Source organism: Coffea arabica, chromosome 8c (genome assembly GCF_036785885.1).
Source record: "Coffea arabica cultivar ET-39 chromosome 8c, Coffea Arabica ET-39 HiFi, whole genome shotgun sequence".
Taxonomy (NCBI): domain Eukaryota; kingdom Viridiplantae; phylum Streptophyta; class Magnoliopsida; order Gentianales; family Rubiaceae; genus Coffea; species Coffea arabica.
Genome location: NC_092325.1, coordinates 9,777,895 through 9,849,983, shown reverse-complemented (window position 1 = coordinate 9,849,983; position 72,089 = coordinate 9,777,895). Strand labels below are relative to the sequence as shown.

At 36.1% G+C, this 72,089-nt stretch overlaps 1 protein-coding gene and 1 long non-coding RNA gene across 3 annotated transcripts; both read right to left on the bottom strand.

Annotated features, from left to right (window-relative positions):
* Window positions 1-45,452: 45,452 nt before the first annotated feature.
* LOC113705776 (uncharacterized) lies at window positions 45,453-47,203 on the bottom strand. Of its 2 annotated transcripts, none has more exons than XR_011820296.1 (3): window positions 47,144-47,203; window positions 46,910-47,007; window positions 45,453-45,922 (listed from the first exon to the last, which is right to left on the bottom strand). It is a non-coding gene; the product is annotated as an uncharacterized lncRNA (long non-coding RNA). The 2 variants fall into 2 exon arrangements; XR_011820297.1 differs by having other exon boundaries at window positions 45,453-45,861.
* A 9,171-nt stretch (window positions 47,204-56,374) lies between these two features.
* LOC113705775 (probable pectinesterase 15) lies at window positions 56,375-58,152 on the bottom strand. The gene is made up of 2 exons (XM_072062626.1): window positions 57,787-58,152; window positions 56,375-56,716 (listed from the first exon to the last, which is right to left on the bottom strand). Exons 1-2 carry the CDS (start codon window positions 58,150-58,152, stop codon window positions 56,375-56,377), a joined length of 708 nt encoding a protein of 235 aa, XP_071918727.1.
* Window positions 58,153-72,089: the final 13,937 nt, after the last annotated feature.

The window sequence follows — 72,089 nt, the reverse complement described above, 5'->3', positions numbered from 1 at the left end:
TGACACTTCCTTTTTCTGTTTTGACAGTTTTCCAAAGAGGAAGGAAGTCAACAAAGACTAGAACTCTTTTCCTTGGCTTTTACTTGGTAACCGTAGAGGAATAGACACGGGAGAATTAGTAGGAATTAAATAGAAATTTCTAGCAATAATGAGTAGGAAACATGCAGTTGGAATACTCACCAATGATTTATTGCTTTCCAAAACCAAGTTCAGGTTCAACTCCTTGGTTAAAGTCAAAATTTGCCATAAAATATCGTATAGCAACTTAAAATCAATTAGGGTTTCAAAATATAAGAGTTTCGCTTAAAGAAAACCAAGTAAATAGAACTCATTTAAGTAATACTCATTTTACTTATCAAACCCTAGAAAATTCATGCTCGCTCTTTTAGTTTTGATAAAGAAGCGTTTAAAACTTTTAAATTCACAACTTGGTATAAGAAATGACAAAATCTTGTTTAAAGCGGTCGCTACTTTCTTTTTATAAAATATATAAGTTTTGGCAAAAATTTCAGCTTACACATCCCTACTAAGGGGAACTCAAATACCCTAAACAATTTAGGTTCAATTCAATCAAGAATCACCACTCAAGTTTCAATTTCACGTGCTTGAACTTCACGAAATAAAACGGACAGCATTTCCTTTGTATTTTTCTAATTTTTCAGCCATTTTAAGGCTTTATTTTCTTTTCAAATCAGCCCCAAATCAACACACAAGTAACAAGATAAAACAGCTCTTAATCTAGGCCATAAAACCAACTAATTGTAACTCATTTCTAGCATATATCATCACAATCTCGAAGTTGAAAATTTCTCTATTAAAGTTGAAATTATGGAACTAAAGCTGAAATTCCTAGTTGAAAGCTGAAAAGTCACAATAAAACTATAAATCTTCACACAAGTCCATAACAAAACTAAATACCATCATATCATAGCTGAAAAACACAAATCAAGGCTGGAAAATGAAACCCTAAGCTGGAAAATTCCATCAACTTCACAAATCCGTGATATCTTCCGTACAACTTCCATATTCAAGTCATCTATCCAATCAAATGCAAGATAAGAGAGAGAAGAAGAGTTTCTTAACTTAATACCTTCAAACCTCAAGGAAAAACACAAAATCAAGGCTGCCTATGCAAAAATCACTCCACCCCAAGCTTCCTTGTCACCTTGTTGCAAGTTTGTTTGGTTTATTTTTGTGATTTCAATTCAAACAAGGCAAGAATCAAAATGGAAATTGAAGCTCTCTCCTCTCTTTTTTCTCTCCAGAGTCACGGCCAAACCAAGCAAGAAATGAAGAAAAATTAGTCCAAGAGAAAGATAAGAAGAAAGGAAATGGTCTTGGTCAAATATCTCTTGGATTGCCAACACTTGTAATAACCAATTTTCCTCTTGTTTTTAGCTTTTCCTATTGTTTTTAGGTCAAGAATTTCGGTTGGTGTAAGGGTCAAATTAGGCAGAATTAAATGAAATGAAATCAAGAAGATTAAGGTAAGAAAATATTGTTCAAGCGGTGTACTCAACCAGTAACAAACGGCGCACGTCGGTTCAAGTCTATTTTCCTTAACTCTCTCGTACTTTTGTTTTAATTTATGATTCACTAACTTATTATTAGCATTTCTAATCACATACTTCATCTTAATTAATAACCGCTCTTATCCACCAAATTAAGTACGCACACCTCACCAAGTGATCACACTACCAAAATGCACCAAAAATACATAAAAAATCCTAATATGCACCATTCCTTTAAACAATTCATAACTTGAGTTATAATTATAAAAAATTCATACAACTTGACCTATTAAAAGTAGACTTCAAATACTAATAATCTTTAGAAGACACCTCAAAGAGATTCAGTTCATAAGTTGGTCCAAATTGAACTGTAAACTACTATAACATTCCTACTTTTACTTGTGTAGGGCAGAATTTTCAGTCAAATTTGTCAATTTTCTGGAATTTATAAAGATTGAATCAAACTCTAAATTTTATATTGTAGGAATCCCTATGAGTCTAGTTTCAAAAGCAATAAACAAACTCAATTCTGAATTTTCTATACGAAGTTATAGCCAATTTCCCAAAGCTACGCAGAGCCTCCTGCGAAAATTTCCAAATTTTCTAACAACTTAAAATTACGAAACTTTTCTTAACAAAATTCACTCTCTTGGCTCAAATTCAACCATTAAAACAACCAAGAATCCAAGGCAAGTAAGTTCAAACAAGAGCTATAAAGACAAGTAAAATTTCAGAGCCTCACACTCTCTCCCCCTTAAAAGAATTTCGTCCTCGAAATTCTAACCTTTGCTCGTACAAAACATGATGTTATAGGATTTTCCTCCAATTCCTAAGTGGCTTTCCCTTACTCATAGTACTGCTACAAACTTACCTAGAGGGAAAATCTTATCACGTAAGGGCTAAGCTAATATGCTAAAGAATTTTAGCAAAGATATTAAAATGTATAGGGTAATATAGGCTTAAGAACCCAATGAAAAGAGGAAGCAATAACTACGAAACTTGGTTACAACTTCTGCTAGATTTTGAAATCAAACACAGTACACTAACAATATGCTATCTTTTTTAATCGAACTGCCTTCCTAGTAGTCAGCCAATTTCTTTTGAAATTTCACTTCCATTCGAAGGATTTCTATTTCCTTATGCATACCTTCCAAATTTGTCATATTGCCGATTCCCTTAAGGTCAAATGATAGCCTGCCAGGAAAATCAAAAGATCGGAATAAATAACTAATCACAATTAGAAACTTTGGTCATATTACTCTTTCATTCTTTTGCTTGCAAGTCACCCAGTAAATATGAATCTTAACTATACTCTACTGAGGTAGATACAAAATCTAAACATAAGTACTTACTCCTATTCTTAGGTCTTTTCACGAGGATTATTGTCATCGCTTATCCATAAATCAAAAAGTGGAATTCTATTCCTTAAAGTAGAAGTTCTGCATCCTAACTCACTCTCTATTATACACTCACTTATAAACTTGTTCAAGAAGAAACTATAACCTCTTACTCCTCAATAGTGCTTTTTCCATCCTACATCAGGGTGGTTATCCTAATTCCGCCAAAATTCGTATACAAGTATAGAACTCACATTTTTGTCCCCAAAATCCCATATATAATCCAAAACTTAAATAGGAATCAAAGTCAAGTTCCTATGCGGTATCGTTGAATGGTAGAAAATAGAAAAAAAAATAGTCAAGCAAGAGTTAACACAAGTTCAAAAAAAAAATACATAAATAACAGTAATCAAATCGTAACAAAATCATGAAAATACAAAACAAGGATACACAGGTATGGGAGAAATGAAACAAGCTGCAATACCAGCGCCTTAACGTTCACGACAACCACAAAACTATCCATCATCCATAGAAACCCTAGCTAGACATGCACGAAACTAATCCATGACGACACTCATTGATCCGCTCTCCTTGATCAGTTCAATCTCAAGTCCAATACTAGAATCTTTCACGCCTTAACTTTTACCAACCAAATTTATCTCAAGTTCAATCGAGATATCGATCCTTATTCTAGTGCTCTCCACTTTTGGTTCTCGGGTACAAGAATTCGAAACTATGAGAATTCACATCTCAAGTCGTACGCTCCCAAGTGCAAATCATAGAAGTTTAAGATTCCTACCTGACATACATATCTAGTTTTCTCAAGCATCATGATAAAGGTTTTACGCCTATAACTTTCATGATTCACAACTTACGCTCATGAAAAACACGTAGTCCTGTATACTTATTCATATAATTGGGACCATATCACCAGTTGGCCCAAGCTCACCCCACGCAGAGACCACACGAAACAGCTCCGATACCACCTGTGACGACCCCATTCCCTCTAGAGCGTACCCCAGGGTTTAACGGACCGCCTGCCCAATTCTCACCAGGACTCGCTCACTCACTTCAATAAAACAGGTTACAACTTCAAAAGTAAATGAAACAGCAGTTCCCAAACTTAGGATGTACATTTATACCCAGTTCTATCTCAACCATTCATACATTTTTCAATATAACAAATGATTCAAGTCTAGATAACTTTCAACCCTAATCGAGCACTAGCACAAGTACAATCACAAAAGTCAAAACTAGATGACCCTAGCTTGTACCAGCCTCACGCCTATGCTCGTATCACCTGTAAGGAAAACAAAACTAATAGAATGAGCCAAAACTCAGTGAGATTCCAAAACATCATGCAAACCCAAGTAGCGAGTTGACCATTGTATAAAACTTGAAATATCAAAGTAGCGAGCATAAAATTTCATAAAAATGAGCAATAACATTTCAAATAGCAAATTGTTAGATATCTAACATTTTCAGATAAAAAGGATACAGTCTGCTCTCGGGAGCAGGTTTCGTGGTCACTTATTCAAAATCTGTTGACACTCCGTCAACCATGGAATTATAATAAGTCCGGTAGAGCACCACTTAACTCCACTCTCTGTCCACCATTCAAATCCCCTACCAGGCCCAAACTCCAAGATAAATACTAGTGGTAATACTCGAACATACCAATTAGTCAAGGATATAACACTCTACTCGACAGAACAGGAGACCCATGGTCCGTTATCTAATCGACCAGGCCCTTACCAGCTCGACTCAATTAACTAGCCAATGGACTTTGGGTTCCCAAGCAGTCAGTATAGTCGATGAGATAACATCTCTAATAGACTTAATCAAGATAAAAGTACAGAAACGGAATGAGAGGCATCTCCCACTCGGATTGAGTATGGTACATGCTGCCGCTCAGCACTTATAAGTCAAGCACAAGTATAAACACAAGTACAGGCCAATCAAGTTCAAGTAAATACAAGATCATTCAAGAAAAGGAGGACGAGTGCGAATAAGGGCACACTCGCCCAACCCTACCCAAGTCACAAATAATGCCTAGCATGTCACATTTCCACGCATTTCAAGTATTTCAAGTCAATATACAGATAACATGCAAATCAACTTACTTGTACACACATGAATGAGATATCAAGTGTTTAGTTGAGTTAGGTCAAGTGTGATAAAGTACACACTCGCCTATGAATGTCAAAGCAGGTGTCTAGTAAATTTCTAGTAACAATGAGTAGGGAACATGCAGTTGGAATACTCACCAATGATTTATTGTTTTCCAAAACCAAGTTCAGGTTCAACTCCCTGGTTAGAGTCAAAATCTGCAATAAAATATTGTATAACAACTTGAAATCAATTAGGGTTTCAAAATATAAGAGTTTCGCTTAAAGAAAATCAAGTAAATAGAACTCATTTAAGTAGTACTCATTTTACTTATCAAACCCTAGAAAATTCATGTTCGCTCTTTTAGTTTCAATAAAGAAGCGTTTAAAACTCTTAAATTTGCAACTTGGTATAAGAAACGAGAAAATCTTGTTTAAAACAGTCGCTACTTTCTTTCTATAAAATATATAAGTTTTGGCAAAAATTTCAGCTTATACATCCCTACTAAGAGGAACTCAAATACCCTAAACAATCTAGGTTCAATTCAACCAAGAATCACCACTCAAGTTCCAATTTCACTTGCTTGAATTTCACGAAATAAAACGGACAGCATTTCCTTTGTATTTTCCTAATTTTCTAGCCATTTCAAGGCTTTATTTTCTTCTCAAATCAGCCCCAAATCAACACACAAGTAACAAGATAAAACAGCTCTTAATCTAGGCCATAAAACCATCTAATTGTAGCTCATTTCTAGCATACATCATCACAATCTCAAAGCTGAAAATTTCTCTATTAAAGCAGAAATTGTGGAACTAAAGCTGAAAATTCCTAGTTGAAAGCTAAAAAGTCATAATAAAGCTATAAATTTTCACACAAGTCCATAACAAAACTAAATACCATCATATCATAGTTGAAAAACACAAATCAAGGCCGGAAAATGAAACCCTAAGCTGAAAAATTCCATCAACTTCACAAATCCATGATACCTTCTATACAACTTTCATATTCAAGTCATCTATCCAATAAAATGAAAGATAAGAGAGATAAGAAGAGTTTCTTAGCTTAATACCTTCAAACCTAAAGGAAAAACACAAAACCAAGGCTGCCTATGTGAGAACCCTCACTTTAGACCATAATTTTTCTTAACTACATGCATTATTCTAAGATCTAGACCACTTATTATATGCCATTGTATTATATTTTCTAGGTGTTACAATATTTCCCATACATTACATTTCATTTCCTTTTACTTGAAGTAAAACATTTTCTTGAGTTGGTTTTATATAATTCACCACTTACATTTTGTCAAGTGGTAATTATATGTGGTAGGGACTTTATATGACAGATTAGAGGTGCTAAATAGGTATTGGTACATTTGGAAGGGTTGAAATATCATTAGTCAAAGGATTAAGAGAAATTATGGACAAGAAGTGGGCTATGTGGCAAAACCCTAGTTAAGTATTTTATTTGACCAAAGATTATAAGATAATTTAAACTAGGCTTAGCCATTTTTTTTCTCCTTATGGACGGCCCTCTTGAAGCTTAGAGGAAGAGAGAAACTCCATTTTTCCTTGCTTTCTAACCCTAGTAGATCAAGAGCAAAAACCAAAAGAGAAAGATCTTGAGTTAGTTGAGAAACTTTCCTCCAATCCTAGTGATTGTTCCAAGCTTGAAACTTTCATTTTGGTGGATTGTTTTGGTGACTTAAGCAACTTATAAGAGAGATAAATGACCTTTAAATTAGGGTGTTATGATGTTATATCATCTACTTTAAGTTTTAAAGGTAAACTACAAGTTATTTTGGTTGAGATTTGGAGTTAATCTCTTGAATTAAACAAGTAGTAGTTAAGCTAGTTAGTATGCCTACCATGTGTTTGATGAAATGTTTGAACTTTGTTCATGGTTGTTTATGAAGTATTAACATGTTTTAAACCTCCTTTGAGTTAGATCTAATACTTGTTATGTTGTTCAAGTGAAAATCTTGAAAGGATGAAAGTTAGATGAACATGTAAACTTGTGGACTGATTTCCTTGCCTTGGCTGACCGGTATTGGAAGAAGGGGTTTCCCCTTGATTTTTGTGATTCAAATGTACCCTATTCAAGCCTAATAAACATGGCTAGACATTGGTTAAGCTCATGGGTGAGGTGAAATGAAATTTGAGCAAGCAAAGTGGTGGTTTGGTCTATAGTGGACTGGTTTGGTTTTTCTTGATGGCTAGGCTGCTATAGTTATTCTCAATCATGTTTATGTGTTACTTTTGGAACTCCAAAGGTCCTAGGTGACTTGAATCCCTGTACATGAACATTTGAGGACTGATTTGGGTGAATTTGAACCAAAACAAATGAAGATAGCACCAAGAACTAATGTAATTTTGCTTGAGGTTGGGGCTGATCCAGAGTTGGAAAATCAGCCAACTTCTCCGAGCTACTGGTACTGATAGGAGATGAACCAGTATGCATATTTGGTACCGTTAGAAAGCACTTTGAATCTAATTTCCAACGCCGCTGACGGCACCTAATTTCGACATTCTTACAGTGAGATATGACCGTTTTCCCAAGACTGCGTGGGCGCGACTGTTTTACCCGTGAAGAACATTTTTAACTTGAATGAAACTTTTCTTTTGGCCAACTTTCTTTCACTTGTTAAACTTGTTTTCTCATGAACTTCTACTGCATTTTGGGCTAAATTTACATGATGATTTGTATGACTTTAACCACTCACTTAATCTCTTAATGAGCCTACATTTGAGTGAAAAATGAACCTCGAATGTTAATGATTTCACTCGTTACCCTAGGATTGGGAAATGAAGGTGGTCGTAACCAAGACACTTGACGTTTGACTACTACTTTGTTTGACAGGTAAGTATTCCACTACCTACTACCTGTTATGTGAAATATCTGAATATCTGAAATATTGGGAAATGAAGGTGGTCGTAACCAAGACACTTGACGTTTGACTACTACTTTGCTTGACAGGTAAGTATTCCACTACCTGTTACATGTTTTGTGAAATATCTGAATATCTGAAATACTTGATTTATGATTGTTGGAACCAAATACTGTTTTGATAAAATGGAGGCGAGCATGTACTTAATCGCACTCGACCTCCCTTGTTTTCTACTGAAGCTCTATATACTGTTATTATGAGATGTGATATCTCTATGAATGGCTGTATTTGAGTTGTTTGGGTGTTATCCCATCAACTACTACTACTGTTTGGGTATTCAACCTCATTAGTGAATCGGTCATATCAAGCCAGCAAGGGCTTGGTCGAGAAAGCCGAAAAACCTTGAGGACTGTTTACTGAACACAGAAAATTGGTATACTCGAGTATTACCAAACTACTGTTTGTGGTATTCGGGCCTGGTAGGGGGTTGATTGGTGGACGAAAATTGATAAAAGCGGTGTTCTACGGACTTACATTCTGTGAATATAAACGTTGACGGAGAGTCAACGGATCCAGTTATGATCAAGCTCTAGTGGTTATTGGCTTTTGAAAGCCACCCGTATCCTTGAATTGAACTGTGATTAAACTACTATCTTACTGTACGGTGTTTATTTAATTATTTTGTGACCTTATTTGGCTATGTATTTTCTTGTTTTACTTGGAACCTCATTGGGCGTTAGCTCACCCCACTCCTTTTGTTTTCCTTAACAGATCGGGGATGGATTTGATCAAGAGCTTTCTTAACTTTACATTGTTTTGGACTTGTATTTGAGATTGTAACTTTTTATTTAAGTAGACCTTACTTTTGACTCCTATAAGTTTAAACCTATAAGTTCGACTCTTGTTATGTAAGTTTATATGTGGAGTGGTAAGTTGACATTTGGCTATATGTATACTAAGCTTTTGGATTGTTGGTGAAGTGATTATGTTTTAATTAGGGTTACACTCCCTTGCATGGAAGATATTTCATCCACTTCATTTGAGTTATTAGTACTTTGATCGACTGAGCCCCGGCGAGAGTTGGGCAGGCAGTCCGCTGATACCCTAGGGTTCGCCCTAGGGAGAGATGGGACTGTCACAGTTGGTATCAGAGCCTAGGTTTGAATTGGCCTGGGCGAACTAGAAATTTTTGACTTGAGGATTAGATTTCATTATTACCCTTAAGAGTACTTAAGTTTTATCTACTTTGTGTAGGATTGAAGGATCGAGTGGCCCGAGCAATAGGCCGGCAGGCGAGACAACTCATGGGAACTTACCAATGATTAAGTATCAAATCAGGTCGGGGGAGCTAGAGTCTATTAGAGCCCATCAAATCGCTACAGGCATTGCGAATGCCGCCATACTTATACTTATCCTAATGAAGTAGTGTTGGCCGTAATGAAGGAACGAAAAGTGCTCGCGAGGAACAATTCAAGGCTTGAAGCTGAGGTGAATCAACTGAAGGAAACTGTTAAAACGCAAGCCGATCGGATTAAGGAGCTTGAGTATGATGTGGTTGAAGGCCAAGAAAGGGTAGATGACCTCTGTGCACAACTTGGAGAAGCGCAGGAGCGCATGGTTAAGAGGGCCAGGAAAGCGAGGGTTAGAGTTGAATCGATTTTGAACATTTGTGATGACTTACTTGGGGATGAGAGCAATGAGGCTTCTTACATAGGAGGCGAGGTCGGAGATGAACCCACCCAGTCTGGTGGGTCAACTTGTCCTACGGCGGACTAAAGATTTACTCCTAGGCTACTATTTTGGATGATTTTGACTACCGTATATAGAAAGGATGGGAGATTTGATGACTTGGTGGTTGTACGGCTTTCTTTTGACTTCTTACACTAGGTTTTTGTTGGATGTGACTATATGACTGTAGATATACTTCTGAGGCTTGTACTTTCGATTTTGATCTTGTTATCTTGTAAACAACTGCTATGAACTTTTGAATGTACAATGTTTTGACTATGACTATGACTTGACTTTATTTTGGCGTGACATTTAATTATTTCGCATTTTACTTGCTTATCGTGACTTCAATTTCACTTTTATTTAGCTTTTGGAAACAAATAAGTACCTATTATGTATCAACGCATACTTACCCGTTAGTTATTATATTTGGGCCCTAGACCAGTGAGTAAGAATGAAAACTAGACGACAACGTGGTCGAGGCCATGGGCGAAAATCTAGGCAAGTCCAGGACCAAGGTTCTGTAACTAACCAGAATCAGGGACCCCGAGGTGAAGGAGGGGACCAGGTAGCTACGGCTATCAATCGAATGACTGATTTACTGGCTCGCTTGGTTGACCAGCAGGGTCAAGTACCTGGTAACCAACAAATGGACCCTGAAGTAGGTGAGGATAAGGCCCTGGAGCGGTTTCAAAAGTTTGCTCCTCCAAAATTTCTTAGAGAACCTGAGCCCGAAGTTGCCGAGAATTGGTTCGAGCGAATGGAGGATATATTCGCCGCGTTACATTATACTGAAGAGAGGCAAGTTACCTTCGCCATTTTCCAGCTGAAAGGAATAGCCCGTTCCTAGTGGAACGTAGTACAGGCAAAGTGGGATAGGGAGCAAACTCCCCGTATTTGGCTTAACTTTACTAGAGAATTTATTGAGAAATTTCTCCCACCCTTAATCTAGGAGAAAAGAGAGGACGAGTTTATCAAACCGCGTCAAGGTACTTCAAGTGTAACAGAATATGAGATCTAGTTCACTCGACTTTCCAAATTTGCTCCAAAATTGGTGGTTAGTGAACAAAAGCGGATAAGGCGACTTGTATAAGGATTGAATGTGAAAATTCAAAAAGATTTAGTTGCTGCTCAAATCGACACTTTTAAAGATGCTCTAGAAAAGGCTCAACGAGTGGAGCAGACCGGATTTCAAGTTCAGACCTTTCAAGCTAAGAGGCGTGGTACATCTAGTAGTGCTCCTGCGCAAGGTGATTAGAATGTACCACCTCCTAAGTTTGGAAGGGGTGCGGGTGGAGCCCGAACTGTTGGGACACCGAGAGGAGGAGCTCCATATAAAGGAGCTCAAAGTGGAAGGGGACAGGGACAAAGAGGACTATCTCCCAAGGAGTTCCTGCACCCACTATTCATGCGAGTTGTGGATATTGTGGTAAGCCAAACCACACCGAGGATAATTGCTGGCGAAAAACGAGGAAGTGCCTCTGTTGTGGAAGTTTCGAACACTAGATTGCCACTTGCCCTGTTAAAAACCGTGACGGGAATGAGGGTACATAGTCGGAGAAGTCAAACCTTAAGCAACCAACCGCCAGTGGAAGTAGACCAAAATCCTCTGCTAGGGGTTTTGCCTTGGACTATCAGCGAGCCTCTGAGACCTCCAAAGTAGTAGAAGGTACGATTCTTGTATTCCACTGCTTAGCTAAGCTTTTGGTTGACCTGGAGCAACCCATTCTTTTGTAAATTCTGCCTTGATGTGTGGTATTGATGTAAGCCCTGTTAAATTGCCTTACGACTTGGAAGTTAAAACACCTACTAGAGATCAGAGTTTAATTACCAATATGGTTTACAAAAACTGTGAGATTTGGGTAGGAGAACGGAAACTGGTGGGAGACTTGATAAATTTAGACCTTAAGGGCTACGACGTAATTATAGGCAAGGATTGGTTGGCCCGTTATAATGCACAATTGAATTGTAAAACTAAGGTGGTGGAATTTTCGATACCCAGTGAAGCAACTCTTAAGTTGGATGTGAGAGTTAGGTTAGTCTCGTTTGCATTTATTTCGGGAATCCGAGCCAAAAAGTTGTTAAGTAAAGGGGCGCAAGGCTACTTAGCCTTCTTAATTAATACTCTTGGAGATAAGGTGAAACTGGAAGATATGTTAGTAGTGAACGAATTTCCGGATGTCTTCCCCGACGAGTTGACGTCAATGTCACCAGAGAGGGAAATAGAATTTAAGATTGATTTGGTACCCGGAACCACTCTAATTTCAAAAACACCATACCAAATGGCCCCAACTGAACTTAAGGAATTAAAACTGCAGCTACAGGATTTGTTAGAGCGAGGGTTTATTCGAGAAAATGAGTCGCCTTGGGGAGACCCTGTTTTATTCGTTAAAAAGAATGATGGTAGTTTGAGACTGTGTATTGACTATCATGGCCTAAATGATATTACGGTGAAAAATAAGTATCCTTTGCCATACATTAACGAGTTGTTTTACCAACTGCAAGGAGCAGTAGTTTTCTCTAAATTGGACTTGAGACAAGGTTATTACCAGTTACGAATTAGGCAAGAGGATATACTGAATACTGCCTTTAATTTCAGATATGGTCATTTTGAATTCGCAGTGATGCCTTTTGGTTTAACGAATGCTCCTGCCGCATTTATGGATTTGATGCATCGAGTCTTTAAATCCTACTTGAATCAATTTGTTGTAGTGTTTATCGATGATATTTTGGTGTATTCTAAGACTCGAGAGGATCACGAACAGCATTTGAATATAGTTTTGCAGACTTTAAGAGAATATCAGTTATATGCCAAGTTTAGCAAGTGCGAATTTTGGTTGGAGCAAATTTCTTTTCTAGGGCACATAATATCTAAAGATGGCATTTCTATAGATCCAGTGAAAGTAGAGGCTGTATCTGAGTGGAAACGATCGAAAACCCCAATTGAGATCCGTAGTTTTCTAGGTTTAACTGGTTATTACCATCGGTTCATCAAAGATTTCTCCAAGTTAGCCGGTCCTTTAACTGACCTAATCAAAAAGCATGGTCAATTTGTATGGGACTCTAAGTGTGAAGCTAGTTTTCAGGAATTGAAGAAACGGTTAATGTCGACACCCGTTTTAGCTTTACCAAATAGGATAGATAGCTTCACTGTGTATACGGATGCCTCAAGGGAAGGTTTGGGAGGTGTTCTAATGCAGAATGGAAGCGTGATTGCCTATACTTCTAGAAAATTAAAATCCCATGAGCGGAACTACCCCACTCATGATTCAGAATTGGCTGCAGTGGTTTTTGTTTTAAAGAAGTGAAGTCATTACTTATATGGGGTAACTTTTGAGGTATATACCGATCATAAAAGTTTGAAATATCTATTCTCTCAGAAGGAGTTAAATTTGAGACAGCATCGATGGGTAGAATTTCTTGAGGATTATGACTATACAATTAACTATCACCCGGGGAAGGCTAACGTGGTAGCGGGTGCTTTAAACCAGAAGGTACAAGTGACTGGATTAATGGTTAAGGAATGAAATTTGTTGGAGAAGATGAGTGAATGGAACCCACGATTGGACCAACATAGAGTGATTTTTGGTAATATCACGGTGATAGTGGATTTGTTAGACCGAATTAAAGAAGCTCAAAGAAATGACTCGATGGTGCAAAAGTGAATTGGAAAAGTGCAAAATGGGGAGATACAAGATTTTAGTATGAGTCCCGAGAGTGTCTTGAAATTTCAGGATCAAATAGTGGAACCGCAAGATGAAGTGATAAGGAGGGACATTTTGGAAGAGACACATCAATCTAAGTATACGGTACACCCTGGAAGTAGTAAAATATATCAAAACTTAAGGAGACTATATTGGTGGGATAAGATGAAAAAGAAAATTGCTCAGTTTGTCCAAAAATGTTTAGTGTGCCAACAAGTGAAAGATGAACATCAGAAACCCTCAGGTCTTTTGCAACCTCTTGAAATTTCTGAGTGGAAATGGGAACATATTACCATGAATTTTGTATCAGAGTTACCCCGTTCCCAGAAGGGGCATGACGCCGTTTGGGTAATAGTAGATAGGTTGACCAAATCTGCTCATTTCTTGCCTATAAATATGAAATACTCTTTGGAGAAATTTGCTCAATTGTACATGGATGAGATTGTGAGATTACATGGGATCCCTGTAAGCATTGTTTCTGATAGAGATCCATGGTTTGTGTCTCGTTTCTGGTAACAATTACAAGGAACCTTGGGGACCAAACTGAACTTTAGTACTACCTATCATTCTCAAACTGATGGACAGTCAGAGAGAACTATCCAAACACTTGAGGACATGTATTTTAGATTTTGGTGGAAGTTGGGGTCAATACATGGCTTTAGTCGAATTTGCATTCAATAACAGCTATCATTCTTCCATACAAATGGCACTGTACGAAGCTCTCTATGGAAGGAAATGCCGATTACCGATATTCTGGGATGAAGTAGGGGAAAGAAGGGTTTTAGATCCAATTGCCATACCATGGGTCGAGAATGCTTATAAAAAGGTGAAAGTGGTACGACAAAGGCTTCAGACGGTTCAAAGTTGGCAGAAGAGCTACGCCGATAATCGACGAAAAGATTTGAAATTTGAAGTTCGAGACAAGGTATTCCTGAAGGTTACACCACTACAAAGTCTTACGGCGGAAAAAGGAAAGAAACTTCAACTGAGATACATAGGACCTTTCAAGATCCTTCAACGAGTAGGTAAAGTGGCACACCGGTTGGAGTTACCAGCAAGTCTATCCAGGATTCACGATGTGTTTCACATTTCTATGTTGAAGAAGTATCATTCAGACCCCACTCATGTATTCAAGTCAGAGGAAATACACATTGATGAAACTCTAACTTACGAGAAAAGGCCTGTGCAGATCTTAGATCGAAAGGTGAAGGAGTTGAGAACTAAACAGATACCCTTGGTAAAGGTCTTGTGGAGACATCATGAAGTGGAGGAAGTGACTTGAGAAGTAGAAGAGGACATTCGTACCAAGTATCCTGAGTTATTCAATGATCAAGGTGAGAATTTCAAGAGCGAAATTCTTTAAGGGAGAGAGAGTGTGAGAACCCTCACTTTAGACCATAATTTTCCTTAACTACATCCATTATTCTAAAATCTAGACCACTTATTATATGCCATTGTATTATATTCCCTAGGTGTTACAACATTTCCCATGCATTACATTTCATTTTCTTTTACTTAAAGTAAAACATTTTCTTGAGTTGGTTTTAAATAATTCACCACTTACAATTTGTCAAGTGGTAATTATATGTGGTAGGCACTTTATATGACAGATTAGATATGCTAAATAGGTATTTGTACATTTGGAAGGGCTGAAATATCATTAGTCAAAAGATTAAGAGAAGTTACGGACAAGAAGTGGGCTATGTAGCAAAATCCTGGTCAAGTATTTTGTTTGACCAAAGATTAGAAGATAATTTAAACTAGCCTTAGCCATTTTTTTTCTCCTTATGGCCGGCCCTCTTGAAGCTTAAAGAGGAAGAGAGAAACTCCATTTTTCCTTACTTTCCAACCCTAGTAGATCAAGAGCAAAAACCAAAAGAGAAAGTTCTTGAGTTAGTTGAGAAACTTTCCTTCAATCCTAGTGGTTATTCCAAGCTTGAAACTTTCATTTCGGTGGATTGTTTTGGTGACTTAAACAACTTATAAGAGAGGTAAATGACCTTTAAATTAGGGTGTTATGATGTTATATTATCTACTTTAAGTTTTAATGGTAAACTACAAGTTGTTTTGGTTGAGATTTGGGGTTAATCTCTTGAATTAAACAAGTAGTAGTTAAGATAGTTAGTATGCCTACTATGTGTTTGATGAAATGTTTGAACCTTGTTCATGGTTGCTTATGAAGTATTAACATGTTTTAAACCTCTTTTGAGTTAGATCTAATACTTGTTATGTTGTTCAAGTGAAAATCATGAAAGGATGAAAGTTAGATGAACATGTAAACTTGTGGACTGATTTCCTAGCCTTGGCTGACCGGTATTGGAAGAAGGGGTTTCTCCTTGATTTTTGTGGTTCAAATGTACCTTATTCAAGCCTAATAAACATGGCTAGACATTGGTTAAACTCACGGGTGAGTTGAAATGAAATTTGAGCAAGTAAAGTGGTGGTTTGATCTATAGTGGATTGGTTTGGTTTTTCTTGATGGCTAGGCTGCTATAGTTATTCTCAATCATGTTTATGTGTTACTTTTTAAACTCCAAAGGTCCTAGGTGACTTGAATCCCTGTACGTCAACATTTGAGGACTGATTTGGGTGAATTTGAACCAAAACAAATGAAGATAGCACCAAGAACTAATGTAGTTTTGCTTGAGGTTGGGGCTGATCCAGAGTTGGAAAATCAGCCGATTTGTCTGAGCAACTGGTACTGATAGGAGATGAACCAGTATGCATATTTGGTACCATTGGAAAGTCTTTTGAGTCTAGTTTCCAACGCTGCTGACGGCACCTAATTCTGATCTTCCTACAGTGAGGTATGACCGTTTTCCCAAGACTGCGCAGGCGCGACTGTTTTACCCGCGAAGAGCATTTTTAACTTTAATGAAACTTTTCTTTTGGCCAACTTTCTTGCACTTGTTAAACTTGTTTTCTCATGAACTTTTACTGCATTTTGGGCTAAATTTACAATTGTATGGTTTTAACCACTCACTTAATCTCTTAATGAGTCTACATTTGAGTGAAAAATGAACCTTAAATGTTAACGATTTCACTCGTTGCCCTAGGATTGGGAAACGAAGGTGGTCGTAACCAAGACACTTGTCGTTTGACTGCTACTTTGCTTGACAGGTGAGTGTTCCACTACCTGTTACCTGTTATGCGAAATATCTGAATATGTGAAATACTTGATTTATGACTGTTAAAGCCAAATACTGTTTTGATAAAATGGAGACGAGCGTGTACTTAATCGCACTCGACCTCCTTTGTTTTCTACTGAAACTCTATATACTGTTATTATGAGATATGATATCTTTATGTATGACCGTGTTTGAGTTGTTTGGGTGATATCCCATCAACTACTGCTATTGTTTGGGTACCCAACCTCAAAGGTGAATCGATCGTATCGAACCAGCAAGGACTTGGTCGAGAAGGCCGATAAACCTTGAGGACTGTTTACTGAACACTGGAAATTGGTATACTCGAGCAATTACCAAACTACTGTTTGTGGTGTGCGGGCCCGGTAGGGGGTTGATTGGTGGATGGAGATTGGTGAAAGCGATGTTCTACGGACTTACATTCTATGAATACAAACGTTGACGGAGAGTCAACGGATCCAGTTATGATCAAGCTCCAGTGGTTATTGGCTTTTGAAAGCCACCCGTATCCTTGAATTGAACTGTAATTAAACTACTATCTTATTGTACGGTATTTATTTAATTATTTTGTGGCCTTATTTGGCTATGTATTTACTTGTTTTACTTGGAACCTCACTGGGCGTTAGCTCACCCCACTCCCTTTGTTTTTCTTAACAGATCCGGGATGGATTTGATCAAGAACTTTCTTAGCTTTACATTGTTTTGGACTTGTATTTGAGATTGTAACCTTTTGTTTAAGTAGACCTTACTTTTGACTCCTGTAAATTTAAACCTATAAGTTCGACTCTTGTTATGTAAGTTTATGTGTGGAGTGGTACGTTGACATTTGGCTATATGTATACTAAGCTTTTGGATTGTTGGTGAAATGATTATGTTTTAATTAGGGTTACACTCCCTTGCATGGAAGATATTTCATCCGCTTCATTTGAATTATTAGTACTTTGATCGACTGAGCCCCGGCGAGAGCTGAGCAGGCAGTCCGCTAATACCCTAGAATTCGCCCTAGGGAGAGGTGGGGCTGTCACAGCCTATGCAAGATCACTCCATCCCAAGCTTCCTTGTCACCTTGTTGCAAGTTTGTTCGGTTTATTTTTGTGATTTCAATTCAAACAAGGCAAGAATCAAGATGGAAATTGAAGCTCTCTCCTCTCTTTTTTCTCTCCAAACTCACAGCCAAACCAAGCAAGAACTAAAGAAAAATTGGTCCAAGAGAAAGATAAGAAGAAAGGAAATGGTCTTGGTCAAACATCTCTTGGATTGCCAATACTTGTCACCACCAATTTTCCTTTTGTTTTTTTTTCTTTTCCTCTTGTTTTTAGGTCAAGAATTTCAGCTGGTGTAAGGGTCAAATTAGGGAGAATTAAATAAAATAAAATCAAGGAGATTAAGGTAAGAAAATATTGTTCAATTGATGTACTCGATCGGTAAAAAACGGCGCACGTCGGTTCAAGCCTATTATCTACCAAATTTAGTATACACATCTCACCAAGTGATCACACTACCAAAATGCGCCAAAAACACACCAAAAACCCTAGTATGCATCATTCCTTTAAAAAATTCATAACTTGAGTTATAATTATAAAAAATTCACACAACTTGGCCTATTAAAAGTAGACTTTGAATATTAATAATCTTTAGAAGACACCTTAAAGAGATTCAGTTCATAAGTTGGTCCAAATTGAGCCGTAAACTACTATAACATTCCTATTTTTACTTGTGCATGGCAGAATTTTCAATCAAATTTGTCAATTTCCTGGAATTTATAGAGATTGAATCAAATTATGAATTTTATATCATAAGAAACCCTATGAGTCTAGTTTCAAACTCAATAAACGGAACTCAATTCCAACTTTCTTATACTAAGTTATAGCCAATTTCCCAAAACTGCGTAGAGCCTCCTGCGAAAATTTCTAGATTTTCTAACAACTTGAGATTTTGAAACTTTTCTTAACAAAATTCACTCCCTTGGCTCAAATTCAACCATTAAAACAACCAAGAATCTAAGGCAAGTAAGTTCAAATAAGAACTATAAAGACAAGTAAAATTTTGGAGCCTCACAATAGTAGACTGGCTACATCCTTCTTGTGGCTGTTGAATTGTAGACCAGTTACATTTCTCTTGTAGTGGTTGAACTGGGCCTTGGACCTTATCCGAGACGTCGGGTAAGTATAATCTTGGATTACTCATACGTATGCGTGAATCTAAGTCAGTAACGGCTGAACTAAACCCTCGTTGGACCTCTTGCTTTAGACCAGCTTCAGAGCAGTCGGGTAAACTGGAAATCTTGGGTAAAGGATAAGTTCCTAACCTGTTTACTCTTGACTTCAATTCATCACTTGAATACTGATATTACTGAATATGGAGGAGCGTTAAGTCAACTAATGTCTCCAATTATTACTGAGTGAGCGTTGGATAACAGCCAACAACTCCACTTCTGAATACTGAATACTTGGGGCTATAAGTCAGATCCTGAATTACTGAATATTTGGGACTATAAGTCCAACCCAGGGCTAGTTGGTCGAATCGAGTCGACAAGGGTTTGGTCGAGGAGATCAACGAACCTTGGGTACTTCTTTGGTATTCGGGCCCGGTAAGGGGTATATTTGATGGACGGAAATTGGTGTAAAGTGGTGATCTACGGACATTAAAATTCGTGGTTGACAGAGAGTCAACAGACCTTGATCAAGCTGCAGTGGAACTTGCTCTTGAGAGCAATCTATATCCTTTGCCATGAATGTGTTCTTTACTGTACATTTTTGCATGATCTATTTGGCTATTTACTTAACTATATACTGGATCATGATCTATTTGAGTTTGACTTGTTTCTTGATATCCGGTGTATGGTCTTGCCTGTTATATTATCTGCCTGTTTTCTTGGAAGCTCATTCCATGCAAATTTGTTTTCCTTACAGGGATGAGAACATGAGAGGTTGAATTGGGCAAGACCTAGATTTCATCTAAATTCCTCAGTCGCTCACGCGAGCACTTCATAGATGTCTAGCGAGTTTGTTTGGTTTGACTTTTTTGCAAGTTTGACTCCTTGGTTGTATATTAGATTGTGGGACATTGGAGATCCATGAGTGTATATATTGAAGGTTGTTCTTAATATCGCTGTTATTTTGAGGTTATCATTTGTAAATTTCATGAATTGTGACTGACTCCTAACGAGAGTTGGGCAGATAATCTGCCAAATCCTTGAGTATGCCTTAGGAAAAGGTGGGGCTATCACACCTTTCGTTAATTTGAATCACTATGTTAAAAAGAATAGAGGCGATTCTTAATAGTTTTGGTCTATTTCTATTAAAGACATTGAAATCTAGTTTACATGTTTTGATAGTCAAAATGCCAAAATATAGCATTACATTTTTATTGCTACAATTTGGACAAGTTTTCTAATAAGGGCTAATTTTGTGATTTCTTTGAGGATGTTTCATATTATTTTGGAGTCAATTTGTGAAGCTAAATGCTATGAATTACTCATTTTGTTCTCTAATTTGCACTTTGAGTTGATAGATAAATTAGCTGTGATTTTGTCATTTTACTCATAAAATCTCGTTTTTGTAAAGAAAATGATCAAGCTCAATTGAAAGTGAAATGGTGAACTAACAAGGTGAGCATTAGAAGTTTAAGAAGCCACGGCAATATTTAAAAGATGAGGTGCAACTCAAGGATGAAGAATGGAAAGTTAAAAAAATAGAGAGAAAAGAAGAAATCCTTGAGGGTTACTCGGCGGATTCTGCAAAGGATTATGGGCAGAATGTTAACTTTGAAGAGAAAACAGGGAGTCACATGCTCTGCATAATCCCTGGAAAAAGGATTCTTCACAATCCCCCTATGGTTTCTCAAGAAATCCTCGAGGGATTGGTGGCGGCCGCAAATTGCCAACTTGTTTGACCTTTTATTTCTTTTTCGTTCTTCATGGGACATAAAGGGACAAAGTATAGCTGTAGTGAGGGGTTCTAGGAGCTTCTCTTTTTGACTTTTTGACTCCAATAATGCAAGACCAAAAATATATAATACCTAGTTCTTCTAGTTTTGGGAGTTTAGTTCTAGTTGGTTTGAGAGACGGGAGAGAGTTTGGAGGAGAAGAAAAACAACCAAAGGGTTGTGTCAAAGAGCAAGACACAATCTCTTGACAAATGTTGCTCTCTTTATTTCTCTTGTTTTAGTGTAGGTTAGTGCAATATAATCAAGTTGTGGTTATCAACAAGAAGGCCAGGGAGATGAAGAAGGAGAGGCTCAAGAAACCCTAGTGACAAGGGTTTCCTTTTTTCAACATCTTTGTTTTTGTATTGAACTCTAAGTTTGTTAATGTAAGATTTGGATATTGTGTTTGTGATATTTGTAATGACCCCACCTCCCTTTAGAACGTATTCCAAGATTTGGCAGGCCGCCTACTTGGCTCTCTCGTCAAGACTCACTCACAATTCCCAATAGCAATAAGAACAACCTCAAGAACAATTAGGGGTGGGCGAGAGGTGGGCGCGGGCCGGGTACCCGTCCCGTCCACCAATTGGCTGACCCGACCCATACCTTACGGGTCAATCATTTTCTGACCCGCTCCGCATATCAGTGGGTATCCTATAATCGAGTATTCGCTAAAATAGGGTTAGGTCAACATGTACCCGCCCCACTCAACTTATCATTTAATTTAAAAAAAATAATTTATATTAATTTAATTTTATATTTTTCACATTCATCTAAGATTTAATAAAGATTTTTTCTCAAAAAAAGTCTCCCACTAAGAAACTAACATGTGAAGAGAATACAAAATAAAGGAAAACATAAAAAAATAAAAAATCAATAAATATTTGAAATAAGTAGCACAGTTTTTCAAATATATGTTCCATATTAATTAAACCCTTTTCTATAAAACATAAAATCATGATCTCTACAAATGAATCTTGTAAATAAACTATAGTTTCTCATATTTATAATGCAATTTGTTCAATGAAATTACTCATTTAGCTCAAAATTATTATTTTATAGTATGTTATAAAAAGAAAAAAATAAAAAATATATATGCGAGGTGGCTCGAGTATCCGCAGGTTTTTAATTATGTGACCCTAACCCGCTCCGGATCTTAGTGAGTACCCAACCCTCTTTTGATTCTATCAAATAATACAAATTGGGTATCCTAATTTTCGAATAGGATCAAATCGGATATGACGGGTTTTTGAGTTAATGGATAATTTTGCCCACCCCTAAGAACAATAATAAATGCCAAATTCCAATATATACACATTAACATCAACTGTCCAGTGATTCAAGTTTCAATAATACAATCAGAGATTCATGTTTACACACCAAAAAAAAAAAACCAAAAGTCATTAGGACAATCAACAAAACTTAGACAAAAGCTTTGCCGTCTCCAACTCTCACTCCCACAATCTCGCCCTCTACAAGACAAACAAACTAATAGGTGAGTTTTTGTCCAGTGAGATTCCAAGAAATACGCAACCAAAATGTCAAGATGACAATCACATACATCACAATCTCAAAAGGAAGAAAGTAAATGCCAATAAGACAAGTCATTAATATTTCAAATAAGCAATTAGCACTTTCAAGTATGAGGATACAATTTTGCTCATGCGAACAAATTCAATGTAGCTCGTTCTAGATCTGTTGACACTCCATCAACCATGGAAATGCAGTAATAATATCCAATAAATCACTATATCACTCCAGTCTCTGTCCACCGATCATCCCTCTTATCAGGCCCGCACACCAAATATAACGATAGGGGTAATATTCGAGTATGCCAAATCCAGTGTAATAACCAACAAACACTACCCATGCTTCGTCAATCTCCTCGATCAAACCCTTGCTGGCTCGATTCGACCAACTAGGCAATGGGGTTTGAGATCCCAAGCACTTCATACAGTCAGTGGGATGATATATCCAAATGACTTTCAAGTCATGCACATGTATATTATTTCACTTATAAATAGTGTCAAATTAGAGCAAGTACAATAAAGAACACACTTGTCCAGCCAAAATCAAGTCAAGTGAGTTTAACAATTTAATAGCAATCAACCAATCAACCATGTAATCAAGATAGCATTTCACGTATTCAACAATCTCGCCAAGATCACATTTCAATCAAGCTACAAGTCCTAACATGCAGTTGGAACACTCATCAACTTATCATGATCTTGTCTTATCACTCACAGGTTCTCTCTCTTGGCCACTATCAAATCCTACTATCATATATAGTATAGCAAGAATCTATCAACTCCAAGCCACTATAAGTGAGAAACTTGAAGCTTTAAACTTCCCCTTCGACAATACACACATTCATCGATTTTTAACTCCCAATATAGCTTCCAAAATCACAAGGTTTCTTGTTCAAGGCAAGTGGGAAACCCATATATGGTAGCTCAATACTTCAAGCACAATATGGAGCAAAAAGATGGCGATTATAGTCACGAATTTTGAAGAAAACGGGTCAAGAATCTCAGGGTTCAAAACTAGAAATTACCAACAATAAAAGGGTTTGGGGAAAGCTCATTTTCTTCCTCTCAAACCTCTTTGTTTTAGCTCAAATCGAACATATATATGAAGATCATGGTTCTATCAAGTGACTCAAACAAAAGTATGTCAAAATCACCCTAAACTTAAAACTCAAACTCCCCCTCTCTCACTGGACCAATGAGGAAAAATTTGCAGCAACTTGCTCCCAATTCCTTTCATCTAGACCTCCACCTTTCACCCTTATTTCCATGGGAAATACACAAGAGTTCAGAACTAACATGTAATTAGGTGTATAACATATATTTTTGGCAAAGAAATCCATCAAAATTTCACATATATATACTCTAATCTAGGCTATATACTTTATGCACCAAAGCTGAAAATTTACAATATAACTTGAGATGACATAAAATCCTTCGTAAAAGTATATGGCCTAGATTATTCTCAAATTCTCAATTATGAATCTTAATGTACCAAATTCTCAATTGTTGAGTTAGGGTATTTTGTTTGGGAGAGTTGCAACATACTACTAATGAATAGTGTTGAAGTGTTCTTTCGGCTAGGTAAAAAAGACATAACCCGTAGGAGCATAAAATTTTTGTGACTGGATTTACGGCAGAAGCGCAACATTAGTTCTTATATTTCTTTTCGTTCTTTCTTGTTAAAGGATGCTAATTCAGTTTAGAAAGCCATTTTGATGCCCCATACCTTCGGGAGGGCAGGACAGGCTTACCTTCTGGAGTATAGGCCAGAAGCTGAATTTTCTAGTAAGAGTGAAACTGAGGCTGTGAATCTTGTCCCCTGGATGTTCCAAGTTTGAAGAGCGGCTCTTAGTATGGTTTGATGGGAAACATTTTGTCACCAGCCCTCAGTATTCTTGATTGTTTTACAAAGATTCAAAACACCTGGATCTTATTGGCTCAAATTGCATCCAGAGAGATCCAATTGAACAATTTCTTCTATGCATCTTTCAGTAATACTTCACAGTCAATTTATATCTGTATTACATCCACATAATGAAAACTCAGGATGCAAATGCAATCAATTAGGGGACAAGGAAAACTTAACCCACTCTGATTGACAACTAGGGCCAAAATTAAGTTAAGCTAATAGAAGCCTTTGATCCTTTTGTACACAACCTCTTATGTTGTTATTAGTTTAACTGGAGACTCCAAGTATCATAAGGAGAAAGGGGGGAAGATGATCGATAACTTGAGAATTGAATTAGGTCTTACGGTCACCCGATTAATGTTTTGACCATATAAGTTTGGTCTTCGAAACCATTAACCTCAATTAGCAAACTAAAAAGCAATAAAATTGGCTAAGCCCATTCTGCCACTAAATATTTCACCAAAATTTTGGGCTACTAAACACAATCTGAAGTTCATTAACCATATTGGCAGCTCTAATATTACAATGTCTGTAGGTCACTTCGATTTTCTTGATTTTGCAAGTTTAGGAGCGCGGGGCCTTAAGATATCATAAACGCTTAGCATGCAGACGGTGGTTGACACTTGAAGCCTGGAGGTTTTGTATTCCTTATACTTTTAAGGTTTGTAAATTAAAACGGGGAGATTTTGAGTACATTAAGAGATTATTCATAATCGTAAAGCCAAACAAGAGAGAATTAACACTAATCAGACCCTATATATCATAAACAAGAAATATTTTGTTTTTACGAATCCGATTACGACAATCCCATTTAATTTTAATCATTGTACTAGATTTTTATTTTGGATCCGCCAGTTTTATACATATATAGTCGTGCTTGCTTAATTAAATTTTCCTTTTCCCTGCTAATGATATTTTATTTTGTTCGCATCAAATGATTGTCTTCTTAAACTAAATACAATGCATGCTATTTTTTTTTTCCTTTTGACGTTGTCTGAACTTCATGCTTGACTGATGAACATTCTATCACTAATACTGAAAACAAGAAACCAATTTGAGTTCTATATTGTAAAATTCATTGTTGGAGAATGATTTTCTTTCAGAGTAAATTTTAGTAAATATTAGAGTCTAATGTAGTTGCACTTCTTTTGCAATTAATTATTATTTTTTTTCCCAACTAATGTGGCTACTTTTTTTTTATTAAAAGCAAGAAAACCAAAGAACACAGACTTCAGTGAGAAACAGCTCGAGAACGAATAGCAGGAGTCTGCGACCTATCTAACCCTAAGGCCCCCCTTGCCAATCTTGGCAACTCAGACTGTGACGTATACAAAATAATCCCCTCAGACTGTGCCCCCACCTTGGCTAAGGCATCCGCCACTTGATTCATTTCCCGATAACAATGCCCCACCGTCCACTCCACACCCTGCATTGCCAATAATGCATCCAGATCTGACCGCACTAACCACGGACACCTCCATCGTCTTATCAGTAGGTTGACTAACACAAGAGAGTCCACCTCCACCCGAATCCGCGAGAATCCCCGCAGACAACATTGCTGAATCCCAAACACCAAAGCCTTTATCTCCGCTTGAAGACAAGTCAGCTCCCCAAACGGAACAGAAAATCCAAACAACAAAGCACCAGAAGAGTCCCTAAGCACACCACCCCCGCCACTAACGCCCGGGTTGCCAAGCGAACACCCATCGGTATTTAACTTGAAGACCCCCTGGGCTGGAAATTCCCAACAAACAACTCTATGGGAATATCGAGGCCTCCACCCAAATATGTTGGAGTAGACCGCCGGCCAAGAGCCAACCCCAGTAAACTCACCTGCAAACTTTCTGGAAAATAGCCCTACGACATCTGCCAGGATACGATCACAAATGGTCTGTCGCCGCAGGAGCTGCCCATAAAAAATTGCCAGATTCCGTGCCAATCAAATATGCCAGCAAATAATGGAAGGCAAAACCGAGTGTAATGCCTCCATACGAGAGTGCCGAACCGGTAGGCACCACCAAGCCGCCAAACGCGACCGCACCCCTAATCCTCTATACCTCACTCCAGCGCCATTTCCAAAAAAGGTCCACAAAAATTGAGCTAGCTCACCTTCCGCAAAGACGTGCTCCAACGATTCAGATTGCGAGGCCAAGCAGCAAAAACACTTGGATGGACCATACACTTGCAATCTTCCTAGTGACGACACCATCGGTAACCGATCCCGCAGGAGCCTTACCATGAAGAAAGATATCTTGATTGGGATTACAGAGTGCCAAACCCTATCAAACATGAAAGATGAGGGGGTCTGGCTACCAACCAGCGCGTATGTGGAAGCAATGGAGAAATCCCCTGACTCCGTCAAGGCCCACACCGCACGATCGTCCGCGGACCCCACTGGGGCAACTTTAGTAACTATCTCTGAGACAATGTCATCAGGAACCCAAAGCCGCAGCAACTGTTGATTCCACCTTCCATTCAATACGAAATCCCATTGGATAGAAATCTGGAACTCCATGATGAAACTTTAGAAATGACTGACTGTACCAGCTCCATGAAGTATAGGCACTTCCGGCGCCCCACAAAAAGCGGACATCCCAAGTAACGCACAGGAAACGACTTAAGACCAAACCCAGTTACCCGTCGAACCCTTGCCACACATTGCCTAGGCAGTTTAGCATGCACGATGAACCCACACTTCTGAACATTAATCTCCTGTCCCGAAACTGCTTCATAATTTTCAATTGTCTGCATAACACATCTCAGCGAAGAGGATGAAGCACCCGAAAAAACCAGGACGTCATCTGCGTAACTGAGATGAGTGATCTTAGGACTGCCCCGCGGAACAGAAAAGCACTTGAAACCTCGATGCTCCACTAACTTGTTTAAAGAACGGGACAACACCTCCGCGCCAATAATAAACAAACCTGGAGATAATGGGTCCCCTTGACGAAACCCTCGCGTAGACTTAAAGAAACCCACACTGGCCCCGTTTATTAGAACCGAAAACCACACATTCGAGACCAATCTCCAAATCCTATCAATCCATTGCTCCCTAAACCCAAATCTTCTCAAGACCATTGTCAAAAAGACCCATGAAACACGATCATAAGCCTTTGCCATATCTAACTTCAGAGCAACATCGGCATTTCTGGAGGTCCTCCCCATATTAGAAAGCAACTCTTGTGCAAGCAAGAAATTATCCGATATAAGCCTCCCCCGAACAAACCCACTCTGCTGTGGGGATATGATCTTTGGAAGGACTTGGGCCAAGCAATCGGCCAAAACTCGCGAAATTAACTTGTTAACAAAGTTACACAAACTAATCGGCCGGAATTGTGAAAAATCCTGTAGGTGGCCCACCTTAGGAATGAGCGTAATGGAAGTCGCAGTAACAGCACGAGGCAACTCAGCACCGCAGAAAAAACTACAAACTGCGCTAACCACATCCGCACCAACAACTGACCATGCTACCGTAAAGAATTTACCCGTATAACCATCCGGCCCCGGTGCACTCTCCCCATCCATTGCGAACACCGCACTTCGAATCTCCATCTCAGAGGGAAACTGCTCCAACAAATCATTCTCCTCATCAGTCAAAAGTGTTGGAATATGCTGAAGCAATTCAGAGGAAGATGATGGAAGTTGAGCCGTAAACAACCCCTAGAAATACCGAACCGCCTCTGCTCCAATCCCCTCGTCCGATTCCACCCACTCCCCTTGGCCATTTCTAATCCTGTGAATGATCGAACGTACCCTTCTATTTTTGACGACAGAATGAAAAAACCTTGTATTTCGGTCTCCCTCTTGAAGCCACCTAACCCGAGCCTTCTGCTTCCAAAACAACTCCTCCACTCTCAAGGCCGCCCGCAACTGACCTTTGGCAAGATGTAGATGCACCCTAGCAGCATCTGAATCATCACTTTCTACACGGACCTCCGCCAGCCGTACTTCCTCTTCCTTATTCCTAACTGTTTGAAAGATATCCCCAAAAACCCTCCTACTCCAATCCCGTATAGTGCCCCTCAACCATTTTAATTTGCAACAAAGAACTTGCAAAGGGGAACCAGCGCACGGCTGCTCCCAAGAAGCCTGAACCATAGGCAAGAAATCCTCATGCCTCGTCCAGACATTAAGGAACCTGAACGACCGCGGCTTAGTGTCCAGCCTGGTTAACAGTGAAAGAAGGAGCGGAGCATGGTCTGACGACTCCCGGGCTAAGTGCGACACCGCCAATGACATCCCTGTGTCACAAAAACCCTCATTCACTAAAATCCGATCCAATCTTTTCCAAATTCTTGCCCTGCCATGTCTATTGTTACACCAGGTAAACCGAGCCACTGAGAAACCGACATCCGTGAGATTCGCCTCATTGATAAACTGTCTAAACTCCATAGCTTCACCAGGAGTAAAAGCCCGACCCCCTTTCTTCTCCTCAGCATCTAAAATTACATTGAAATCCCCACCCATAAGCCATGTAGCGGAACCCGGGTTATCCCGCATTAAACCCTCCCATAGCTCACACCTCTCCACAGGAGTACACCGCGCATGCACAAAGGAGACAACAAGGTGGGGCCCGGCACATGATCGTGAGAAAGGCGCACTGACACATGCTGGGGACTCTCTCCAATCACCAAGCCTGAAAAAGGCTCTTGGAAGAACACCCAGATCGAGCCCACCAAGTTATGCACCACTCCATGAAACCCTAATTTATGTCTATACCGTTCGGCTTTATCAACCTCCAACCAAGGTTCACAAAAAGCCAAAAATTGTAAATTGTGCAGTTGAATCAATTTTTTAATCCTTCTCAATTTCGGGGCTTTAGAAATGCCCCGAACATTCCAAAATAAACCCTTAATCATGGGACAAAGCGGGAAGAGAATTCTGCGAATTTATCAATTTAGAACGTAATTGCCTATCAGAAGGGAAATGTGCACGAATACCTTTTTGTTTGCTTCTCAAAGCCGCCACCGAACTGTCAAGAACTCCAGCTGTGGGCACTAAAGTTGTAAATTGTGGTGGATCTTTGATTGAATTCATTTTAGAGAAAAAAATGACAAAAGAAGTTCCTTACATATTGTCTTTGTAGTTATTTAGTCCTCCACTTTCAAAATGATGCAATTTAGTCCCTCACACAAGCAAATGGCACCATTGTAACCCCAAAGCCCATTTCGGAGAACTTGTTGGCTTGAAAATGTCAAGTGATCCCCAAATGATTGGTAATAATTTGTCCAACAATTCGTTAATTTTCTTTCAACTTCATTTCAGAGGAGCAAGTAGCATATTAGAATTTTGAGATGGCCGCTTAGTTGAAGGCTTGAAGCTTGAATGAGAGGTTTGACCCTAACAACTCTTATCAATTCTTTATGTACATAGGCACTGACGGCTACAACATAAAACTGCGCCTGGTTTGCGGTGTTTACAAACCGCATGCAGATTATTAAAACACACAAGATCCGTTTGGATAGCATACTATTTACATAAATTTATTTGATTGTATCGTAAACTTATCTTTTAACTATTTTTATATATTACATATATTATATTAAAAAAGTGATACAATTTTTTTTACTACAGTATTTTTTTACAAGTATCTTTTTATCTTAGATAACTGTTACTTGTTATTTATTACCAAGTTGGCAACTAAGTTCCACATGGCAACAAAAATATATTATTATAAGGGACCAATCACCATGGATGTACATGGCCACAAGCAAAGCTAATCTTGCCACTACTATTCTAAGCTAACTTTTACTGTTAACACTTTATTGACATCTAGTTAGGACAGAAAAGTATGGAAATCTTGTGCCTAATCTTCTTTCTTTGTCATTATATTTGGGAGAAAGAAAGCAAAAGCGATTGGTTTATTAGGATATGATTTTTCATCCATTCTGAAACCATCCAAATCCCAGGTATCTGAACCTGCTATTCCTCGAATTGTTTCAAACTAGTATAATCTTAATTAATGCAAGTTGATAGGCTTTTAATATATAAACGTTCCCTTTCCCAAGATTCAAGCTCCAATAATCCAGCGTATTATGAGCTGGATTATGTATGACAGCACAAAATGGAGAGTTCTAAGCCAAAATTCGTAGTAAAACAATTGATTAATTTTATGTATTTGACCATTTGTGGGCACTCACAACATAAAACATGTAACATGGAAAATTTCTCGAACCCTTTTTTCCTTCTCATCTTGCAATGTTTATTACGTAATTGAGGATTGGTGGCATCTAAATCCTTGTCCAAATTGCTAGTTTTGTAGAAAATATTTTTTGGATTTATTTTTTTGAAAATAATCTTTATTGCGTTTCTTGACCACCTTTTCTTTTTACAAACATCACATTTCAAAAAAGTACTACAGTATTTCTTTCTCACAAAATTCTCAGAAAACACAATTCAAATAGTCCCGAACTTTGCTTAATTGTGGAGTCCCAAGCAATATATTGCGAGGATTCTACGTCCAGCTCTCCTCTGTGCATGTTAGTAGAAAAGTAATGGTGATTAAGATTTACTAGTAGGAGCCTCTATCAATGATATCTGATCTAACCACATTTAACTATTATTTCCAATGATTTGAAATGATATTATGGTAGAGATATTCAGTTACTCAGAGAATGGTCATGGAGGTGTGATGAAACTATTTCATTTTATACTTATATGTTAAATGTACATTGTAGCGGCATCTCAAATGCTCACACATGCATTGTAGTGCAATAGGGTAGAAGTTCAGACTGCCATTACAAACGTTGTTGTGTAATAAACCAAATATACGCCTATAAAGGAAACGTAAGTGCTTAATTAATCGGGGAAAATTCAGTTGTCTCCTAATTTTATGTTGGAAAAGTATTTCAAAACGTCCCTCATATTTTGTAAAATAATTTTTTTCTCATTTTTAAAAGTGTAATTTTACCTTCCTTACGAATTCACATTCATCAAATTTGGTTCCTACCTAAGTTTCTGGTTAGTTTTTGACTAAAATCTACCACGCCGCGTGGTCATTTTTTGATGGGCAAAGTTATCAAATCAAATGTTATATAATCCGATCAATAATCCCTCAGATTTCAAAATAAATTTTTTCATCTTTCATTGATAATGTAAATGAATAGCTTTTTTTTAAACCCATTGTCGCGCCCCATTTTTAATGAAAAAATAAGAAAATAAAATTTTAAAGTATTTTTATAAAAATGGATTTTTGATTTATTTTGAGTAAAAAAAATGAATGTTTAATAAAGGAATGAATCTTGATTAATTTTTCATTCAGAAATGAGGTTTAGTTTTAGAAAAATGAATAAAGAAAAATGGGCCTAATGGCATTTAAAAGTGCGACGGTTTAGGCCCCAAAAAATAGTTAAAAAGGGTTTTAAAAAGAAAAATAGGAGTCACCACTTGGTATTGAGTTAAGGTGTATCAAGTCACCTAAAAGGAATTTTTAAATGAAAGGTAGGAAAAACCCTTTTTAACGACTCCAAGTCTGCGAAAACTAAGAGAAAAAGGATCGGGAGTCATATTTGAAGAAAGGGACGGCCAGGATAAAATCCTAGACACCCTTTCAACCTCGCCAAGGTTAGTTGCGTGATTTAGTCAAAAGTTTTCTTAATTTAATTTCAAAATTTATCACATTTGGATGTCACTATATGGATGTAAACCCTAAACCTAGGAGGATATCGGGGGGTCAATATGTCTCTTCGAATTTTAATTGATCCAAATCGCATTAATTGCAACGCCCAAAAGTAATTATTAGAAGAGGTCACGAATATGCAAAAATATGAGACTCGAAGAAAAGAAAAAGGAAATAATAATTATACAAATATACATGACCTAGAGGAATGCATGATAACGGGTGCGGAGAGCTAATACTCATGACTTCAATGTTCCCTTTAATAGAGGAAATACGAGCGTGCTAAGGCTAGAAAGTCAAACTCATCCATATCCCATATTTAAGGGATAATTTCCCTAATCTAATCAAGCAAAATGTACTAACCTAGTTCTAATTTTCTTAAATGAAATCCAAATCTAATGTCATGTCTCACACATGGGATAAGGAATATACATATAAGGGAGATATGAGATAATGGATATACGTATAAGGGGGAGATGTCATGCAAAAATGATAAAAGACCCTAGAAAGTGAAAAATATGCATGAAAACGTAGTGTAGTCACACAAACATGATCTAACACGTAGACGGTCCCTAAGGGTCTAGCGTTGGACTAGCCCATGTCTATGAGTGCTCACTAGCGTTGGACTAGCGAGAAATCGGGAAATAGGGACACAACTAGCGTTGGACTAGTGTGGTAACGTCACACATTAATTATAACTAACTAATCATGTAACACATAATAAAAGCATGTAAACACATAACACATAGTCATAATATTTAGATGCAAGACCCTAAGAAAGCGAGTAACATGTAACACATAAGCATGCAAAAACACACAAGGCAAATAAAGCAAATAAAGCCCTAACTATTACACTTGGGGCCCTAACTACAATCTAAAGGGAGAAGGAATAAATAAAATGAATACCTAACTATTACATCTTGGCATTTAAATGCCCCTTAAATAATCAAAATTGAACAAATTAAAACAAATAACGCGAATAAATAAATAAATGAAATGAAAACATTTAACAGGCATACAATTAAGCACATAAAGTCACATAGGGGCACATAGAGTCAAGTAAAATCAAAATAAGGGGTAGAGTGTACCTTCCTTGAATTGGTGCCCTAATGAAATAAAATTATTTATTTACCCTCCAAAACAAATAAAAAGGGTCAAGACATCACTTTCATTAACAAATAATCACATTAAATGGAAATGAACACGAAATTGAATCACTCAAAGCATTTAAATAAACTAACAACCCATATTCATCAAATTGAAACAAAAAAAGGCTCATTTGAAAGAATTGAAGAAGTTCGAAGGATCAAATTCTTATTATTATAAATATTAAGGGTCTAAAGGGAAATAAATTAAGGACTTAAGGTGAAACCCAGCCCAAACAAAACTAAAATTCTCACAAAATAAATGAAAAACTATTTGTTACAATTAGACAACAAAGATACCCAAAATGTCACTAAAAATCCAAATCATAAATCATAAATCTCTTAAAAATTATTACACCTCAAAAATTTCATCCCAAAACTCATGCATGTTCTGTTAAATGATCACATGAAAGCATACCAAAGGAAAATAACATGTTAAAGGGATCAAATTGATTAATTTTTCCAATTTTTTCGGCCTTAGTAGCATTAGATAGAAAACTTGAGGGGTAAAAATGAAATTTTGGAAAGTTTTTCATGCATGCATCAAAAGCTTGCTGCAACTGAAGCTTCTTTCCTTCTGCAATTTCGCAACCGTAACATTCAGGTCATATGCGGCTAATAAAATCCAAACAAACAACAATCTTTCGAATTAAAACAACACTTTATACATCTTAGCATCAAAACCCAACCATATGCTATGTATCCCCCAACGATTTTCCTACCCAGACCACGCACAAGGGAAACCCAAATGAACAGCTTTTAACTCATTCATCTGCAATTCTGGGTTCTTACAACTTCAGCAACCTTTGGTTATTCACCTAGATGTGTTTGTGTGAAGTAATTCAAGCAAAATCTACCAATTCAACAACCAAAACCAAATGCAAAAACTTCAACCCATTGTCATTAACATCACCCAAACACAATCATCTATCCCTAAAAGATCTAACTAAGGCAGCCGGACACAAAGTTCAGCGAAGCAACATGAATGCCTGATGAAACCTCAAATCCCCAGCTGTTCAAGAAAACAAACCCAAACTAATGACCCTTATTCATAAGTTCCCGACAAGGAAACTTCAGAGCCCAACGTTGATAAACTCACCCAAGATGCAGCCATCTATTCCAAACAGACCCCAACAACTAAAACAAACATAATACAAGCTACGAAAATGGGCTTCCATCAAGCACGGCAAGTCCTCAAAATTGTCAGAAAAACCAGAAATTTTAACCCAATCAACAAATAAAGCAGTAATCTTTCAGAAAAACGGAGGCAGTCCATCAGAAAATTGCGATAAAAAACACAACAGAGAGCTTCAAGCGTCCATGCTTAAAAAAACTGAAATTTGAGGGAAGAAGATAGCTTACAAAACTCTGCAGGTGACGATTGACGGCGATGATGGTTGCTGATTCCCGCCAGTTCCAGCCTTTTCCAGCCGCTCCCTCGTTGCTTGGTTCCTCAGCCTTTCCAGCCGCTCCCTCGTTGCTCTCAATCCCCTCTCCAGCCCATAGCCTCGCAGCTTCTTTCTTTCTTTTCTTTTTCCTCCTGCTATCCCCGACACCTTTCCTTTGCTTGTTTTTCTGTTTTTTTTGCTTTTGTTTCTTCCCTCGTAGCTCTCTCCTTTCCAGGTTCCCCCCTTTTCTTTTGCTCTCTCCGGCTCTTTTCTCTCCAGATCTCTTGTTATTCCATCTCCCGGAAGCTCTTCCTTTTTCTTTTTCTAGTTTTCTTCTTCGGCTCTCCTCTTCTTCCTCTTGCTCTTTTCCCTCAGGTTTTCTTTTTCCTTTTGCTTTCTGTCTCACCCTCTACACTACTCAGCCGCCACCCTTTTACTCTACTTGTTCTCCCTCTGCTGATTTTTCTTGGTTCTCTTCTTGCTTCCCTCAACCCCCCAGCCGCCACTCCAAAAATGTCCCCCCTCAAACCCTCTCATTTGTGGCCTTTTATAGGCATCAGATATTCCCAAAACCTAGCATCAATGGTAGTTTCTTTGCTGCATTTTCTGGCCAGAATTTGAGCCGTTTGATGCTCTTATTTCCAGAACATTCTTGACATCTTCTGGTGAGTGAGGTGGCGTTGTGTCTTGAAAAAAAAATCCCATTTGTTGCTTCTCATTTCCAGCTGGGAGGTCCTGTACCAGCTGGTTCTTGTACCGGCAAATGAAGCAAGAAAACGCGCGCGTGCACGCGCGGGTGAACACTCTTTTTTTTTTTAGTTTTTTTTCCAATGAATAATAAAAAGGGTTTTCTTAACAAAATTAAAATAAGATAAAAATAAACAAAAATTAAAACAAAATCAACTAAAAGAAATAATAAAAAAAGAAAGGCTAAAATTTTGGTGTCTACACCTATATATATATATATATATATATATATATATATATAATTTAATCTGAACAGTATGAATAATATGTAATACATCTATATTTGATTTCACATATAACTATAATTAACTTGTTCATGTGAAATTAAATAGAAATATATTAAATGCTATTTGTACCATTCAGGTGAAATCAAATAGATATATATATATATATATATGTATTTTCAAAAATAAGAAAAACTATTCATATACATGATCAATAAGGGATGAAAATTTTCATTTTGTGATATGTGAGAGGCGAAAAAAAATCATTTTATGAAATTTGAAGGACTATAGCTCAGATATATATGAAATGTGATTTGATAATTAGTTTGGGAAATTAAACTTGGTGAATTTTCAGTAATTTATGAATAAAAGGAAAGTGAAACTATTTTTTCAAAATTTTCACTTTGGTCCCTAGATTTTAAAAATGTATATTTTGACCCTAAGGACTTTTATTTTCTCACTTTAATCCCTAAGATTCGTTGTTACCTTTATCATTGGAATTGTCCTCAGCTCTTCAATCCTTTATTTGTGTTTGGAGTATTAGTTTACTATTTGTTTTGTGACTTTGATGAGTTTTTTTTATCCATTAATTCATTTTTTATCTCTATTGATTAAATATCTAATAAATTGGTACTTTGACCCTTTTGTTGAATTTTGAGCATAGATAATTCTGCATTCCCTCATCCAAGTCATCATTTCAAAAGGGAGGTATTCTTATCACCTTTTAAATTCTAATTATGTACTCTTACGTGTTCTTATATACTCCTATATGTGTATATGCTTCATGTGTTTCATTTGCTATTTCTTTATCTACTTAAATCATTTATTTATTTAATTTAAGTTTTATTATCATTTGGAAGGTACTTGAATACCTCAAAATATAATAGATAGGTTATATTTTCTTTTCTTAGAAAAAGTTGTAAATATGTTTATTTTCTTTTTGAATGTAATAGATAGTTTGATATGCCTATTTTCTTTTCTTTTTCCCCCCTTTAGATTGCACCTAGATCCCCCAATATAATAGATATGTTTTGTATGCTTTTATGTGACTTATGTGCTTATGTGTTTTGCATGCTTTCTTACGACTTTGCATTTAATACTATACTTAGGTATTATGTGCTCTTATATGTTTATTTGTTTTAATTCATGCTTTATTTCTTCATTATAATTATATAAATGATGAATGCGTGATGTCAACACACCAGTCTAATGCTAGTTGTGGCATTTCTCTCTGCTTCCTTGTGAGTTCAATGCTAGTGAGAACTTGTAAAATTGAACTAATTCAATACTAGTGAGAACTTATAGAATTGGATTGGTCCAATGCTAGACTTTTAGACCCTTTAGATTCATGCATCATGTGTCGTCCATGCCATTTTCATGCATATTTTCTATTTTTAGACTTTTCTGACTCGCATGTTATTTTACTCTACTTTATATTCTTATCCATATGTGTTTAAACCATTTTAATTATAATTGCATCCTTTTTGGGAATTAGAACATTAAATATCACATTTGTTTGTTTAAATTAGAAGGTTCATCCTTGGAGTATGGAAATAGATGATTATGACTCATTAGCCTTAACACCCATTAATTCTCTACAAAAAGAAAAATTGAGTCGTGAATTTTAGTGCTTCGTACCCATAATATCCATTTTTCTTTGGCCAGTTATACCTGTATATACAAGTTTTAATTTTCTTTTTTTCAAATCTCATCTTTGCATACTCATGACTCGTTCAAGAGATTATTATTGGGTTCCCAATTAATGCGCTGGTACCAATTAGACCTTAAAGGCATATTTTGCCCCCTCCCAATACCTCTCTTAAATTTAGATTTGCATCCATATAAGAATATCTAAATGTGATAACTTTAAAGGTTAGCTTAGAAAAACTTTGACTAAACCTCATAACTAATTTAGATTAGATTCAAAGGGTGCCTTAGGTTTGACCCAATCAAATATTTGTCTTCCCTTTCTTCAATCATGACTCTCAAACCTTTTTCTCTTATTTTCAAATACCATAAGTCATTTAAAAAGTGTTTTTCTTCTTTTACCTTTTCAAATTATTTTTTATGGTAACTGGGTATATCTAAATTTAATATAAAGTGACGACTCTTTTTTCGCAAAACTGTTTTTATACTATATTTTGGGCCAAATCTTTGTATTTTCAAAGTCCTATTTTAGGCTATTTTCTTTTTTTTTTAAATCAAAAAATCCATTTTTTCACAACATCACTTTTCATTTCTGAAAAATGGGGCACGACACCACGTATAAATATTGATAATAGTTCACATTCCATTGATCTTATTTTGCCTATAAATAGGGGTCATCTAACCTCTCTTATAACCTTTGGAGGAGTTAAGTGAATGAAAGACTAATTCTCTCTACTTCTTGTCTACTTTTCTCTACTCTAATTTCTTCAACATTTCGTAATTTCGTTGGTATATCACTCACAATATAAACTACTACACTAAATATATATTAGTATTAGTATTAGTTTCTCGTTGCGTGTTTTTGTGCAGCTATTTATGTGTGTTTTTTAGTGTTTTAGTCATTTTTAATTCCTTCAAGTATAACATGCAATGACAACAAAAATGAAGAAGAAGAAGATGATTCACAACGCCAAAAAGACAAAGATCAAGACCAGAACCTAGTTCAAGAGCAATTTACCCAGTGATTTCAAAGAAATCGAGAAAACAGCTTTCAAAAAAAGGTAAAACAATGCAAACACGTCAAGATGTTAAACCAAATTCCCATGCTCACTCGCAGTCACACAAATGTGGGGCACCCTCATGTGGATGATTTCTTTTGATTGATCTGTTATGTCTTTAGAATTTCTTCATATGTGCGTTTTATTTTTTTCTTTTCCTTTAACAGAGGTCAGGTTTGGCCCCCCTCTAAATCACTGTATTTTTTTCGGTTATAAATAAATTAAGGGATGGCATCCCTATTAAAAAAAAAGTCATTTTTAATTCGAATTTTACGTTATGTGGTTAAAGTGAGAAAAATTGAATTTCTATGGAACAAAGTGGTAGGAATTTGTGAGGACTCGAAAAATTTCTTTATTTTATTTTATTTTTTTGAATACATTTTCCTTACCTTACTTTATTGCCTTAATTTCTTAGATATTTTATAAGTGAGTCAAGTTTTTAAATCATTTTTCTTATATGAGTTAGTGCATGTTAAATTCGTAGTGCATTATGTAAGTAGGACCCGCTAATGTGGTATGTGCGATAAATTTTTGCAGATTAAGAGGAGTTTTGTATAAAGGGATATTATTTTATAAGATGCTAAGAGATAATTAGAGGTTGGCAAAATATTTTAGCCTTTGGAAGAGAAAGATGTGACGCCCCGAAAGAAGGAGGCTTTTCATTTTACATATTCTTTGTTGGACGAGCGGAAGAGCGCAACGTCTGAACTTGGAAAAGAAGAAAAAATTTTGCAAAATGGGAAGGGGCCAAATCCGGCCGGATACCTAGCTGGATTGCCTTGGACTTTTGAAAAAAAAAATGAGTTTTGCCACTGCCTCGAATCCGGCCAAGAATCCGGCCGGATTGTGACGTGGCATGTCGGCCATCAACTTTGACCAGCTGATTTTCTTCCTTCTTATCTTGTTTTGGCTGGAAAATATCTTCATTTCTTTCCCTTGGCCAACCGTGTGTTTGAGAGAAAAGAAAGAAAACTTCATTTTCTAGTTTCAATTTTCACTTCAATCTTAAGATTTAACCGTTAATTTTGCAAAGTGCTCCGATTAACTTCTTGTCTAAGGTGTTTGCAAGCTATGGTGGAGTTGTTGTGGAGGAAGCACTAAGTTACCTATTCTCTTGAGGTTTGAAGGTATCTTGCTAAGAAATCCTTATTTACTTCAATTGATTGCAAATTGGTGGATTATCAATGTTATATATGTTATTTTGTGGAGGATTTTATGGGCTAGGGTTAAGCTTAGCCAATTTTGGAATTATTGGTGAATTTTCTGATTTTAGATGATAATTGTTGGTTGGCCATGAATGATAGCTTGTTATGGTGTTAAATGGAGCTTTTGTGCGTTAATTGTGATCGTTTGCGGAAATTTTCTGGTTTGTGTGGAAATTCCGGTTTCTAGGGTTTAATTTGGGGGTTTTCTAATGGTGGGCTTCTTGGCTTTGATTGAAGGATATTGTGGCCCTAATTGGATGTGTTTTATTGTTTACGAACCGTATGTTCAATTGTGGTTGGTAAGATATAATTTGATGTTGTTATTGTAGGATGGAAATGAAGAATTGAAGGGGAAAAGCTGTCCAATCTTTGAGAGTGTTTGATTGCTTTGAGTTTGTGCTCTAGGGCTTGGACTTGGGCAAGACAATAATATATGATGGATGGTTTCCGAGTCGTGGTTGGTGAGTGATCCCAAAACTGTTCCAAAGTTACTTTTGAACGTTTTCTTGCATTATTTACTCAATTGCATATCATGTGTGCTTGCATGTGAGTTCATGACATGATTTGGCTTTAATGAGTTCTTGGGGAGTCTTGCGTTGAACACCAACGTCTCCACTATTATTTAATGTTTATCTGGAGCACCAACGGGCTCCCTATCACTGAGTGAGTGTTAAATGATCATTTTGAGCGTTGGATGTTTAAGTGCAATGATTTCACTGGCTCACGGGAGCAATAAACGAACGTTAGATTATTGATTCATGACATCATTGAAATGAACTATTGTGAAACTGATTTGATTACTGATTTTACTGTTCACTCACTGAGCTTCTAACTCATCCCAAAACTATTTTATTTCCCTCCACAGGGCTCGAGGTGAAGAAAGCATTTGTATTAAAGTTCTCTGGGGGCATGATTGGATGATCTCCTATACCGTTGAAGTTTTAGTTTTATCCTGTGTAATATTTGAGACTGCGATTGTACTTATACTTATGTGAGAACTGAGGACCTTAGCCTTATTCGGGAAAGTTGTATTGCTTTGATCTCTTATGGTTTTAGTTGATAGTGCAATTGATTAGTTTCTACTTCACTTTTGATATGTAATTCTTGGAGAATTTGATGTAAATTTGAGATATATCTTGTAATTTAATTGAGGACTTTAGTGAACGACTGAGTCCCAGCGAGAGTTGGGCAGGCGGTCTGCCGAACCCTTTGGTTCGCCTAAGGGGGAGGTGGGGCTGTCACAGTTGGTATCAGAGTTTAGGCTTCAGATCCCTGTAGTGTATCCTAGGCTTAAAGTTTAGGATGCCGGACTGTGGGTCTGAATTGAAATATCAGTGATTTCTTGTAGAAATGAAAAATCTGACAAGTGGGATTAGAGTAACTCTTCGTGCTTGCTTGGAAATGCTTGAGTGACTTTTGAGGGATATCTTGATTTGATTAGTACCAGATGGAATGTCGAGGACGACATTCTTTTAAGGGGGGAGATTGTGACGCCCCGAAAGAAGGAGGCTTTTCATTTTACATATTCTTTGTTGGACGAGCGGAGGAGCGCAACGTCTGAACTTGGAAAAGAAGAACAAATTTTGCAAAATGGGAAGGGGCCAAATCCGGCCGGATACCTAGCTAGATTGCCTTGGAGTTTTGAAAAAAAAAAGAGTTTTGCCACTGCCTCGAATCCGGCCGGATTGTGACGTGGCATGTCGGCCATCAACTTTGACCAGCTGATTTTCTTCCTTCTTATCTTGTTTTGGCTGGAAAATATCTTCATTTTTTTCCCTTGGCCAGGCGTGTGTTTGAGAGAAAAGAAAGAAAACTTCATTTTCTAGTTTCAATTTTCACTTCAATCTTAAGATTTAACCGTTAATTTTGCAAAGTGCTTCGATTAACTTCTTGTCTAAGGTGTTTGCAAGCTATGGGTGGAGTTGTTGTAGAGGAGGAATCATTAAGTTACCTATTCTCTTGAGGTTTTAAGGTATCTTGCTAAGAAATCCTTATTTGCTTCAATTGATTGCAAATTGGTGGATTATCAATGTTATATATGTTATTTTGTGGAGGATTTTATGGACTAGGGTTAAGCTTAGCCAATTTTGGAATTATTGGTGAATTTTCTGATTTTAGATGATAATTGTTGGTTGGCCATGAATGATAGCTTGTTATGGTGTTAAATGGAGCTTTTGTGCGTTAATTGCGATCGTTTGCGAAAATTTTCTGGTTTGTACGGAAATTCCGGTTTCTAGGGTTTAATTTGGGGGTTTTCTAATGGTGGGCTTATTGGCTTTGATTGAAGGGTATTGTGGCCCTAATTGGATGTGTTTTATTGTTTACGAACTGTATGTGCAATTGTGGTTGGTAAGATATAATTTGATGTTGTTATTGTAGGATGGAAATGAAGAATTGAAGGAGAAATGCTATCCGATCTTTGAGAGTGTTTGATTGCTTTGAGTTTGTGCTCTAGGGCTTGGACTTGGGCAAGACAATAATATATGATGGATGGTTTCCGAGTCGTGGTTGGTGAGTGGTTCTTAAAACTATTCCAAAGTTACTTTTGAACGTTTTCTTGCATTATTTACTCAATTGTATATTATATGTGTTTGCATGTGAGTTCATGACATGAATTGGCTTTAATGAGTTCTTGGGGAGTCTTGCGTTGAACACCAACGTCTCCACTATTATTTAATGTTTATCTGGAGCACCAACGGGCTCCCTATCACTGAGTGAGTGTTAAATGATCATTTTGAGCGTTGGATGTTTAAGTGCAATGATTTCACTGGCTCACGGGAGCAATAAACGAACGTTAGATTATTGATTCATGACATCATTGAAATGAACTATTGTGAAACTGATTTGATTACTGGTTTTACTGTTCACTCACTGAGCTTCTAGCTCACTCCAAAACTATTTTATTCCCCTCCATAAGGCTCGAGGTGAAGAAAGCATTTGTATTAAAGTTCTCTGGGGATATGATTGGATGATCTCTTGTACCGTTGAAGTTTTAGTTTTATCTAGTGTAATATTTGAGACCGCGATTGTACTTATACTTATGTGAGAACTGAGGACCTTAGTCTTATTCGAGAAAGTTGTATTGCTTTGATCTCTTAAGGTTTTAGTTGATAGTGCAATTGATTAGTTTCCGCTTCGCTTTTGATATGTAATTATTGGAGAATTTGATGTAAATTTGAGATATATCTTGTAATTTAATTGAGGACTTTAGTGAACGACTGAGTCCCGGTGAGAGTTGGGCAGGCGGTCCGCCGAACCCTTTGGTTCGCCTTAGGGGAAGGTGGGGCTGTCACAAAAGAGATAAGGATTAACCTTGGAACGCCAAGTGTTACACAAGCCATGGTTCTTTGACTTTGACTAAGACCTTTCTTAACCCTTTAATTAACAAAAAATTGGCCAAAAATCCTGTCACCTTTCCCTTTCCTTTTGGCCGACTTTTGAGTGAAGAAAAGAGAGTAAAACTTTCATCTTCAACCACCAAATCTTGTTTGAATCCTTGAATTTTCACCATAATCTTGCAAACTACTCCATAAAAGGTGACTTTTAGGAAGGATTAAAGGCTTTAGTAGAGAGGTTTCGTAAAAAGAAGCACTTGGTTTCCATTTCTTCTTAGGGTTTCAGGGTATCATGGCAAGAAACCATTTTTACTTTTATTACTTGCATGGTAGTGGTTTTAGAGTTTGATTTTGGTAGTTTACATGGAAAATTTCATAGATTAAGTGGTGATTCAAAAATCTCAGCTTTGATGGTGAAATTTCAACCTTGACATGATGGTTTGAGTTTAGCTATGATCTAGTAGCTTTGCCATGTGAATTTTCTAACTTTTATATGTTATTTTGTCTTGTTTATGGAAAATTTCAGCTTGTACTTGAAAATTTCAGCATAGGGTTTCAAATTTCAGCTTTGTTGTGGTTGATTTTTGAGCTATAAATCGGCTACTTGTGATGGTTTTGTGGCCTTAAACAAGTGCATTTTATAGCCTATGACTTGTGGTTGTGATTGAAGTTGGATTGAGATGAAATAGGTGTTGAGTTTGGATGGAAAAGTAAAGAAAATAAGGGAAAGTGCTGCTGGAATTTTTATTACTTCCATTCTTGTGAAGCAAGTGATGTTAGAGGGGTGAGTTTGGATTGATTTGGACTTAGGTTACATGTGATCTCTTGAATACACTTTGACGGTAGTGTATAAGCTGAAATTTTGACAAAATTATGTGTAATAAAAAGAAAAGTTATGGTTTCTTCTAGCATACTTTCTAGTTGCATTTGTTTCATTTTAAACTCGAGGTTGGTTGTCTCTTTTAGCTATTTTGTTGCTGGAAATTCCAGCCATAAATTGGAATGAGGAACTCCTTGGTTACTCATGTCCCTTGGGTCCAAATGCTCTCTTTTCACTCCCAAAACCATATTTGCATCTTTGCACTAGTAGTTAATTGGATTTTCTCTGGTTCAGCTAAGCTTTGGATGGTTGAACTATAATACTTTATCTTGGTTGTTCTTAGGGTTTGTTGGTGATCAAGGGCATAACTCGAGGGCGAACTTTTGACGTTATTTTGCTCGAACTGGTAAGTGTATCACTCGCATGATTTGTTGCTTAACCGATTTACTTGTGCTTGAAATTTATGATTTGAATGGTTGTGGCTTTAGTTTATCCTGGATGGGACAAGTGTGTACTTTATCACGTTCATTTCCCTTGACTGTTTGATTGGTTTACTGTGCAATTTAGATCTATTACTTGTGCATGAATTGATGTCGTTTGGAGTCTAATATCCAATGACTTACTGTGAAAATTGAGCTGAAACCTCATTGGTAATCAATGAAATCGAGCCAGCAAGGGTTTGGTCGAGGTAGAATGACGAACCATGAGAAAACTGTTACTAATTCACTGAATACTAAATGCTTCTAATATCTGGTATTCTCGAGCATTACCGCCACTGTTTCTGTTTGGTGTTTGGGCTCGGTAAGGGATATGTTTGGTAGACGAAAACTGGTATAAAGTGGGGATCTACGGTCATTGTTTTGCTTCTTTAAACATTGACAGAGTGTCAATGGGTTTGAATCAAGTTAATGCAACGGAGAATTTGGCTCTTGAGAGCCATCTGTATCCTTTTACTTGAACCTCTCTGTCTGAGTTGTGGTGTTTACTTATACCTTTATTTGATGTTTATATTTGATCGATTAAAATTTTAATTGTGTTATTTGTGACTGCGTTACCCTTTTGGTTCCTCATTGGACGAAAGCTCACCCCTTGTTATTTGGACATGAACTAACTGGGTTGAATCTGTTATTGTGCACTACTTGTTAGGGATTAATTTTCAATTATGTCGAACATCACTTTCACTAATGCACAACTTACTAGTATCTAATCCCGCCTATTTTCATGGTTGAAGGATTAGAACAAGTTCATGAAGATCTGTGAAATTATTAAAACATCCACCTAAATACTTTTCTTATGTTCGTAAATCAGATATCTAGGTTTTAAGAGCCTAGATCTGCATATTATTAGCTACATGCATCATTAACAATAGCCAAGATAACTTATATTTGGCGATCAATCAAACACAATTATGAAAGCTGATTCATGAAATATCAAACAATAAAATATAACAAATCAATCATAATTAATTCAATATATCAAATAAACAAGTTCATAGTTAACCCTAGGTATGAAATTAGTGAAACAAAAGAAAACACAATCTGAAAAACAGAGATAAAATTGTGCAAAACACTAGCTATTCTTCAAACGGACATAGGATCGTGACTAGATCCGGCCGTGGATCTGTCTCGAAGGTTCACGGATCCATTATTTTTACTTTCCTTAGCTTCAGGCACAACTGACAATGGAGGATTTTTGTTTGGCATCAGATCATGCTCAAGGAGGACGAGTTAGTTTTTCCACAGAAAACAAAAGTTGTAGGCTCTTGAGTTAGCTTTCCAATGGCATAACAATTAAGTCATTTTGGTATCTAGATTCTGAGTTATGTCCAAAATGCTTCACATTGGTTGGAAAACTTGTCCAAATTGTAGCAATAAAAATGTACTTTTATATTTTGGCATTTTGACTATCAAAATGTGTGAACTGGATTTTGATGTCACTACAACAAAAATGGCCTTTAGCGGCATTTAAAAGTGTCAGTATAGACAATTTAACCTGACATTTTATCTATCCTCACACCTAGGGCGAGTGTTGTCCCTTCCAATGTGGGGATAGCCTCAAATCTTTAGCAACATTCAAACGTGTCAGGAAAACCATGCTGCTATAGCATTCCCTCTGCCAACAAAAACTTTTTTTTGTGATAATCGAAAGTGTCCGTATAGCATTAGAACATCAGTAGCAGATCAGTAGTATATCCAATTTATGAAGGCATCTTTAGTTGTCTTAATATATGACTTTAAGGACACGTAGCTATGTGAATTTACACAACTTTGGACGACATGCCCATTTGTCATTAGTGTTTTTCGAAGTTAAGCTATGCTGACACTTTTAATTACCAAGAGTTTTTTCCCTGTTTTTTTATATGGAAGCAACCTGCAATTAGTCCTCCTTGCTGTACATTCCATCAACCAGAATCCCAAGGGACTTGTAAAATTATCTCAAAGAGCAGAATGCATATAGCAATTTAAAAGAAGAAGTCGATACTCAAATATAATTCATTGAATTAAAAGTCGATAACAAGTACAAACATAGCAAGTACTAAAATCGCAAACAAGTGCTCAAAGCAAGTACTAAAATCCCAATAAAGTACCGAAAGATTCTCATTTACAATAACTTGAAAGAATTTCTTGTGCACAAACAAAAAGACTCTCATCCCTAACAAGTTGAAAGAAATGCTAAAAGTCAGGTAACGTAATTGTACAATATTAGCAACGATCCGCGAGAGGTATAGTATATATATAGTACATTGTTTGGGCTCATCAAGATGAAACAAACAACTACCACTGCCCATGTTGATGTATGCTCAAGAGTTGTCTCCTCATTTCCACTTCCTTCAGCCATCTCTAGGTGGAGCAGTCCGGCTATGCTTTAGTAGAGGTTAGTGCCAATCCTTCAGAAGAAGAGAAAACAGCCGAGAAATTGAAGGGATGAAGAAAAGTGTATACAGTGATCTGGGGAAACAGAAATTTTTTTTCCAATTCTTGAGCATTTGAGATTGGAAAATGATAGGAAAAAAATTGCAACAATAATAATATAATAACACCCCAGGAAATAGTTTGCGTTCAAGCAATTCAACCTACTGGAAATCATGTCATGCTAGAAATATAGCCTTTGGTCTATCAAATGCGATGGAAAAAATTATAGATATTGGACATAACTATGTATTGCAATTTCCTACTTGACAAGGTGTGTGGGACATGTGTCCAAGTCTCTGCCTCAGCTGGTCCTCACTTAAGTCAGTACTAAACAAGTCATCATTATTTTTGAAGCCAAATCAATCATTGAAGCAGTTTTGGGGAGCGTAGCATTGTACTCCCAATCACTAACTGGTGCCTGAACAGCCAACATTGTCAACAAGCTGAAACTAAAGCTCGTCGTCCAGGCAACATTACATACAGTAGTGATCACAGTACCAACACTGTCAAGTAATGCACTGAACAAAAGACAGTATGACTAAGCAGATTAATCATTCTCCTTTAAACATCAGATAATATATATTATGTTTGACTAACTACAAGGGGCATTTGTCACGACAAAAGGGACGAGTGTGGATGCAGACACAAAAGTGCACAGATTCAAGAGCTCAGAGGCATGAGAGATTCTTAAATTTCTCTCTTTTATAAAAATGATGGTAGAAGCACCAGTATGATCAGCCAGAACAGTGTTTGATACCAAGCATCCCTTAAGCTAAAGAATCATATGCTAGCAAAATTTAATCTTATTTCACACAAACATAACCATAGATGTTGTCCAAGTTCAAAATTTTAAACTCGTACATCAGATCAAAGCACTTCTTCGAAATCAGATTAAGGGATCATGCAAAATCAGGTCAGAACCTCACCAAAGGCAACCACGACAAGGAGACAAATTAAAGTTTCGATAATTCGAACAAGAGAAGGTTGAGACATATAAAAAATGGATGAGTTCAAATAACTCACCCTGGCCATGTTAAAAGATGGAAATCTTGAAAATGCTTTGGATAGAACATCATCATTCACCTCATTACCAAGATCACCACAGAACAAACGAGAATCATCTGCACAACACAAACAGTAATACTGAAGGCATTAATACTAGCAAAAACAAGATCAGTGAAGGAATTAAGACAGGCTAAAATTGTCATAAAAAATGATGAATGCAACCACACAAGGAGTAGAGTACATGAAACTCACTCTCTGGCCAATCTGCAAGTGTAGGATCCTCCCATGCCTGCCCTGCTGCCTTACGAGACCTTGTTCAAAGATTTTCCCCTTGACATTACACTCTGCCTTAGCGTAAGATGACCGCTTCCTCGAGGCAAATCAAGTAGTTATGTCAAACATGGAAGTCGAGATCTGGCAAGTACGTACTCCTTTGACTTGTCACCAAACTTAACTTTCCAGTATCTTTGAGCAACGCATATGATCATCACTGGGGTAAAAAAAAGCGTGCAACATATGAAATGCTACTTAGTTACGTATGAATCCAGAAGAACCTTCCACCATACCAGGTCTGCATTTCAGTTTGGCCACCTAAAATTCATTTTCTATATCTGCCTAATTGATTACTTACTGGTGAACTTTTTGACTCTCTATCATTTGTTAGACTATCCATGTACGTAGGAAAAATGCCTTTCTCAGGTTTCTAGTTGAAATGTCCTTGATGTTAGTTGCATTCGTTTTCAACCGTCGTCTTTGTTTTCTTGCAACATTATTGCCAATCAAAATCGTCCAATGGCAACACATCACCTGGGTCAAGATTATGTTTTCTTCCTGGCTTCCCTTCGTCTCTCTCTTGGGGTGTGTATGCATGCCGTTTTCTGGTGGTGGTGGTGGTGGTGTACTATTATCTTGATGCAGATGAAAAAGAGTTTGTACTTTAAAATCTTCAGGAATCGACACTAATGCCAACTTATTTGAAAAACCAAGCCGGAAATTGACAGCAGAAAGCAGTGCCATAATAAACAAATCTACGTATCAAGTTCTGAAGTAAAGCAAAAAAAGAACTCTTGCCCACACATACAAAACCCCTGGGTCACCAAACTTCCACAATAATATCGGGTACCACGCGACAAGTTTCCCCAATATTTTATTTGGCCCACCTTTGCACCTTAATATTTGTGAAATCCCCTTCACCTTCTACATTGCCCCCCCTCCCTCTTTTCTAAAAACTAAAATCTCCACCACTATCATATCAACTTAAGTAAATAATCACACCTCAACAATAAAGAAGGTCAATAATTTTAGAAGAAAAACATTAACCTAAAGTTCTTCTAATGCCTAAATTCAACTTCCTAAATGAATTAAGCCATATATATAAATGAACAGACCGGGTATTTTACCGAAAAATTGGACTTCCCGGTTCCTCCACTCACATAGACAACAATGGTATACATATCTCGACTCCTACCAATAATTAAAAAGATCAATTGTTTCTCATCATAGCTGTTGACAAGGGAATTCAAATGTCAGGGGAAGAGGAAAAAGAGCCGAAATCACTGCCCTAAATCTCTCCAAAAGTATTCCATCCAAAATTCATATAAAAAAACAACGTGGCTTAATGATTGGATATAGAAAGGTTCGTACCTATTGATACTGAGGGAGGGAGTACACGGTAGGGACTGTAGCGGGAGCAGGATAAACGTGGGGAACCGCAGGAGGAAGAGCAGGAAATTGCAGAATTGAAGCGGCAGGGGCAGCAGCCACATAGGTTTGCGGCTGTTGTAGGTGAAACGGAGTCGGAAAGTACGTGCCGGTAGTGTAGGTGAATTGAGACGACGCCGTTGAGGATGAAGAAGAAGCTGCAGCAGCCGATGTTGACGACATAGCGAAACCGCGAGATTTGAGAAGCGGGACCAAAAATTAGGGCTTCGTTGTTTTTGGAGAATTCGAACTCGTCCTTTTCAATGTCATGTTATTCCATTTTCTGGTTTTGACGAACCTAAACCTGATGATGAGAGGGAAAGAGTAGGGGCGACGGGACGGCAGAGGTAGGGAGCAGAGGAGAGGAAAGTGTCCGAGAGAGGCAGAGGGCAAAAATTTAGGCAACCGAGAGAAATCAATTTAGGGCAAAAATTTATCATGGAATTACATCCCTTCAATGGGAAAGCAAGGGTAGTTTGATTGTGGAGAGATTCAATAGGAAAAACTTTGTGGGAAAGCAAAATTTTGGCCAAGAGTTTTGAGAGACAGTTTGCTGAGAGAGAGACTTTGTGCGAGAGATAAAGAAGAAGCAAAATTTCACTGGGAGGCAAAATGAAGTTTTGAGATTTCACTAAGTGTTTTGGCAAAGGAATCTTCCGCCAAAATCCAACGACGTCGTTTTGTGTTTTAATTTTTTTTTTTTGTGTATCTCACATTTTCGTAAGTGTCATAATAGGGAGTCTAAAGGTACATTATTATTTTTATATCAAATAAAATAAAAAAAATTAGAGTATATATTATTGAGTTGATAATTAGTGTCATGATAGAAGTTTTATAATGGCACAAACCAGCAAGTGTCCTTATAGATATGTCAGGAAAGACCATTTTTGTTGTAGTGTGTCTTCATAAAAAGTGCAAGGCTAAAATATTTCAGTGGCCCTTAAATTATTACAAATTTTAATTTTTGGCCCTTTAACTATTAATGGGCAGTTTTTACCTTCCAACTAATTGAATTGTATATTCATAATCCTTCCATCAATTTGAGTAGTTGTGTCTAATAAAAATAGGCCAAAACTATCAAGAATCGCCTCCACTATTTTGTTGACTATAGTGACTCAAATTGATGGAAGAGTTATGATTATATGTTTTAATTAGTTAGAAGGTTAAAAGTGTCCATTTAATAATTGAAGGACCAAAAGTTAAACTTTATAATAATTTAAGGGCCACTGAGGCATTTTGCCCAAAATGTAGATCTTGGTCTTAGCTTTAAAATTCTTTAAAAATTATTTCAATCCAATACTTGTGTCGAAGTTGTAGTCAAAATACCAAAATATCAAAGTTCACGCTTAATTGCATTTCATCTTTTCATCATTTTTGCACTTCATGTCTCTTTAAATCAAATCATCAAGAATCGTTCATCTATTTTCTCATTTTACTCCAATTGAGGATTGAGTCATGAAAACTTGCAAAAGAACATGCAATTCTATGACAACTTCACTTTCCCTTAGGGTGTACCCCAAAGGTTAGCGGACTGCCTGCCCAACTCTCGCCAGAATCACTAAACCAAAATTCACATAAAATACTAAAACACGCAATTTAACTTCCATTCACCATCCCATAACGATATACAATGAAGTCTCTAACGATTCAACTTAAAGTACAAGTCAGAGTACCCAAACTTATAAAAATACATATGGGGTTTACTAATATAGAGGAACTTAAAGAAAACAAAACTATAACTAGCTCAACTCCTGCCCCAAAAATCACGCTCCCAAAATTTCGCCCCCTATAAGGAAAACAAAAGTAATAGGGTGATAGACCTTAGTTGCTTTTAATTGTTAGTTTTGCTACTTTTATTATAAGTTTGAAGTATAGATCTACTTGTTTTTATTGAGGGCATCTAAATAATAGATGAGTTCGAAAACCGTCAATAATTAACAATCTTCCTTATGGGGTTAACACTTAATATCCCATACTATAAATGATCTCTATACTTGCAAAAAACAGGGTAGTTAGATTTGTAAAATTTGTAACATAGGATTAAACCTCGTCAATATATTCAATCTTATACCCTTGGCAAGCAGTTTGTTTAACCTGCACACGTACAAATTCAAGACATTAAGTCAAAATTCAAGATCGGAAACTATTCATCATTTAAGCAGAAAAGACCATTATGAATCTTAATATACCAGATTCTCAATTGTTGAGTTAGGGTATTTTGTTTGTGAGAATTGCAACATACTACTAATGAATAGTAATGATGTGTTCTTTTGGTTAGGTAAAAAAGGCATAACCGGTAGGAACCTAAAATTTTTGTGACTGGATTTACCGCAGAAGTGCAACATTAGTGCGTATATTTCTTTTCGTTCTTTCTTGTTAAAGGATGCTAATTCAGGTTAGAGAGCCATTTTGATGCCCCCTACCTTCGGAGGGCAGGACAGGCAAACCTTCTGGAGTATAGGCCAGAAGCTGAATTTTCTAGTTAGAGTGGAAACTGAGGCTGTGAATCTTGTCTCCTGGAAGTTCCAAGTTTGAAGAGCGGCTCTTAGTATGGTTTGATGGGAAACATTTTGTCACCAGCCCTCAGTACTCTTGATTGTTTTACAAAGATTCAAAACACCTGGATATTATTGGCTCAAATTGTATCCAGAGAGATCCAATTGAACAATTTCTTCCATGCATCTTTCAGCAATACTTCACAGTCAATTTATATCTGTATTACATCCACATAATGAAAACTCAGGATGCAAATGCAATCAATTAGGGGAGAAGGAAAACTTAGCCCATGCCGATTGACAACTAAGGCCAAAATTACGTTAAGCTAATAGAAGCCTTTGATCCTTTTGTACACAATATCTAAAGCCCACTAACCTCTTATGTTGTTATTAGTTTAACTGGAGACTCCAAGTATCATAAGGAGAAAGGGGGGAAGATGATCGATGAATTGAGAATTGAATTAGGTCTTATGGTCACCCGATTAATGTTTTGACCATATAAGTTTGGTCTTAGGAACCATTAACCTCAATTAGCAAACTAAAAAGCAATAAAGTTGGCTAAGCCCATTCTGCCACTTAATATTTCACCAGAATTTTGAGCTACTAAACACAATCTGAAGTTCATTAACCATATTCGCAGCTTTAATATCACAATGTCCGTAGGTCACTTCGATTTTCTTGATTTTGCAAGTCAGGAGCTCGGGGCCTTAAGATATCATAAACGCTTAGCATGCGGATGGTGGTTGACACTTGAAGCCAGAAGGTTTTGTATTCCTTATCCTTTTAAGGTTTGTAAATTAAAACGGGGAGATTTTGAATACATTAAGAGATTATTCAAAATCGGAAAGCCAAACAAGAGTGAATTAACACTAATCAGACCATATATATCATAAACATGAAATATTTTGTTTTTATGAATCCGATTATGACAATTCCATCAAATTTTAATCGTAGAACTACAAGAGTTTGAGAATTTTTATTTTGGATCCTCCAGTTTTATGCATATATTGTAGTGCTAAATTTTCCTTTTCCCTGCTAATGATACTTTCTTTTGCTCGTATCAAATGATTGTCTTCTCAAACTAAATACAATGCCTTTTGACGTTGGCTGAGCTTCATGCTTGAGCGATGAACATTCTATCACGAATACTGAAAACTAGAAACCAATTTGAATTCTATATTGTAAAATTCATTGTTGGAGATTGATTTTCTTTTAGATTAAATTTTAGTAAATATAGAGTCTAGTGTAGTTGCGCACCTTTTGAAATTTATTATTATATCTGCTGGATCTTTGATTGAATTCATTTTAGGGGAAAAACGACAAAAGAAGTTCCATACATATTGTATTTGTAGTTATTTATCCTCCAAATTCAAAATAATGCATTTTAGTCCCTCTCACAAGCAAATGGCACCATTGTAACCCCAAAACCCATTTCAGCGAACTGGTTGGCTTGAAAATGTCGAGTGATCCCGAAATGATTGTAATAATTCGTCCAACAATTCCTTAAGTCTTCTTCAACTTCATTGCAGAGGAGCAAGTAGCATATTAGAACTTTGAGATGGACGCTTAGTTGAAGGCTTGAAGCTTGAATGAGAGGCTTGACCCTACCAACTCTCATCCATTCTTTATGTACATAGGCACCGATGGCTACCACATAAAACTGCGCCTGGTTTGCAGTGTTTACAAACCGCATACAAACTATAAAAGCACACAAGATCCGTTTGGATAGCTTATAATTTACATAAATTTATTTAATTGTATTATAAACATATTTTTTAACTATATTTTTATATTATATATATCACATTGAAAAAGTGATACAATTTTTTTGCTACAGGTCGGGGAGACACTATTACTTGTTATTTATCACCAAGTAGGCTACTTAGTTCCTCACGACAACAAAAATATATTATTACAAGGGACCAATCACCATGGATTTACATGGCCACAAGCAAAGCTAATCTTGCCACTACTATTCTAAGCTAACTTTTACTGTTAGGACAGAAAAGTATGGAAATCTTGTGCCTAATCTTCTTTCTTTGTCATTATATTTGGGGGAAAGAAAGGAAAGCGATTGGTTAATTAGGATATGATTTTTCATTCATTCTGAAACCATCCAAGTCCCCGGTATCTGAACCTGCTTTTCCTCCGATTGTTTCAAACTAGTATAATCTTAATTAATGCAAGTTCATAGGCTTTTAATATATAAACGGTCCCTTTCCCAAGATTCAAGCTCGAATAATCCAACGTATTACGAGCTGGTAAAAGCAAGACAGCACAAAATGGGGTGTCCTAAGCCAAAATTCGTGGTAAAACAATTGATTAATTTTATGTATTTGACCATTTGTGGGCACTCACAACATAAAACATGTAACATGGAAAATTTCTCGAAGCCTTTTTCTCTTCTCATCTTGCAATGTTTATTACGTAATTGAGGACTGGTGGCATCTAAATCCTTGTCTAAATTGCTAGTTTTGTAGAAATTTTTTTTATTTTTTTAAAAATAATCTTTATTGCGTTTCTTGACCACCTTTTCTTCTTACAAACGTCACATCTCAAAAAAGTACTACAGTATTTCTTTCTCACAAAACTCTCAGAAAACACAATCCAAATTGTCCCACACTTTGCTTAATTGTGGAGTCCCGAACAATATATTGCGAGGATTCTACGTCCACCTCTCCTCTGTGCATGTTAGTAGAAAAGTAATGGTGATTAAGATTTACTAGTAGGAGCCTCTATCAATGATATCTGATCTAACCACATTTAACTATTATTTCCGATGATTTGAAATGATAATGGTAGAGATATTCAGTTACTTAGAGAATGGTCATGGAGGTGTGATGAAACTATTTCATTTTATGCTTATATGTTAAATGTACATTGCAGCGGCATCTCAAATGCTCACACATACATTGTAGTGCAATCGGGTAGAAGTTCAGACTGCCATTACAAACGTTGTTGTGAAATAAACCAAATATACACCTATAAAGGAAACGTATGTGCTTAATTAATTGGGGAAAATTCAGTTTTGTCTCCTAATTTTATTTTGAAAAAGTCGTTCAAAACGTTCCTCATATTTTGTAAAAATAACTTTTTTTCCCTCAATTTTAAAAGTGTAATTTTACCTCCCTTACAAATTCACATTCGTCAAATTTGATTCTTACCTAAGTTTCTGATTAATTTTTGACTAAAATCTACCACGTGCCTTGCGCATGGTCATTTTTTATGGGCAAAGTTATCAAATCAAATTTTATATAATCCGATCAATAGTCCCTCAGATTTCAGAAAATAAATTTTTTCATCTTTCATTGATAATGTATACGAATAGCTTTTTTTTAAACCCATATTTATATATATCTATTTGATTTAATCTGAATAGTATGAATAGCATGTAGTGCATCTATATTTGATTTCACTTACAACTATAATTAACTTGTTCATGTGAAATTAAATAGAAATATATTACATGTTATTTGTACCATTCAGGTGAAATCAAATAGATATATACATGTATTTTCAAAAAATAAGAAAAAACTATTCATATACATGATCAATGAGGGATGAAAATTTTCATTTTGTGATATGTGAGAGGCGAAAAAAATCATTTATGAAATGTCAAGGACTATAGTTATCAAATCAAATTTCACATTATCCGATCCATAGTTCCTCAAATTTCATAAAATAAATTTTTTCGTCTTTCATTGATAATGTATATGAATAGCTTTCTTTTAAACCCATGTATATATTTATTTGATTTCATTTGAACATTATGAATAGCATGTGATGCATCTATATTTGATTTCACCTACAACTATATTGAACTTATTCAAGTGAAATTAAATAGAAATATTATATGTAATTTGTACTGTTTATGTGAAATCGAATAGATATATACATGAATTTTCAAAAAATAAGAAAAAACTATTTGTACACATGATTGATGAGGGATGAAAATTTTCATTTAGGAAACGTGAGAGACGAAAAAATTCATTTTTCAAAATGTGAGAGATGAAAAAAATTCTTTTTATGAAGTGTGAGAGAGTATAGATCAGATTATGTGAAATGTGATTTGATAAAATTACTCTTCAAAAATGGTTACATGCAAAGCATATGGTGGATTCCGACCAAAAACTAGTCGAAAACCTAGATAAGCACCAAAATTAGCCAATATGAATTTGTAAGAGAAGTAAAAATTACACTTTTAAAAGTAAGGGATGAAAAAGTTATTTTACAAAATATGAGAGGCTTTTTGAATGATTTTTCCTTTTATTTTTCCAAAGTTTCTTATTTTAAGTAGAATTCTGACAACTAACAAAATATTTCGATTGCTACTAATTAAAATCAAAACGCATTTAATCAAAAGTTATGACTTTGCATTTTTTGTCCTAATATTTGATGTTTTGTTCAATATATTGCTTTTTGTTTTAGGAATTTATATTTAAGATTTTTAAATGAAATAAATTCTAAGATGCTTTTATGAATTTTTATTAGAATTTAGAACGTATTTGTCATACATTTAATTTATATTCACAATTAAAATATATGACTTAGAAATTGTGAATGAAATTAAATATATGACAAATACACTCTCCAATATCTACAAAATTCTGTAGAAGCACTTCACAATTGAGGAACACCATCCTTTAGTCTAAAGAGCATTTCTTTGCTAAATAATTAAAATTGAATAATACTACAATGGCAAGATATAAGACGAATAATTAGTGGAAGAAGAGGAGAACCCTGATTATAAAATATGATTTAAAGCTTAATAATTACGAAAGTTGTTGCATGACTTGTGAATTTAGGCTTCTAATAGTTGTAATTAGCAATTATTGATCACAATAGCTAATAAACAATATGAGTGCTCTTTGGGGTTAGTAGAAAAACTTGTAAATAGTTTTTCTTGCCTTTTCTTCCTAATGAAATTTAATATCCCGATGATGAAGTTTCAACTTTTTTTTTCGCCATTCCAACTTTCCCCCTACCATTTCCACCCCTAATTGTTAGGCATAGGTTTCGGATCGTAAATCTAGCAATGGAAAAGACCCTAAGAGTCTTTCTCTAATTTCTAGGCCAACTCCAGTAGTAAGTAGTGTTTCAACTTATTTATACTTATGTTCATATAAAAATTTATGTTTGTGTTCATGGATAATTTTGTAAAATTACCTAAATAAGATACTAATTTCTAATAAGATACTAAATATTGCTATCTTATGTTCATATTGAAACTTCTTTTGCTATTGAATTTCTAATTTCTAATAAGATACTAAATATTGCTATCTTATGTTCATATTGAAACTTCTTTTGCTATTGAATTTATCACCCAATCCTTGTAAAGTGATCTTCCATTTCCAAAAATCAATTTGATGGATCCTTGGATGAAGCATTCTTTGAAATAATGCCTCCCACTATCGTCATTAAGGGCATCGTGTGCCTCATAAAATCCACACCCACAAAATGCAGCTTTGTCATCCAAAATACTCAGTGCTACAGCCTGTGCTCCAATTGCATTAGGGGATAGAGGAGGAGCCGTGTTTTGAAAGCTAATATTATAAGTTACAAAGTTGGTAGATAAAATGGCAATTGTATAGCTGAATGGAGTTCCTCCAGTCGAATTAGCTGTGTCATTCTACGCAGCCACGGATTTAAGGGGGGGCTGGTGGGGGCTTAAGCCCCCCCCAAGCCGCCGGAAAACCCCCCAAGTTTCTGACTGTTCTGCAATACTCCAGTGAAATTATGCAGGCGCTGTTTTTTTTTTTTTTTGACTATTGTTTTCTTACTGTTCACTAATTAGTAGTTTCCGCACTAGAATGTTAGAGGACGTGGACATGTTTTTAACTAAATATTCTGGGTTCATGTGTAAAGCTCAAAACTAGACGAAACCTTTCTTTCACTTCTTTTTGATGTTCTTATGCTGCTGCACTCGTGTCTTTGTTTTTATTTCCTTTTCATTGATTTTCCCACTCGTGAATTCTCATCCCAAACTGTCCTAAGCCCTAGCGACTAGGAAGATGCGTTCTTAGAGCGAAACGCTCGATTACGTAATTTGTAAATGAATGTTCCAAGTGAGCTGAATTTCGCAACGTGGCCTTTAAAAAGGCTGGTTCGAGTAATTGTTTGTTGTCCCTAGCTGACATCGAACAATTGCTGGGATACATACAATAGAGGATCAAGAAACCGTTGATTTTTGCTGGAAAGTCTTATACAAAAAAAAAAAAAGAGTAAGTCAAACAACCTGAAACAATTCGATCTCCTACCTCAATTTTCTGGAAATCAGACGCATTATAAGCTTCACGGTGGAGTGAAATGCTTGCACCATTTGCAAATGGATCGCAAAAGGAAGTCTGTGAGGCCGAGACTTGGAGCAAATGGATCATTAGCTTATGTCCGTGTTATTCGGAAGTAGTCACGGTTTTTAACACTTTCTTTTTTAATGATCTAAACCCCCATCTCAACGGATGAAGACTCGCAGAATGCAATTGCCTCCTCTTCGTTATTCGAGTGCAACAACTACCAATACTTCAAGTGTTAATCAATAACAAATTTTTGGGTATGTATAATTATATGTTTTTATTATTTTTATAATTATTGATTCTAAATTTTACTTGTTAAATATATTTATTTCGTCACAAAAAAAAATTTTTAATACACTTCAGCCCCCCCAAAAATAAATTTCTGGCTCCGTCCCTGATTCTACGCAATCGTCGTGTTCAAATAATCCTGACCTTGTATTATTAAGTTTGTCTTAGTTGCACAGACTGTCACTTTTTCCCTGTATGTGCCTGAATCAACTATGATAAGTGTTCTAGTAGGGCTTAAATTAGGAACAGCATCCATTGCCTTCTGTACACTGCTGAAATCTGCACATCCCTTTAAATTTACTGTGAGGACAACTGAAACCCCATAACCAGTCATGAGCTTAGATTTCCATGCTAAATCATCACAATAGTTCTCACTTTTCTTCATCCTCCTGTGACTGTGATGATGTTTGGACATTCTACATGTAAGTTCTTCAATAATGTCGATGAAGTCCTCAAACCCCCGCTTTTCTTGATCATCCTTCATGCAAAAATAAATTTTAACCTACTAGTATCATCATTGAAAGAAGTGATAGTGTTAATTGGAGAGTGATGGGAGGGATAGAGAGAAACAATGATGAAAACAAGTAGAACGAGAAAGGAGGCTAGCCATAATAAGGTCAATGTTTTTAAACTTAGACTGGAGAGTGAACCAGAAAACCTTCCGGTTCATGGTTCAACCGGTTCGATCTCGGTTTAAAAGTTTAATAATTTTTTATTCATTTTAGTATTAAGAATTTTGAATAAAACTAAAATATTTATTTTAGAAAATAAAAACTAGTTGGACCTCCCGATTTTTATTGGTTCAATTGGTTCTTGACCGGTTTTGACCGGTTCAATAATTCTTTGGTTTTCTAAATGAATCGAACAGGAGGCATGGCTGGTTCGCAATTCAACTAATCGAAATTGAACAGGCCGGTCTTATCCGATTTTCAAAACATTGAATAGGATGCTTGTTCTACCAATCTGGGTGTGAATCGGAATCGAAATCAATAATTTGAAACTTTGAAATCGGAATTTTTTGAAATTTTGGTATCAGAATTTCCGATCGAATTCGAATTCGTTCCAAATTCAATTCAAAATTCTGTAAATTCTGATTTCACTGAATTCAAGAATATAAAAATTATTATTATTGTATAAATGTTATATTACATTATATAAAAATAATATATATATATATGACAACAAATTTGAAAACAAAATTGGAATTCCGAATCACCAAATTCAAGAATATAAAAATTATTATTATCATATAAATGTTATACTACGTACATATATATATAAATGTTATATATATATATGAAAAACGAATTTGAAATCAAAATAGGAATTCCAAATTCTGATTTCGCTTTCAATTTTGAATTGTGAATTCGAAATCGAAATTTTCGATTTGAAAAATCCCATTTCCGAATTCGAACCAAATTTATATAATTCGAAATCGGAAAACCCAATTTCTGTTAGAAATTATGAATTATCAATTTTGAAATTTCTAAATTCAATTTGAATTCGATCGGTAAATTAGAAATTTTCAATTTTGCACACTCCTAAACAATCATGTTTTAGTTACTTGTGACGGTGAGACACAGAGATTGGTGATGGCCTTGGAAAGCAACTAACCAACTTTTCTCTTAATAACTCAACAATATATCTGGTTCCAGAGCCTTAGGTTTAAGAAATTGATCCTCGGATGCCTATGAACATTTAAAACGTATCTCGACTACAAGATTAGTCTTGGGTGTTTTTTGCTGTTAGAATTAGAGCATAAAAGTTGTTGTGAAGAAGTCAATTGATCGAGTTAGATCACAAGGTTAGTCCTGAAGTATGTAGTTGGTGAAGAATTTAACCATAAGATTGGTCCGGATATTGTAAGATTGTTGCATGTTGTGATAGAGATCATAGAAAGATCCTGTCTAGTTAAGTTGTGATTATCAGAACCACAAAGTGATGAGTTATCAATGAATTGACATCAAATTGTGCGACGAAAACAGTCTATTCAGGTACATAGATTATTGTAACGAGAAAAGTGTTTAAAGATGAAGAACTAGTACAAAGTGATATTGATATAATTTGCAAGGGAGATTATTGCTCGTGATGGCGATGAACCAGATTCAAGAGAGAGGTTGATTTAAAAAAGGCAATGTTGGCATATTAAATCAAGACTCAAAATTAGATCAAGACTCAAAATTAGAAATATTTTATATTGTTGTTTAGTAGTGTTTTTGTCAAGTTAGGGTTTTAGCAATTCTATTAGAGTCAAGTTATGGTAGTTTTATTATTTAGAAATTAGTATTTTATTATGAAACTCTTTTGCTGTTGAATTTATATTGAAACTTCTTTTGCTATTGAATTTATCACGCAAAAGAAGTTTCAAGTGGTATTAGTGGAGCCATCACAGCGCAGATGAGGAACTCAACAAGCGAGGATTCGAGCTTCTCTTTCATGAATTGCAGTGTTATAGGTAGTGGTAAAGTGTGGATGGGACGCGTTTGGGGTCGTATACTATAGTGGTCTTCTCAACGACAACCATGTCGTATGTCGTCTCTTTAGGTGTTTGGAATGATAGCTCTAGAAACCTAACGGTGTTCTTTGGAGAATACTCGATGTAGAACCCAAAAAAATTTGTAACAAAAATTATAGGAGATAAATTTTATAGAATCATATATATATATGGAGAGGCAATTTATACATATAAAAATATGTATGAGAGAAGAGAAATAATACCAACAATAATTTATTAAGCACATCATAAGAACAAACCTCTCAATCTTTCACTCTTTTCAAGAGACAACAATAAGAAATTTCATGACAACAATAAGACTCCCTATTAATAAATTACATGACTTCGTAAACAAATCTTACAACCATAAGAAAGTTTCTAATAAGATACTAATTCCTAAATAATGAAACAACTATAACTTAACTCCAATAGAATTACAAAAATCCTAAATTGACTAAACCACTACTAAATAACAATATAGAAAATTTCTAATTTTGTGTCGTGATTTAATATGCTAATAGGGATCAATTGGCGCAAAGAATAAACATTGAATATCAAAACTGCATTTCTCCCTAATTAAACCACGTTGTAAAGTGAGCTAATTAACCAAAGTATATTATGCTTACAAATTCGACCATGGTATAATCTAGTGCATTTTGAAGACCTTAATAACAATTGATATTCATTGCCCAAATATTTGGAAATGCACACAAAAGGTTTACTTGTTATGAACATAGTTTAATCTCCATCCTCCTTTAAATCGTGTTTGTCAACAAGGATTAGTCCATTTGGTTAGAGAAGTGCGTGTGAACTTTTCCATTCACCTAAAATTTGGTAAAACCAAGCCGAGTACTGCAAGTCCAAGCTCGAAGTATTGCAGAAAAATTCAAAGGAGATGTTGATACATATGGAAATTTTCTTTCCAACATGCATCTATTTTAATTAGATGCATAAAGAATTGAAGGGAAGCGTGTCAGCCACATGCTCCGGTCCCTTCATTTCTCCAGTAAAATAAACCATGAGACACTAATGCCTTAAAAGTGACGCAGTTGAACATATGCTGCCAACTTGACAATATTTATTTATGAGGTCAAATCTGTATCATCACTCTCTAATTGCATTCAACTACAATAAGGTTGTTATCAGATGTGAATAAAACTTGCATTTCCAAGTAGGGATAGTATTTTAATCGTATAAGTACCTTATAGTGAAGATAAGCTTCAAATTCAAAGACAATCGTTTTTGCCTTGTAAACTTGTCTGATTCGCAATTTCTTAAGAAGATAATGGGAGATGCATCTAACACATTAATCAGGTCTGATTAACTAGTTGGGACAATTTCTGCTTTCATTTTCTTTTTCGTGTAATGTAAGTGGAAAAACCCAAAATAAACAGGTTATTGAAGAAGATTATTCGTCATCGAAAACTCAAACAACGGAGAAAACTAACACAATCGTGACCAATATATATTAAAATAATGTATTTTTGTTTTTGTGAATCCACATAATTCCGTAGGAAACTTTAATTCTAGCATAAGTTGGGTTTCGGAGATTCTTGTTTTCGACCCTCCAGTTTCACACATAGCAGTCTTCATGAGTATTTAAAACTGAGACGCAATTTTGAGCTAATGCATTTTAGTGTTCATTGTCAAAGACTAAAATTTCTTTTATGTTGATTTTTCCAACGGCCGCAATGTTTGACTGTGGTATAATTCTTTCGTCCCACATCGCAACAGACAGCAGGAAGGCTTCGTTGGAGAGCCTATAAATAGAAGGGGTTTATGAAGGAATTAATTGTACTACTCAAAAGAGCATTATATGGGCTATTAAATTCTTGGGTCATCTAGTCCATTTCTAGTCAAATATTTTAAACTCTCTTGTTTTGAGTTTAGAAATATTTCCTAAACCTTTTGTAAGTGCCAGCCTAGGAACCACTTTCCTACGGTTTTTGTATTTTTTCTTCATAATAGAAATATTGCTCCTCCACCACTTTCCTACGGTTTTTGTATTTCTTCTTCATAATAGAAATATTGCTCCTCCACCGCCCGTGGACGTAGGTCAATTTGACCGAACCACGTAAATTTCTGTGTCTTTTATTTTGCTTTATTATTTGTCTTTATTGGGTTGCTACAATCCTTTTATATGGTCGGTTTTACCGCCTAACCATTATATGGTCGGTTATACCGCCTATTTTGTTCTAATTTTAGTTTGTTTATTCTTAGACCAGTCCTAACAGACTGGTATCAGAGGTGGTTGATATATTTTGTAAGATAGATTCATTTCGTGGGGCCCGTTCATCTGGTGGGGCCCGTTCAACCTGTGGGTCCCGCTCATCTCGTAGGGCCCGTTCATTCCATGGGGCTCGCTAATCCCGTGGAATCCACTCACCTTGTAGGACCCGCTCACGAGAATTGCATATTTGTTTGGCCAGTTTTTTGAGATAAACGTCAAGTTACAGATTTTGTGGCAACAATGATGATAACAAAGCCGGTTGTCGAGAAATTCAATAGGAATGTCAACTTCGGGATGTGGCAGCTCAAGATGGAGGCCATTCTTGTTCAAGACGGAGGCCATTCTTGTTCAAGACGGATTTGACTTGGCAATTCAGGGAATTGAGAAAAAACCAGAAGATGTAAAGGATGTGGATTTTGCCGATATGGATAAGAAGGCCAGATCTAGCATAATCTTAAATCTCTTCGATGAGGTATTGCGTGAGGTAGCAACGGAGAGTTCAGTCAAGACTATGTGGGATAAATTAAAAGCCTTGTATATGAAGAAGACGGTCGAGAATCGGCTATATCTGAAGCAGAGTTTGTATATGCTTCGGATGTCTGAAGGTACATCTATACTCTCCCATCTTGATAAATTTAATTCTATTATTATGGATTTGAAAAATATAGATTCGAAAATTGATGATGAAGATCAGGCCCTATTACTTTTGTGTTCCCTTCCCTAGTCCTTTAAACATTTCCGTGATACTATGATTTATGGAAAGGAAACAATTTCGTATCGGAAAATTAAATCTACATTAAAATCTAAAGAGCAGGTAGATAGGGATAGTACTGGGGAAACTAGTGGGAGTTAAGCCGATGGCTTGTTTGTTCGGGATAGATCTGAAAAGAGAAACACAAAAAATAGAAGTAGATCCAAATCTAAACATAAAAATGTAGTGTGCAATTATTGTAAAAAGAAGGGTCATGTTATCTCTGATTGTTTGAAATTGAAAAATAAGGAAAAGCAAAAATGAAAATTTGTTGAGAAAAATACTGAATCCACTGAAGCTAGTATAGTAGCTGATGAGAATGATAGAACCATTTTCTGTGTAACGAAAAATTTTTTTTAGGTCTAACAATGAGTGGATTTTAGATTCAGGTTGTTCATATCATATGTGTCCCAATAGGAACTGGTTTTCAATATATGAATCAACTGAAGGTGGAGTTGTCTTAATGGGTAACAACGTCGTTTGTAAAATTATTGGCAAAGGCACAATCCGGATTAAATGTACGATGGTATTGTGAGGACGCTCACAAATGTTAGACATGTTTCAGATTTGAAGAAAAATCTCATCTCTTTGGGCACTCTTGAGTCTATTGGGTGCAAGTATTCAGGTGGAGATGGAATTCTCAAAATCACTCGAGGTGCTCTTGTTATTATGAAAGCATACAGATCTGGTACTTTATATATTTTCTAGGGATCTACTATTACAGGTGCTGCTGCTGTTTCAACATCATCTTTTTCAAATACAAATATCACCAAATTATGGCATATGCATTTGGGGCACATGAACGAAAAAAACTTGGGCATAGTGAGCAAAAGAGGACTTCTTTGTAGACAAAGTACCGGGCCATTGGAATTTTGTGAACATTGTATTTTTGGGAAGCACAAAAGAGTCAGTTTTAGTTCACCAACAATTCACAAGACAAAAGGTGCTCTTGATTACATTTATTCAGATCTATGGGGTCCTTCTCGTGCTCCTTCTAAAGGTGGTGTCAGGTACGTGTTGACTTTCATTGATGATTATTCAAGAAAAGTTTGGATCTATTTTCTTAAGTATAAAAATGATGTTTTCTTAACTTTCAAAAAATGAAAAGTTTTGATTGAGAAACAAACAGGAAAACAGAATAAGCGGTTGAGAACAGATAATGGCATGGAATTTTGTGAAGGTAAATTTAATGAATTTTGTAATAATGAAAGAATTGTTTGGTATTGCACTATCAGAATGACGTCTCAATAAAATGGTGTGGCCGAACGTATGAATAGAACGCTTTTGGAGAGAGCGAGATGTCTGATTTCCAATGCAGGGTTGACAAACGACTTTTAGATAGAGGCGATCAATATGGCCTATTATATTGTCAATAATTTTCCTTCTGCATCTCTTGATTTCAAAACTCCTGAGAAAGTTTGGTCAGGTACTCCTGCTGATTACTCCAATTTAAAAGTTTTTTGATGCCCAACATACATGCATGTGAATGATGAAAAATTGGAGTCTAGGGCTAAAAAGTGCATTTTTCTTGGATATGCTTCTGGGGTGAAAGGATACAGATTATGGTGTCCTGATCCCAAATCCCCAAAATTTGTAATCAGTAGAGATGTTACTTTTGATGAATTATCTATGTTTGCTTCCAAGAAGAAGTCTTCTAGTTCTTGTAGTACTGATAGTACACAGAAGTAGGTGGAGTTTGACATTGGCAGTTTTGGTTCTTTTCAGTCCAAATCTTCTATTCAGCAAGTGCCAGTAGATGCACCTGAATCTACTGTTGAAAATAGTTCAGAAGAAGAGGAGTATTCCATAATAAAAAATAGACAAAGGAGAGATATTCGACCACCACAAACATATGTAAATTTAGTTGCATATGCTTTGTCTGTTGCAGAAGAAACTGATGCAATTGGTGAGCCCACCTATTCAGAAGCAGTTTCTTGTGATGATTCTATAAAGTGGTTGATTGCGATGAATGAAAAAATTGAATCTCTTCATCAAAATAGAACTTGAATTCTTGTAAAGCCGCCATCAAATAAGAAAATAGTTGGTTGCAAGTGGGTCTTTAAAAAAAATGAAGGTATTCCAGAGGTTTAAGATGCAAGGTATAAAGCACGATTGGTTGCAAAGGAGTATAGTCACGTACAAGGTGTTAATTTTAATGATGTGTTCTCACCTGTTGTTAAACATAGCTCTATTCGTGTTTTACTTGTTTTAGTTACCATGTATGATTTGGAGTTAGAGCAGCTTGATATTAAGACAGATTTCTTGCATGGTGAACTTGAAGAACAAATTTATATGAAGTAACTCCAGGATTTTGAAATTGAAGGTAAGGAAGACCATGTTTGCTTGTTGAAGAAATCCTTATATGGATTGAAGCAGTCTCCAAAACAGTGGTATAAAAGGTTTGATTCCTTTATGTTGGGTCGTGGTTATTCAAGGAGCATGTATGATAGTTGTGTTTACTTCCGAAAGTTAAATAATGATTCTTTCATTTATTTGTTGCTTTATGTTTATGACATGCTCATTGCTGCCAAGAATTTGTCAGAAATTCACACTTTGAAACTGCAGTTAAATAGTGAATTTGAAATGAAAGATTTGGGAGCAGGTAAGAAATTCTTGGCATGGATATCAATCGAGATCGAGGAGTAGGAAAATTGTTCTTGACCCAAAAACAATTACCTTGAGAAAGTCTTGGAGCGTTTTGATATGAAAGATACTAAACAAGTATCTACTCCTCTTGCTAGCCATTTTCAGCTATCGATTGCTCAATCACCAAAATCAGATGAAAAGGAAGATTATATAGCACGGGTTCCTTATTCCAGTGCAGTCAGCCGTGTTATGTATGTAATGATTTGTACTCGTCCAGATATCTCACATGCAGTCAGTGCTGTTAGCAGATATATGTCTTGCTCTGGTAAAACACATTGGCAGGCTGTGAAGTGGATTCTCAGATACTTGCAATGTACTTCAAATGCATGTTTGGAGTTTGGAAGAAATAATAATACTTTGGTTGGTTTTGTAGACTCAGACTACGCTGGGGATCTTGACAGGAGAAGGCCACTTTCAGGCTATGTATTTTGCATTGGTGATTGTGCTGTCAGTTGGAAAGTTACTCTACAACCTGTCGTAAATTTTTCTACAACAGAAGCAGAATATATGGTTGTGACCGAGGTAATCAAAGAAGCCTTGTGATTGAAGAGTTTGTTTAGCGAGTTTAGTCTACATCAAGGTGTTACTGTTATTCACTGTGATAGTCAAAGTGTCATACACTTGACTAAAGATCAGAAGTATCATGAGAGGGTGAAACATATTGATGTGAAATATCACTTTATTCGGGATATCATTGCTGAAGGGAAAGTCCTTGGTTGAAAGATTAATATCAAGGAGAATCCTGCTGACATGTTTACGAAACCTCTTCCGGTTTACAAGTTCAAGCAGTGCTCGGATTTAATTGGTGTTCATTGTGTGTGATTTGGCCCATTGGGGTTTATGTGGAGAAGGTGGAGTAATTTTACTATTGTCGATGGTAGGACTAGAAATTATGCCAAGGTAGATATTTGTTAATTTTTCCAACGGCCGCAATGTTTGACTGTGGCATAATTCTTTCATCCCACATCACAGCAGACAGCAGGAAGGCTTCGTTGGAGAGCCTATAAATAGAAGGGGTTTATGAAGGAATTAATTGCACCACTCAAGAGAGCATTATATGGGCTATTAGATTCTTGGGTCATCTAACCCATTTATAGTCAAATATTTTACGTTCTCTTGTTTTGAGTTTAAGAACATTTCCTAAATCTTTTGTAAATGCCAGCCTAGGAATCACTTTCCTACGGATTTTGTATTTCTTCTTCATAGTAAAAATATTGCTCTTCCTCCGCTCGTGGACGTAGGTCAATTTGACCGAACCACGTAATTTTCTGTGTCTTTTATTTTGCTTTGTTATTTGTCTTTATTGGGTTGTCACAACCCTTTTATATGGTCGGTTTTACCGCCTAATTATTATATGGCTGGTATTTGCCGCCTAACCATTATATGGTCGGTTATACCGCCTATTTTGTTCAAACTTTAGTTTGTTTATTCTTAGGCCATTCCTAACATTTTAAATTAAATTGTTCTAAAAATCGGAACCAAATGTTGTTGTGATCCTTTTGCAAATTATAATAATATATGTTTGATTGCTTGTATAATTGCTTGTATACTTGATTCAATTCATTTTAATTAGTAACTATTTGTTAATTGTAATTCAAATTCGTTTGAGAGGAGCAAATAGCGTATAGAGCTTCGAGATGGATGCTTAGTTGCAACTCGAATAAGAGGTTTGACCCTAACCACCAGCCTTGGGCCTGATGGCCACCACCAATGCATTAAGGCTTGGTGGGGTGGGTCGCAAAGATTCAAATCTTGTCTCCCACCAATTTGTCACAATTAAATGTAACCTTGCTTAAAAAATCCAGATGGGTACGTAGTGCACTTGTTTTCGTATCTTTAGGCTCTCCCTTCTTGTGAAATAGGATAGATTTGTTTATAAAAATGTTATTGTTGCGGCCAAAGAAAAAAAAGAAGGACCAATTACCATGAATGTACATGTCCAAAAAAGCTAAACTAATATTCTAAGCTAATTTTCACTGCTAATACTGTATCAACTTCTTAATGGGGGACCAGAAAGATTTTGAGTCTAATCTTCTTTCTTTGTCATTAAATTTGGAATAAAGAAAAGAAAGCGAATCGTTAATTACTATATGTCTATCAAGTATCTAAACCCACTAATCCTTCAATTGTTTCAAACTAACACAAGTACAAATAAGACTACACTTACTTAAAAAAAAAAGAGAGAGATTACAATTACTTTTTTTTTCCCGCAACAATAACATTCTTATAATTTAATCTATCCTATTATACAGGGATGGAAAGGCTAAAGAATCTGTATAGCTTGTGTAAGGTATACACTATCCTATTCTACAGAGTGGAGGAGTTTAAAAAGTCTGTATAGCCTGTATAAGGTAAACAGACCCGACTAAATCAAAGGAATGTTTTAACATCTCATTTGAATTTTTTTCAAAAAATGTGGAATTCGAATCACCGACCTACAGTTTCAAGAGAGATTTAATTCCTTTTTAATAACCACGGAGCCAAAGCTCGGTGGTGTAAACTTAATTAAATGCAAGTTGATAGGCTTTTAATATGTAAATGGTCCCTGTCCCAAGACTTAAGCTCCAATATTCCAACGTATTATATGAGCTGGGAAAAGTAAGATAGCACCAAAAATGAGGAGTCCTAAGCCAAATTTTCTAGTAAAACAATTGATAAATTGCAAGTAGTTGACAATTTTTGGGCACACACAACATAAAACATGAAATATTGAACATTTCACAAGGCCTTTTCTTTCTCACGTTGAAAAATTTCTTACGTAATCGTGGTTTCTTAGCATCTAAACTTTTCTTAATTGTAGACCATGGAGCAGGATCAAGAACAGTAGATTGGTGGCCAAGATTTGGCCATTAATTCAATTTATTTGAATGTAAAGCTCTTGTAACACTAAGTATTTCTAATTCAACTGACACATAAACAGTAATCAGATATCACATTTTTGTTTCAGTACTACACGATTAATATACTCAATCAAAATCTTTCTAAAGATCTTCAACGTTTCAGGAATGGTTGCACTACCCCAAATTCGCGGACTTAGGGAGCACTATATATCTTGTGTGAGGATCATATGTACAATGGTTGAATAAATTGCTGCCCTGAATTGTGGTGATTGACAAGCACCATTTTTTTGTTGCATCTAGCTAGGGCTTGGGGTTTGGTTATATGTAAGAATAATAAAAAATTCATTGGCGTTAGAAAAAAAAAATCATTGGCATTTGAGTGTGTGATTGTTTCGGTCCGACTGTCCAAGTCTCCTCCATGGCTATATTACCCTTCCACCCACACGTTAGTAGAAGGGTAATGGTAATAAAGTGTTACCATATTTAACCAACTCCTATTAGGTGAATTGGGCACCAGACAAAGTATCGAATATAGTCCTGGTTGCAGGTCAATAGTTCAAGTTACATACAAAGGGTGTAAAGGACTACACCCCTTTGTGAGTTCCTTACCCACAAAGCCCCTATAAACCAGTTGGATCTTCTCTCAGTATAGATTATAGTAAGATTAGTGTATTGTTACTTGCTAACACCCAAAAAAAAAAAAAGTCTTACCATATTAACTAGTTTTCAGTGTTGATCACACTTTATCCCTTAAAGTACCTCTTGCTGCACTTAAACCCTTAAAATTTAGAAAATATGCACTTTACTTCCTTTCAAATTGTTTAATGAAAAACATCTGACAATTTGTAACTTCATTATGAAATGATGAACATAGCCCTAAATAAATTATGGGGAGAACTTTTTATCCTTTGGTAATGGGAAAAAAAAAACTTAACCAATCCAGCTCAGTTCATTCATTGCAACCAATTAAGCAAAATCACAGGTTTGGTTTGTTTTCCAATATTTTTAATAAAAATATTTTTTAAGAACTTAGAAAACATCCCAAACCACCCTTATATCCCAAACATATAAAAAGTCTCCTCATACATTATTTAGGGCTATGTTGGTTATTTCATGATAATGTTGTGAATTGTCAAATATTTTTCAAAAGGGGTGAAAGTGCTTATTTTTTATGTTCAAGGGGTAAAATGCAACAGATAGGGTACATTGAGGAGATAAGTTGTAATTAAACTATGGTTTTATGGCATGGATACGTCTTCTTCTCTTATTCTTCTACTTTTGGTATAAAATGGCACAGACGTATCCGTAACTTTGAGAATAGTTATGGACCAGGATGAATCATGAAAGATTTCCGTGTTATGAAATATTTTAAATGGTTCTTACAATTAATATATGAGGATGGCCCTTTCGGCCGGGGCAGCCCAAAGGCTAACCTCGGCCTTCCACCCCGGCTGTCACCCGTGGGGTTGAAACCCCACCACCTCATCACCTCGGTTAGCATTGTAGCCGAGATGATCCCTGGACCTCCGATGTCAATATAAAGGCTGAACCTGACCCCTGGTGCCTCTAATCCCAGGTGGAAAGTTGCCCTGACACGCCGCCTGAACCTGACGGACGTCCCATCATGTCTTGTCCTAAAGACCAGTCAAATCCACCAGATGCACTGACCATATCAGATCTCTAGGGACCTGTGACGGAAGTTCTTCCCTCCTAAACCTCTCCTATAAATACTCAACGCCTCTACTAAAAAAGACGACGACCAATTTCTGGTAAAACAATACTCGCATCATCTACTACCTTATTCTCTCTTTACTACCGAACTGACTTAGGCTTCGGAGTTATACCGGGGGATTCAGCCCCCCTTATAACCTAAGCAGGTGACCTCGTCGGAGAAAGCTGCCCAAGATAACAGTACTTCTCCAGTTTGGGTGAGTCACTCCAGCGGGACGAAAATTACCTCTTCAATATACATTTATCGATTTTGTGTTTTATTATGTAAATCATATAGTATCATCGATTTTGTGTTCCAGATGCATGACTCCTCCATTTTACTGAGATGTCGTCAAAATTCAAACTGCCACTCCCAACGTTATTGTAAAATACCAAATATGTACCTGTATAGGAAAAAATTTGTGCTTAATCCAAGCTGCAGGATTAGATAATTGAGTAATTGACCAAGTATATTATTAATCATGTTTGGTAAGAGACTTTCCATTCACCTAATTGGGTAAAACCAACCCGAAAACTGGACGTCCGATAGCTCGAAATATTGCAGAAAAATTCAAAGAATATATTATATTATACTCCCTATGATGTTGACACATATGTAAATTTTTTTCCAACCTGCATAGATGTGTAAAGAAAGGGATAATATCAAAAACCTCCCCCGTAATTTCCATAATATCACTTGACGCCCCTAAAATTTTAAAAATAATCACTTACCTCTCTTACTTTTGTTATTTTTGTAACAAAATTTTTGAAAACCCTAAACTACTCTTTTACTTGCTAAATAAAAATATTTCTAAACCACTTTATTCACTCCAAAAAAATCATTACCTTAAAAATAATCTCTTGTAGTACTACCATAACATAATATTATGCGCTATAAAAATATAATTTGAAAAATAAAAAAGTTATTTGAAAAGAAATACACTTGTATCAATTTAACTCTATATGCTCAAAACTGATTTCTTATGAATTTAAATTTTTTTAACATCTTCTCAACCATTACTCAAATTATTGAACGGTATCAATCATTATAAAAATCAACTCAAAATAAGCAAATAAATTACACTCCACTTTATCATAATTACAAAAAGTAAAAGATAAATAAAATTTAATTTATTATAATTTACAATTAAAATATTGCATAGTCATCCAAAAAATGAGTAACAGAGAATGATGGATAAAAGAAAAAAGAAAAAAGTGACTTTCATTTCTTTTTTTAAAGATTTTTGAACTCCATTTATTTGATATGTTGTGAATTATATGTCAAATGAGGGTTGATATAGTCTTTTTATCATTATTAGGGGAGGTAAATGATATTTCTAAAATTTTAGAGGTGTTAAATGTTATTAAAAGAAATCTCAGCCGAAATTTTTGATTTTATCCGGTAAAGAAATCCATGTGAAGCGTGTCAGCCACGAGCTGAGGTCCCTCCACTTCTCCAGCAGTCTCCAGCTAGGCCGACACGATTCAATTGGAATCTGAATACAATTATTTAAAAAAGATGCATGTTGGAAAAAAAAAGTTCTGCAATATTTGGAACTTACTCTCTTTTTTTTTTCCAGCAACAAATAACAATTGGAACTTACACAGTTTGATTTTACCAAATTTTAGGTGAATGGAAAGTTAACATGAACTTTTCTTACCAAATGGACAAATATGGTTGACAAACATGATAATATACTTATAATTCATAACTTATCTCAATATACTTATAGAGTATTTTTTTTAATTA

Excerpts from the sequence above, each read along its gene's own strand:
- LOC113705775 (XM_072062626.1), bottom strand. The coding sequence starts at position 58,152 with ATGAAGGATGATCAAGAAAAGCGGGGGTTTGAGGACTTCATCGACATT. Across the intron at positions 56,717-57,786 it reads ATTATTTGAACACGACGATT|AATGACACAGCTAATTCGAC; the intron begins GCGTAGAATCAG and ends GTGGCTGCGTAG.